At 35.8% G+C, this 72,089-nt stretch overlaps 4 protein-coding genes and 1 pseudogene across 4 annotated transcripts; all 5 read left to right on the forward strand.

The window, feature by feature from the left end:
* Positions 1-488: 488 nt before the first annotated feature.
* Positions 489-3,511, forward strand: LOC128200166 (adhesion G-protein coupled receptor G2-like; the record flags this gene model as incomplete). The annotated part of the gene is made up of 2 exons (XM_052892619.1): positions 489-688; positions 1,183-3,511. Coding segments are annotated over 2 exons (1,304 nt in total), but the record flags the coding sequence as incomplete, so codon positions are not given.
* Positions 3,512-4,848: 1,337 nt separating this feature from the next.
* LOC128200167 (uncharacterized) lies at positions 4,849-22,379 on the forward strand (annotated as a pseudogene).
* LOC113521026 (mucin-22-like) lies at positions 21,026-40,474 on the forward strand. Its single transcript, XM_052892621.1, has 11 exons — positions 21,026-21,264; positions 27,210-27,386; positions 29,332-29,455; positions 31,211-32,515; positions 34,014-34,064; positions 35,827-36,962; positions 37,054-37,152; positions 37,412-37,510; positions 38,340-38,583; positions 38,851-39,056; positions 39,159-40,474. The coding sequence occupies exons 2-11, from the start codon at positions 27,210-27,212 to the stop codon at positions 40,221-40,223; spliced, it is 4,506 nt and encodes a 1,501-aa protein (XP_052748581.1). The 5' UTR covers positions 21,026-21,264; the 3' UTR covers positions 40,224-40,474.
* Positions 40,475-47,354: 6,880 nt separating this feature from the next.
* LOC113513330 (adhesion G-protein coupled receptor G6-like) lies at positions 47,355-60,996 on the forward strand. The gene is made up of 11 exons (XM_026897322.3): positions 47,355-47,599; positions 50,841-51,029; positions 51,455-51,553; positions 53,054-53,288; positions 54,161-54,369; positions 55,111-55,300; positions 55,956-56,044; positions 56,459-56,545; positions 57,427-57,658; positions 58,347-58,549; positions 59,004-60,996. Exons 2-11 carry the CDS (start codon positions 50,841-50,843, stop codon positions 60,075-60,077), a joined length of 2,607 nt encoding a protein of 868 aa, XP_026753123.2. The 5' UTR covers positions 47,355-47,599; the 3' UTR covers positions 60,078-60,996.
* Positions 60,997-66,600: 5,604 nt separating this feature from the next.
* On the forward strand, positions 66,601-70,623 carry LOC128200168 (adhesion G-protein coupled receptor G6-like; the record flags this gene model as incomplete). The annotated part of the gene is made up of 7 exons (XM_052892622.1): positions 66,601-66,703; positions 66,808-66,977; positions 67,085-67,186; positions 67,276-67,516; positions 68,119-68,324; positions 69,086-69,786; positions 70,546-70,623. Coding segments are annotated over exons 1-7 (1,601 nt in total), but the record flags the coding sequence as incomplete, so codon positions are not given.
* Positions 70,624-72,089: the final 1,466 nt, after the last annotated feature.

Below are 72,089 nucleotides of genomic sequence, written 5' to 3' on the forward strand. Positions count from 1 at the left end.
GGTCTGCATGGAAATAGTGTATACATGTATTAAAAAAAAGAACACTTTCGTGCTTCCAGACAAACTGTTTATAATTTCTCTTCTCCATCTAAAGGTTGTGGATGACCGTGTGGTCCCGGCATAGAATAGGCCACCCCTTCCTATCCTGTGGGTGTGGTAAGAATAGACTAAAGATGAGCAGAGGATGGGCAGCAACGTCACTCTTAAAACATCTCTAAAGCTTGACTGCGGTTGCCAATCCGCCTGCCAAGCATGGCAACTACTGGCAAAACCTCCAAGGGGGATGCTAGCGATAAGGTCGCCCATTGTTTTCTCAGTGTGACTTCATTTCTGTAATTGTTTGTATTTATAATAAGTTCACTATTGTAATCTTATGGTCGAAAGAGTAAAGGGTATCTATCTATCTATAATGCTGAAATGATGAAGATGATTTAGGATTACATTGTCAAGGACTGTTAGATTTGACTAACAATATTGTGTCATCACAGTGGATGTCAACATATCGCATTTACTTGCTAAACGGACTGAAGCCGTTGTGGATCTACCAAGGTCTGTGCTGGATTCTCCTAGACGTATCAGTTTTGTGGTGTTCCTCACTAACCGCGCCTTCCATTATAAAGGTGCAAACGTCATCAACAGCCGGGTGATCAGCATCAATGTTGTTAACTTGACACAATTCGACAATGAGGTAATTTTTTTCATACACCATTATACTACTTTTAATGTTTTGATAGAAGGGAATAGAAATACTTTATTTGCTTTGAATAGGTAATGACAAAGTTCTTATACAGTACATAAACAGTTTCATATTTAGCTAACATTAAGCCTTAAAATTAATAACATTAACCAATAATTAAGTTACAATTCATAATATAGCACCGTACATAGTATGTCATATTAATATTTATACATGTTTATGTTTGTATTGTGTGTGTGTGTGTGTGCGTGCATGCGTGCGAGCGGGCGTGCGTGCGTGCGTGTGCGTGTGTCTATGTTTAGCAGTGGATGATATTATTGTACTTTTAACAGTGAAAATAAAGTCTCACAAAACATTAATTACTGATTTCAGTCATAAGAATAAATATTTTCGTGCGTAACATATAATTTTCGGATGATCACATTTATGTTAAAATGAAAAAAAAGGAAAATTAAAAATATTAAAAGAAGATTTTAATTTTACAGGTAGTGAAACTACATTTTAGGCCAATGGAAGAACCGGAAAGGGAAACGAAACGTTCCTGTGGTTATTTGCAGTTACAGCCTGATGGTAACGGGTATTGGTCGCAAGAAGGATGCATCTTTGTCTCCTCAACTAGTTCATTCCTTCTGGATACATGTCTATGCGACCATCTCACCCATTTTGCTGAAATATTAATACCACGACCCAGGTTCTCGGAGTCTGACGAAAGAATATTAGAATTATTATCTATAATTGGTTGTGGCTTATCAATCTTTGGTGTCACCTTGATTGCGACCACTGCTTTCTTGTTTAATACCTGGCGTTCAGTATTTCGCAATCGTATGTGGCTTCAGTTATGTGTTGCATTATTGATTCTTTCGCTTTGTTTTTTATTAGTGGCGTTTGTTAAATACGATCAATACAGCTTTTCATGTTTGGTCACTGGAGTTGTTTTGCATTACTCCCTGTTGGCATCGTTCTGTTGGATGTTGGTGGTTGCCATAATTGCTTATTTCGACATGGTTGCAGTTCAATACACCATTGCAAATTTTAGTAGTATACCCAATAAATTACTAATAACATCAGGTTTTTCTTGGGCAGCCCCCGCAGTCGTTATTGCTATACTCCTTCTAATTTCTCCAAAGTCTTACGTGAGACGTTTCGAAGAGATGGCTCCTAGTGGCAGTTTCTGCTATCCTTCGGGACTTGCTTTGTGGTTGTCAGTTTACGCGCCCATTGCAATTATATTGGTGGTTAATTTCCTTGTATTTATATATACAATTGGGCATGTAACTTGGAGTATGCGTAATAGAAATTTGGGAAAACAAAAGATGGATAGTATGCAGGAAGCAATAAGATGTGCTAGAATCGGGCTCGTTCTTATGTTTTTGTTCGGTTTGCCGTGGATATTTGGACTGTTCGCGTACAAAGTGATTTGTGCATATGTTTTTACTGTCACCGTGACAACTCAAGGATTCCTCCTGTTTCTATTTATTGTATGTGGTAATAATGATACTAGAAATATGTGGTATAATAAGATCAAATTTACAACTAAATATAGGCGGCGATATTCACAGCGTACTATGCAAAGTGAAAATCCATATTAATATTTTAAAGCCAGTTGGAATTTTGCAACCAGAATTGGACTAGGTACTAATATATTATTTATTTAAAAACTACATAATAAGATATATGTACATAATGTGTAAATAGCATGTAGTAATTATTTAGGCTAAGATTAACTTCGAGGAACGAATAGCTCTGTTTTTATTTTTTATTAATTGTAATCATTTTCATTTGTTTATAAATATATTTTAATGAAATACTACGTTATATATAATATACCATGATTCATTTTATTTCAATTAAATTTATTTACCTTTAGGCAGTTGTGCTCAATGAATTTAATAAAAAAAAAAAATTGCATTACATTTGTAACATAGATTGTTTACAATAATAGTACTCGTAAAGCATCTATATGTATATATATAAATTAACTATAATACTATATAAACTACTTATAAAAACTGCTTATTTTAATGTACGGATTTTATATTAAAAAATAAAACTTCTTCACTGAGTAGCAAGATTTTTAAAAAACAAATTTATGTAAAGACATATGACATTTGAGGTTAAATCAGCCGTAAGATTTTGTTCCAAATCACATCCATATATAAATAAATTTACCTATATAAATTGAAAATGTTGTACCTATATTCAAATAATAAGTCTACGATTTCATGGAAGGTGTTCAGTACGTGGTCATGGCTGGAAAGAAGCCATATAGTATATTTAAAAAAAGAAAAAGAATGATTTGAATTTTTGCATACCATTCTTGTATCTCTTTGTGTTTTTTTTTGTAACCATAATTTTGTTATGTAAATAAATATAAAAGACACTAGTGGAACTATAAAAGTGGTATCATTTTGGAGTACGTCGTCTAGTACGAAGAAGTACAGTATATTATATTGTAAGAGTGTACTGTAAATTCAATGGAAAAATAGGGATTAACATGTCATATTTATTTTATATACATTGTATTAGTCCAATCATGTCTATAGGGGACGGTTACCGCTTTTCCATCAGATGGACGTCAGCTTGTTTGCCATTTTAAGTTGCATAAAAAATTTAAAAAACAAGAAGTTGTGGACTATCTTTCTAAGTTATTTTCAAATGCTTTATTCTCAAATGATATAGTTACTTTGTCTGTACTATCGTAAGCAATTGTAATCTGGTAATAATATTTTATAGTAGAAGGATTATTGTACCTTATTCATAACGCCTGCCATATTTATCAACAATAATTCACCAAATTACATCATTAGTATTCCACTTAATGTATTTTTATTTTCGTTTTTTGCTTTATTACTATTATTATTAACTGTCCACTGCCGAACTCAGATCGCACCCATAAAGGAGTTTATGCTAAGAGTTGCTATGCTTGCCAGGCTGGTTGGCAACCGCGGTTAAGCTTTATTGAAGTTTTAACAGAGACGCTGCTGCCTATTCTTCGACCATTAAATTCCCTCAGTCGCCTCTTACGACACCCATAGGAAAGGAAGGGGTGGTATATTCTATGCCGGGATCACACATCTCACTACATTTAAATAATGATGTAATCTATTTTGGGCGAAGAAAATTGTGTATCTATGGAATTGGTTACGTTTACAGGTCGTCAGCTTTTTTATTATTTTAATTTCCATAATTTCTGTTTGCTTTTCACATGAACTAGTTTTGCCGCGTGTGCTCCGGCATAGAATGGGCCACCCCTTCCTTTCCCGTGGGTGTCGTAAGAAGCAACTAAAGGAGGGCGAGGGATAACCAGCAGCGCCTTTCTTAAAACATCTTTAAAAGCCTAACTGTGGTTGCCAACACGCCTGCCAAGCTTGCCAACTACTGGCAAAAGTCCCCTTATGGGGAATGCTTATGTCTGTTAACGGCTAAAATAATAAATAATAATAAAAAAAATTAAATAGCTGGCAAAAACGACAAGTTCATATGGTAACCAATATAACATTATTCATGCTACTCGGAAGTGTTGCCTAAATTTGAGAAAAAAAAATCAATTTCTTAATCTAATTTAAAGAATATTATAATGAGCGTTCAAAAATAATAGATATTTGGGATAAAATAATATTTTGTAAGTCTCTTCTGGTATTCTGATTTATCATTGCCGAATTAAATAGAAGTACTACTAGAGGGAGACTTTGGACAAAAGTCGTCTGCATGGCTACTTCTGTCCCTCCTGTATTTCTGCCGTGAAATAGTTGTACTTGCATGACTGTGTTTCGGTTTGAGTGCTGGGATATAGCAGTGAAATTATACAGAGTATATAGGCATAACATCATAATTCTCAAGAATGACAACGCATGAGGTGTACTAAGGTTATGCCCAGTGTATTCTGTAATGTTCATGGTGCTTTTCATGTCTATAGGCGACGGTTACCACATTCCATCAGGTGGACTGTTAGCTTGTTTGTCATTGTGTTATAAAAAAAAAATATAAAGTTAATTTTAAGGATCAGATCTGGATACTTAGAAAAATTCATCGATTTTTTATACACTTTTTTTTTGACACTTGACAAAAAAAAAAGACATTTGACACTTACCTCAATGTATATCTATGAGGTGGGAATATTTGTAAAAAAACATTTGTATTTATTTACAACAATGACAGAATATAATAAATTCACACCCAGAGACCCCACACAACTGAAACTACCCACCTGTAAGTCAACGCTGCATCAACAAAATTGCGGTGTAATGGCTATTCGAATTTATAATAGGATACCAAAAAAAATAAGAGAATTGCCATTAAATTATTTTAAATTAAAATTGAAAACATGGTTAATAGAAAATAATTTTTACAATATTAATGAGTTTTTGTAAAATATAAATGCTGTGACATTGACTTAGTTGAAATTTAAATTGTAATTTTAATTTTATTTGACATTTTTATCATTTTATTATTTGTAGTAGCTTTATTGACTGTTTGTAATGCATGACCAAAGTGACACTTCGTACTAATAGTGATTTATTGTATATGTAATTGAGAATTAAATATATGATGTACCTGTATAAAATAGAAAATGGATAAATTCAATAATTAATATTTGCATGCCATTTGATGTGGCGAAACATAATGGACATCTTATAAACTTCACAAATGCAACACCTTTTCTACAATGTTTCTAGCAAATAAAATTTCATTTCATTTCATTTCATTTCATTTCATTTCATTTCATTTCATTTCATACCACAAAGGTGGGAAACAAGCATACCATCCGTCTAATGGTAAAAGAACACTGTAGCCTATGGACGCCTACAACACTAGGGGTGTCACGTGCACATTGCCGACTTGTGCAATTGGAATTGTGCAGATGGATATCTAGTTTTCTGTCTGGGCGAAGCATTAGCGTCTGTAAAAACGGCGTATGCTCCTATATCATTAACGCTGGAGTACCCTAAGGCTCTGTACTGTCACTCACACTATTTATCCAGCATATTAACGACATGCTGCAAGTTTCAGCGTTTATTATTTTGCGGATGACAGTACTTGTGACTTATAAAAGTAGTACTAATATCCTACGAACTGTATCGGGAGGGAGTAGAGGACAGTTAATGCTTGACCCTGAGGCATCTTTGGGGCGTATTTCGAAGTGGAGTAAACGTAATTTGGTGTCTTTTAACCTCTCAAAGATGCAGATCAGTGCATTTACTGCAAAGAAAGCCCCGTTTGTTGTGGTACCTAGATTCTTGGATAATCTTCTTAAAGCGTCTGAGAGCATTGGGTTCTTGGACTTGATATTTCGAACGACGTTTAATTCAGGAGTCATTTGGAAGGGAAAGAAGGGAGCATTTCATTTCTTAGCATAGACTCCTGCTTAACAAAGCCCAAATTCGCCCACATATGGAGTTTTGCTCACATCTTTGGGCAGGAGCACCCCAATATTAGCTCCTTTCACTTGATTCTATATAGCGTCGAGCGGTTCGAATTGTCGACGATTCCATGCTAACGAATGGTTTGGATTCCCTGAGTTTGAGGGTTCCATTCCTACTATTCCTTCTTATATGGGCTAACTGACCTGCCTTTTCATCCTCACCAATCATCCCTCAATGATGCCTCACCAGCGTATACCGTTAGCGCAGGCGGGGTTACCATACCATTTTCACCCATCAAAAAAACAAAAAAATTACATTATTTGTGACTGGCGCTATTGCAAAATAAAATTTCCTGTGAGATACATATTTAATCGCTTAATCTTATCCATCCTTCTCACACCGCATATCTGTCTTTTATTATTATATTTGGAGATTATATTTGGTATTGTTTATTTATGAACATAATTTATTTTCCCATTAACGTTTACATTTATACGAAATTAATTTGTTAAGTAGCATTAGATAGATAGATAATTTATTTGCATTACTTACAGCACACAGATAACAACAGACATAGACAATAAAAAGAGATAAAAGAATGCATATAGAAAAAAAAGTAAAATATAAGTAGTAAAGTAAGTAATAATGAATTTACTTGTGCTTAATTGATTTAAAAAAAAATATTTTCAATTTCGTCGTAATTTTTTTGTTTGTTACCAAAGAATTTCGTCATTTATCCCATAAAAACAAATCATCTTTTATTATTTTATATTAAGTATATTATATATCTTTCTAATATCCGTCAATATTTAAAAACAAACAATTATATGTAAAATAATTAAATATAATCTGACATCTAAATTGACATCAATGCATGCTTATATATTAACTACCTATCAATATAATTTTGCTACATTCAAACGGGTTTTGTGTACTCTACATGAGATACATTATAATAAATAAATTATTATTATTATAATAATATGTTGAATAGTGAACTCCCTTCCGAGGTTTTCCCTAGAGACTACAGTATGGGTTTTTAAACACAGACACCCCTAGCATAGTATGAGCCTAGTATATATGGAGAGAAATATAACTCGCCCATAATAGGGCATTTCATTCAGATGCTGTTCTAGTCGGCTGGCTCATATCTGAGTGAATTGCTCTAATTAATGTTTACTTAAACATAGTTTGTAACGAAACGAAACGAAACGAAACGAAACGAAATGAAATGAAATTTATTTGCTAGAAACATTGTAAGGAAATTGTTACAAACAGCATAGACCAAATTGTAGTCTGAATAATAAAGTATTATTATTATAGTATTTTATTATCTGTGCCCCTAGTGTTGCAGGCGTTTATAGGTTACAACAATCGTTTACCATTAAGCGGGCTGTATGCTTGTCTGCGTCTTTTGTGGTATAAAGAAAAGTTACCAAGGGAGACTTTGTACAAAAGTCGATTGCGTGGGGCCCTCTGTCCCATTCGTCAACATTCGACAACAACTGAGTCCTCAGGAATGGCAACGCATGGGGGGTATCATGGGCGAAACAGTATATAGGCGACGGTTACCACTTTCCATCAGGTGGGCCGTCAGCTTGTTTGCCATTGTAAGTTGCATAAAAAAAGTTTATTATTAATTTGCCTTGTTGGAAACTTGTTGAACGCCACTTCACAGTAATTTATGTCTACACTTAATGCACCTTTAATTTTCCGCATTATTACATAATAGGTTTTTTAATGTATGATTATGGAATGGCAACCCTACTTGCGCTGTCGGTATATGCTAGCAGGACACCAGTGAGGGATGATAGGTGAGGATATAACCAGGTCAGTTAGTCCACCGTGACGAATTTAACAATGAATCAATCACGATGATTTCCAGAGGGAACCGCGTGGAGGTCGACCTGATATATTGCTAGCAATGGGATACTAATCACCTTTATTAACAATCCCTTCTCCTCCTACAGAATAGGTTCTTTTCTTCTCCTCCTACTTAATAAATGATAATGAAATGTCAACCAGTGAGGGATGATAGGTGAGAATGAAAATCGGGTTAGGTGATGAATTTAGAATTTAGTATGATGGTTTCCAAGGGCAACCACGTGGAGGTTAACCTGATACGGAATATTCTAGCAACATCTCTCTCTCATTACTAACAATCTTTTTTTCCCTAAAATAATAAGTTAGGTACTTGTACATAGCATTCCCATCGTAAGAGGCGACTAAGAGAGGGCGAGGGATGGCAGGCATTAAAACATCTTCAAATTTTTTTTTTTGATGGGTGGGGGGGCCTGCGTTAACGGGATACGCTGGCGGAGCACCAGTGAAGGGTGATAGATGAGAATGAAAACAGCTCAGTTAGCCCATCATGATGAATTCATCAGGAATTAACCATGAAGTTTCCAGGGAGAACCGCGAGGAGGTCGACCTGGTTTGTGTATATTGCTAGCAATGGGATTCTCAGTCTCCATTACTAACAATCCCTTTCCCCTTAATAACTATACATTTGTAAGTAGTGTGTGTATGAGTATCATGATGATATGGTGTACATAACATAATAATAATACAATAATTGGTTAAAGTTCGAAGTGACAATTTTATCTTTTGTACAAGATATACTGGCGGTATTACAGTTAGTGTGAGTGAGTTACTAACTGTCTTATCACAATTCACTGAGTGGTAACTCCCCGTTTTAAAATCAATTAATAATAATAATAATAATAATATATTTTATTGACTCTAACTTGCAAAGTAGTTACAGTTATTCTTCTTATAAACTATTACATTTTTGTTAAATACGCATAATACATATGATTTACCAGTAGCATCTATACTAGGCCGAGCCTGTATCATTACTTATATTTTCCAGCGACAAATAGGTAAAAATTAAAATGTTGCAATTGCGTGGGTAGATTTACATTTGAACTTGTACAAAATATAAATGAATTGCATTGTCATCAATCCATTTGCAGCTCGTAAACAGGTTTACAAGTGACCCAGCGCGACCACAATAACCACGAACACAAACAATATAATAACGTTAGTTAACAAACTAAAATAATATAGTTTTTAATTTTATCTTTGTATATTTTAATGTACGGTTAATCTTAAATTTGTTTATAATAATAGTATATCGTAGATGTATATAAATATATATATATTGCTTGTTTAAGGTGTATATTTTTAATGTTACATTTCATACTATTTAATAAAGAGATGTATATAAAATGGTATGTATTGTGTTTATGTGTGTGTGTATGTGTATGGGTGTGTGTGATGTTTGTATATGTGTGCGGTTGTATGTGTATGTACTCATGTCATTTTACTGCTATAAGAAGATTTTCAATATCATTGTAATTTAATGATTTTAGCCATACTGTTAGAATTTCTTTACATTTGAAGTAATTGAGGTGATTTATATCGATAATTTTATTAATTTTATTATAAAGCATAGGACCGAGGTATATTTGAAATTTATTAATAAAATAACTTTTGAAGGGAATACTTTGGCAAACATCTTTTCTACGAAGTTTCATCAAATCCATGCTAAATGGAGTTTTTAGGTGTTGGGACAACACTGTATCTCTTACAAACATTTGTCTAATGGTTAGCACATCAGTATCTGCGTATAATTCTATAGTGGGATATCGAAAAGGTTTGAAGGTCATTACTTTTAGTATTGCTCTCTGTGCTCGCTCTATTTTTAATAAATGTGTTTTTCGTGCTCCACCCCAAGTAGCTATACAGTAACTTAATATTGACTGAACTAATGCAAAATAAACTATTTTAATTAATTTAGAATCTGCTATATGTCGTAATGTTTTAAAAATATAAATAAGTCGTCGTGTTCGTGATGATAGCAGGTCAATATGAGGTTTCCACGTTATTTCGTCGAGTATAACTCCCAGGTATTTAATGGTGTCTGTTTTACATATGTAAACACAGTCACAGCTGTCGTTATTTGCGGTCGTAATATCATTGAAGCATTTATGTATTTTTATGTGAAAATTTTGTTCTGTGGGAATTAATCTTTTTGTAATGCCAAAAGTAACATATTTTGTTTTAGAGATGTTTAGTATTAAAAGATTAATCTGTAACCATTGAGCCACTATTTGAAGTCCTTTTTCAGTTAGGATTCTCGTCTCCTCCCATGTCTTCCCATAAAAAATTAAAGCAGTATCATCAGCATAAGTGAAGACTTTACAATTTTGAATTAATAAATTACAGAGATCATTGACATAAAGTAAGAAAAGGGTAGGACCGAGGACACTACCTTGTGGGACTCCATGGGATATATCAGCTTTAGGGCTATAATAATCACCAATTTTAACTATTTGTTTACGGTTTTTGAGATAATCTTTGAACAAATCAAGCACTTTACCACGAATTCCACATATTTCCATTTTCTTTAAAAGAGTGGGGACATAAACAGTATCAAAAGCCCTGGCAAGATCCAGAAACACACCAACACACTTATTTTTTGCATCTAAGTGAGTAGCTATAAATTCAGACATTTCTGAGATAGCGTCTTTAGTAGACTTTCCTGGTCTAAATCCGTATTGATTTGTTGACAATATATTATTATCATTAAGGTAAGACAATAGTCTCCTATTTATAATTTTTTCAAGAATTTTAGACATTGCAGGTAACAATGAAATAGGACGGTAGTTGCTCACATTATCACCATCTCCCCCCTTATATATGGGATGTATTATTGATGTTTTAAATACGTTGGGAAAGGTAGCTGAACTTAGGCTCAGGTTAGAAATATGCGTAAGCAAAGGCACCAAAATGTCTTTTGCCAGTTTTAGCAGTCTAGTAGGAATATTATCGTGTCCCATTGCTGAATCAGTTTTTAAATCAAGAATTATTGAATTTACTTCATCTTCTGTAGTTTCGAGCATAACCATGGAATTTACAGGACTATTTTCATTAAGATTTACTATGTCTCCATTATAATAACAAAAATCAGAATTTTTCAGTAGCTTATCTGCTAGGTTCCATCCAACATTGGCAAAGTAGTTATTTACACGTTCTACAGCTTTCTCAGGGGTTTGTTCTATTTTAAGCAAATTAGTTTGAGGTGACTTTATGGTATTTCTATTTGTTATATTATCAATAATCTTCCACGTCATTTTAGGATTTTTAATGTGTTTTTTTAGTTCATCTTGTTCATAAATTGTTTTTAATCTTTTTAACAAATCATTACAAAAATTTTTGTACCTATTGTAGGTTCTGTTTAATATTAAGTTCGTGGGTCCTTTTTGTTCGCATGTGCATCCTGTCCCTATTTTTAATACAGCGTAATAAACCTGGTGTAATCCATGGTTTGAGGCACCATTGTTTTCTAGGAGCAAAAATTTTATGTGTGTGTTTTGCAACTAGTTCTGACAGAGTTTTAATAAGCATATCTGTCGCCCAATTTGCATCAGATGATTTTAAAATGTCTTCAAAATCCGTTTTCTCTAATTCAGCGATGATAGCATTGTAGTTAATTTTGTTCTTAGCATAGTTACGCGGAGTTTTCTCGAGTTTATTATTTACTTTGATAGTAGTTAGAACTGGAGAATGATCGGTTAAAGGAGAGGAAAACACAACAGTAGTTGCCGGTAACCTACATTTGAGCATAACATGATCTATGCAGTTTTACCTCTAGTAGGAAAATCATGACCAGATAAGAGTCCATGGCTTGCCAACAAATTTAAATAATCGAAGGAATTTTGGTCTTCACTATCCATTTTAATGTCAATATTAACATCCCCGGTAATTACAATATTTTTATACTTCGAATATGAAATTAATATATTATTAAGTGACGTAATAAAGTTATAAATATTTCTATGTGAGGGTGATCTATAAATTGCTATTATAACTGGGTTTACTATAATAATCATGCATGTTGCGTCAAATAGTTCTTGTTCCTTTACATTACAACAGAAACCTACTTTTGCATACACAACGATACCATCATTCTAATTATAATTTTTTTTAGAGTAGTACGTATCATAGCCCTTTAATGTAGGAAAATTAGATAAATTTCTATTCCATGTTTCAGTTAGTATATAAAGTTCACACTCTATTTCTAACCTAGAAAGGAAGACTTCAAATTTTGAGAAGTTACAGGATATACTCCTTATATTTTGAGTCAAGACTTTAATATTATAATCATAATCCTGTTCTGACTTTATTATTGTTTTACAGGTTTCAGGATCGCATAAATATGACATGCCTGTTGATATTTTATCTATGTTGGAATTTAATTTATTATTATTTAAGAAATCGAATTTTATACAGAATTTTTAAGGACGATTCTTGTGTTTTCCTAATATACACCTTTCCATTGCTTGTCCAGCAGAATTTGTACTGTTCCGATTTTGCTACATTACGAGCCAGAGAAAATAGTGTGCGACTCCTATTGGTAAGCGCTTCAGATACGTAAATTGGCTTTGATTCTCCAGCTAATCCAATATCACCAGAACTTAGTCTTTTATTAGGATTTTGTCTGTTATATATTCGGGCATTTCTAATAATATCATCCTTTAGGATGTTTCTTGTAAACTCCGTAACTATTGTGTTATTATTACCTTTGCCCTTTAGTAAAATTACATCCTTTATGTCACTTTTAGTAATGCTTCGTCCACACTGAAACAGTCCTGTAGAAATATCATAAAAATATATATTACTGGTTTTTACTCGAAAATACGTAAAATATATTCATTGACTGGGATATATAGTAAGTTACGCATTTCTCCGTTTCATTTGTATACTAAATTTAAAGACAATTGGTCGAGCCGTTAATTTATTTATTTATTTATTCATTAGTACAACTATGTGTACATGGCGGACTTAATGCTAAATGCTTTATATCCCAGTCAACCATAGGGAAGTGTCAGAATACTGAAATGATTTACTACTAATTATTGATATACATATATACTAAAATGACATATATAAACGAATAAATATATATAAATAACAAATATACTTACACATATATGATATATACTATATTATACACGAATTTGGGAATAATATAAAGCACTTACTGCTCGGATAAAGATAAAAAGTGAGCGTGAACGCTCCTAAATTAATATAATAATAATTATAATAAAATAAATATATAATAAATAACGTTAAAGCTCCTAAAGATAAGAAAAAATACTCATTTTACACAATTATAAAAAAAAATTGTAAGGATGGATGTCCTTAAATGGGTGCTTTAAGGGGGAAGGGATTGTTAGTAATGGAGGGGTTAGTCCCCGTTGCTATCAATGCACCCTATCAGGTCAACCTCCACGCGATTCCCCCTGGAAACTATCGTGACTAATTTGTCGTGGAACTCGTCATGATAGGCTAACTGACTTACTTGCCTTTTCATCCTCACCTATCACCTCTCACTGGTACCCCGCCAGTGTAGACCAATAGCACAGGCAGGGTTACCATGTCATTTTCACCCATTAAAAAAAATGGGTGCTCTATGTAAGGAATGTAGCTGTCATTGAATTCTATAGGCGAAGATGGGATGGGATATGGCGTGAATTTACTGGGTACAGAGGAATAACACCTAAGATCTCAGGAATGGCAACACTTGGGGGATATCATGGGCGAAACAGTATAGTCTGTTATGTCCATGGTACTGCTCATGTCTATAGGCGACGGCTATCACTTTCCATCAGGTGGGTCGTCAGCTTGTTTGCTATTCTAAGTAGTATATAAAAAAAAAGATATTGCTATTGGTTCTCCTTACGTAACCAATACCTTCAGGTATTGGTTATGTAAATGGATTATCATATCTTTGGTGATAACATAATTTGGTTTCGATTTAATAAAATAAATATTAATCGGATAAACGTACATTTCTAGGAATTTTATTGGTAGGTAAATAAAAATTAAACTGGTAAACTGTGTAACAGCGGGCGATAAGTAAATGGAAACTGCCCAAGCAGTAGGAGTTAAATTTTATAAGCCGCATTATTCAAAACGAACTGAAAAACTCTCTGATCGCATTCTAAATCTTATGAGAAAACGGCGAGAACCATGGTCCCAGTCTGTAACGTTTACGTTAAAATATAGGCAATTTCCCAAGTGTTTACAGTTTGACATATTCTAGTTCAAGACTAGATATATTGAACAGGTACATCAAGGCTCCAAATTATTTGTCAGAAATTTGGCGAATATTGGGCAAAGTTAACTGATAAAGTTCAAGACCTACACCGGTGATATTATTTCCGCCTTATATAAGATTTTAAGTGAGAATTTTTATGGACAATCGTCTTTAACACTGCATATAGATGTAAATAACGACCAAAGAGCTAAAGTTCCCCCGCAAGATACAATATCCCGGACGTCAGATTTTACGAGTTTGAAATAGCTCTCAAACAGTTTAAAAACGGCAAGATAATGGGAGTGGACGGAATTACTGTAGAGCTTTTGAGAGCTGGTGAAGATCCGATACTTGTAGTCTTTCAGAGGCTATTTAATTTCGTCATCCATAATGATGATACATCCGAGGCGTGGAGTAGAAGTGTGATAATCCTGTTTTTCAAGAAGGGTGCCAAAATCTTATCGAATAACTATAGACTGATATCCCTTTTGAACTGAATCTTCGTTTTCGAGAGTAAACTTCGTAAACTCGACGATTTCCAGAACATGCTGATATCCTAAAGACATACGCTACGGCAGATTATTACAGAAGACCGAAGAGTATAATTTACCACTATACCTGGCGTTTATGGACTATCAGAAAGCCTTTGATTTGGTCGAGACATGGGCGGTACTACAGTGCCTCCAGCGGTGCCAGATTGATAGATAGATAGATAGATACTCTTTATTGTTTCCTCCACAAGATTACAATAGTGAACTTATTCTGTTTCTATAAACTTATTGACTATAGGTATATCGAAGTGTTGAAGTGTATGTATAGTAAGGCTACGATCTCTACCGGGTACAGAACCAGAGTACACAACCCATCCCAGTGCAGATAGAGGAGGGAGACTTTGTACAAAAATCGATTGCTTAGGTACCTCTGTCCCATTCGTGTTTCTACCGTGAAGCAGTTGTGTTTGGATGGCTGTGTTTCGGTTTGAAGGGTGGGATATGGCGTGAATTTACTGGGTACAGAGGAATAACACCTGAGTCCTCAGGAATGGCAACGCATGGGGGGTATCATGGGCGAAACAGTATACTCTGTTATGTCCATGGTACTGCTCATGTCTATAAGCGACGGTTACCACTTTCCATCAGGTGGGCCGTCAGCTTGTTTGCCATTCTAAGTTGTGAAAAAAAAGATATAAGATAACGTGACTTCATATCCCCGAATTTTTTCACAGCTGCATTGGAAGATGTTTTCGAAGATACGATATAAATATCAATAGCGAATACATTGTTCACCTTTGATTTGCTTATGATATAATAATTATGGGGGAATCCCTGGAAGACTTGAATAATGACCTCAAGAGTGTTTATCAATATATATATTATATATTTTACTAATATAGTAAATGTCTAATTAGTCGATGTCTGTTGTTGTATTAATCGTTAACTGTCCTTTGCTGAACATAGCCTTCCCTAAAGGGGAGTCTTGCCAGTAGTTGGCCATATTTGGCAAGCAGGTCGGCAACAGCAGTGTGATTTTTGTTTTTCTTAAAAAAGAGGGAATCTGCTGGCCATCCCTTTACCACTAAGTTCTCTTAGCCGTCTCTTACAATACCAACGGGAAAGAATGGGGTAGCCTATTCTATGCCGGGACCATACTGCGAGTATTGGATACTTTATATACTGATTCATGCATGTAAAGCCACAGGAAATAGCTAGTAAAATAATATATTATGTATTTATTATATTTATTTGTCTTTATTCGCACAAATCCTGCTAATGACTAACGAGGTTCAGATAATAACAACTGTCGGATATAAAATTCTGATAGTAAATTTAATTTTACGATATCTTTATTCAATAATACAAAAGTAATTTGATAAAATCAAATTTGCTATCTATATACAATCTGTCTAATACAGTAACATGTAATATACTATCATACACTACTATACCGTGAAGCAGCTGTGTTTGCATGGCCGTGTTTCGGTTTGAAGGGTGGGATATGGCGTGAAATTACTGGGTACAGACGGAATAACACCTGAGTCCTCAGGAATGGCAACGCATGGGGAGTATCATGGGCAAAACAGTATACTCTGTTATGTCCATGGTACTGCTCATGTTTATAGGCGACGGTTATCACTTTCCATCAGGTGGACCGTCAGCTTGTTTGCCATACTAAGTTGTACAAAAAATTTATATATACTATCCACTAATGTACTTTACTGACTAGAGAGTTGCTACAGGGCAGGTGTGGCCAACCGGTCGATCGAGGAGGATTGTTAATAATAGGAATTAGCTAGTTTATTACTAGCAATATACTCTATCAGGTCGACCTACTCGCGTTTCCCTCTGGAAACCATCGTGATTCGATTTATTAGTGAATTTGTCATGATGGGCTAACTGACCTGTTTCATCTTCACCTATCATCCCTCAGTGGTGCCTTGCCAGTATATACTGATAGCGCAGGCAGGGTAACTCTTCCATTAACATCACTTTATATCACAAAAGTGTTGATCACTCTTCCTTGTTACATTTCAAGAGGCTCAAGCTGAACATTCCTACCATCAGATCTTCCTTTGCCCGCCGTTTTGGTGCATTTGCATTTCCGTCAATGTACTATAAAATTAACAAAGTGTGTCCACTGATAGGTCATGGTTCATATATTATAAAACATAAATTAAATAATAATCTTTTATCGCTATGTTACGGGGCAACCGAGGAACTATGGTCTGGAGAGTAATAACATACAGTACACATCTTTCACATGGATTACACAACACACATTCACACATACTCACGAACATTCCCACATTCATTTACTCAACTTCGTTTCTCTTAAGGGCATATATTATTAGTGTTTTATAATTGCTTGTGTATTTATATTGTTGATTTTATTACTTATTTCACTATTTCAATTTTATATTCCTTTTTATATTAATACCCGCCCACTATGTACTTTTTATTACAACACATTTGTGATTTGTTAACCTTTGTCGGGTGCCCACGATACAGGTTCGCCTAGTGTGGGGGCCATTGTATCTTGTGTTTGTAACTTTGTGTTTTTTGTCAAATAATAATAAAAAAAAACATTAAAAAAAAAAACAGACGTGTTGTTATATAAACAATAAATGTTTAATACCCTGAAGTCACTTCCAGCAGCAGTATTTCCGAACCGATACGACATCATAACCTTCAAGAAAAGAGTATATTCCTTTTTAAAAGGCCAGCAGCACACTTGCAATGCCGCTGGTGTTGTGGGTGATCATGGGCGGCGGTAGTCACTTACCATCAGGTGAGCCGCATGCTCGTTTGCCCCCTGCGTTGTAAAAAAAAAAAGTCTGTGCTATAAGCAGGCATGTGAATGAAAAGATTACTGCAAAGACGAAGACAACGGTAATGTTAGTTGGGTAAAATAATATAACGTTCAAGCATTTATGACTTAATTTCTATCCGGGCTTACCTTCTTATCATTACTCGGAAATTTGTATGTCCGGTAAAATGATAAATCCTTATCAGCATCATTAGATAGTAATATTAATAATAATTTATCTCTATATCTATATGTAGGGTTCTTATAACGAGAATGGAACGGAAACTCCGTCCGTGTGAGGGGAATGTATTGTTAGTCATGGGAATTAGCATCCCATTGTTAGCAATACACCCACAAAACACCCATCTAGGTGGATCTCCATGCGGTTTATGAGATATTATGAAATAATGAATTCATTACCATGGACCAACTGACCTGTAAGCAAGTTTATCTTCGAAACGGGTTGACTAGCAAGTTTACTCTAATTTAGGACAGAGAATAATTTTTAACTTGTTAAAAAAATAGAAAAAAATACGTAATACATAAGTGATTTATTAGGACAAAATAAAGTTTGCGTTTCAGTTAGTGTTTTATTTATTTATTTATTTATTCATAGGAAAACCAGGGCTACACTAGAACAAAAAGATACAGTTTAGGATCACAAAATAAGCCACTAATAGGTTTTCACAAGTAGCAACAATATAAATACAAAGCGCTGTACACAAAGCAACAAAAATAGGAGTTAACAAAAAATAATTATATATATACGAAGAAACAAGAGGAACGAAAACAAAAAATAAAATAATGATGAATAAAATACAAAGTAGAAATTAAATTAAATTAAAAATTATATTAATTATTATAAATAATTATTATATCCATAGGTAATTAATTATTATTCAATATTTGATTAAAATATGCCAATAGTTATTCAAAAAATATTTTTATTGCCTACTCACTTGATCTCTCACTGATATTATATTTTTCGAAAATAGATCCATATTAAGAGTTTTAGAAACAGTATTAAAGTTGTTGCTAGCTCGCCAAAGTAACGAATTTTGTCTATAATTCGATGACACTAGTGGGACAAATAGAGTAGAATTATGCCTTCTAGACTTAATTGGTACATTTAGTTTTAATTTTTGTAGTATTTCAGGGCAATCAATCTCAGCGGTAGCTATCCTCATCAGATTTACCAGAGGGAGACTTTGTACAAAAGTCGATTGCTTGGGTACCTCTGTCCCATTCGTATTTCAACCGTGAACAGTTGTGTTTAGTTTTAATTTTTGTACAGAGAATATTTCAGGAATGGGCAATCAGTATACTCTGTTATGTCCAGCGTCTATAGGCGACTACCACTTTCCATCAGGTGGGCCGTCAGCTTGTTTGCCATATGTTCCATAAAAAAAAAAAAAAAAAAAATATACAATCTCAGCGATATTTCTGCGCTTTTCGAGTGAGAGAAAGTGGTGTTTTTTTACACAATTCAAGATAGTCAGAAGAATCATATCTATCATGTAGTCTATAAGCAAAGAAACGAATAAACTTTTTCTGGATATTTTCAAGGCGAGATATATAAGTTTTATATCTCGGATTCCAAATTTGTGAGGTGTATTCCACTTTACTTCTAACTAATGAACAATATAGAATTTTTAAGGTTTTGGCTTGCTGAAAATAAGTTGAACTGCGCATTAGGAATCCGAGTGCCTGTGAAGCTTTAGTAACAATATCGTCGATATGCCCGTCAAAAATCAATTTCGCATCATGAGTAACACCTAAACCTTTTATAGCTGTTTTTTTCTGAAGTTCATGACTTTTAAGATTGTATTTAGTATCAACTAATTTGGATTTATGTGTAAATGTGACCATAAAATATTTAGTGGGGTTGATGTCTACATTATTAACAATACAATTAGATTGAAGGCTTAGTGAGGATACGGTCCTAAATACTTTCATATCATCAGCAAAACACAGAAGCTGGGAGTTATGAAAACAATTGACGATATCATTTATAAAAATAGCAAATAATAGCGGCCCAAGCAGGGAACCCTGCGGTACTCCACTCGGTACATATGTATATCCAACTGGACATATAATTATTGACTACGACAATCTGCGATCGGTTCCCTATATATGAAGTCAGCCATCTAAGGAGGTCACCTCTAATACCAATCAACTGAAGTTTATATATGAGTAAACTATGATCAATTCGATCAAAGCATTTGCTGTAATCCGTGTATATGACGTCAACCTGATGCCCACTATCCATAGCATCTGTAAGATATTCATTTAACAGTACTAAATTTGATACAGTGGATCGTCCCCTTAAGAAGCCATGCTGAAAATCATTCAAGGACACTTTAATAGCAGAGTATAGCTGTTCATATACTAATTTCTCAAATGTTTTAGAGATATGATATAGTTTGGAAATAAGTCTATAATTCTCAATTTCAGTTCTGGAGCCTTTTTTATGCACAGGTGTGATAAATGCGGATTTCCATATAGTCGGTACTTACGCCTAACATGATGACAATGTAATATAAAAAAAGTTTTTCTTTAAATCTAATTTTCTTTTTAAGAACTGAAACCGAGAATGTCTGGGTAGGCGATGCTCTTGGCCGATGGTGGGATTCCTAGGCAACTGCCTACACTACCTAATAGGTAATTCCTTCCTGTTTTCTTTTTAATTTTTCTTAAATAGTTTATTAAATTTATTAAATTTCTATTTTCATTACAGTTAAGAATTTGAATTTTTTTTATACAACATAGAATGACATGCAAGCTGACGGCCTACCTGATGGAAAGTGGTAACCGTCGCCTATAGACATGAGCAGTAAAACTGACATAATAGAGTATACTGTTTCGCCCATGATTCTCCCTATGTGCTGCCATTCCTGAGGACTCAGGTGTTATGCCTCTGTACTCTGTATATTCACTACCATATTCCACCCTTCAAACCGAAACACAGCCATGCAAACACAACTGCTTCACGGTAGAAACACGAATGGGACAGAGGTACTCAAGCAATCGACTTTTGTACAAAGAAAAATATAATATGTCTGGTAAAATATATATTTTTTAATTTATATTCATCATCATCATCATCTTTCTACTGTTATCCCAATTATTATTTGGGGTCGGCGCAATATGGTTTTGTTCATATTACGAACAGATTTGGCTTATGACTTGTCTTACGCCCGGCCGCCTGCCTGACGTCAACCCTCTTTGGGAATGCCTTTGTTGATTTCCGCCACCTACGGTATGGGGGAAAGGATTGAGGAAAACAGGAAGGGAACGTTGGCAATGCGTAAAGGAAATTGGTAAAAGAGAGGAACAAGGGACTTTTTTTGGAAAGGAAAGGGGGGGACACTGCAGTTGCGGAAAGGACTGGGACACTGCAGCGTTGTTTTTAATTTATATTAATAAAATAAATTATATACATTCCATTCTAATCTGAACATAATAAAAAGATATGCAATATTTTAGTATCAAAGTGATTAGCTAGATATTATATTGAAAAAAAAAACGATAAAGTTATCATTTTTTTTTCAACAGTTTGACATCATTTTAACCACACGTATTTATTGTTTTTATATTTATTTTAACAAAATATTTCTTGTGACACGATATTTAATAAAAAAAAAAAATAGTTTATTTTCATATCATATAAGCTACAGTATATATTTATGTGATCATTACTCTGTTGTGAAATTATATTTACAAAAGAGATGTGTTATTAAATCTCTCTCCATATTTTACAGTGTATTTTGATAATCCATTTCAATCTTTCCAACGTAAGTATTATTTATTCTAAAAAGTTATTTCGGATTTAAATAGATCTGTTATGTTTATTTTTTAGAACAAATTTTATGTATATTTTTATTTTCTAATTTACACTCGCTACTTCTTACGCTTGGTTTTCAGAAGCAGAAAAATCAAGGAAATAAATATACTACTATATGAAATATATGTTAGATTTTAAGTTATATCTCTAAGAATACGATTGTGAAAATCGCATTCAATTTAGTGTAGTTGTATTTGCGTCATGGTGGAATAAACAAACAAACTTAGAGAGAAAACAATTTCTTAAAATTATTGTTTTTTGTAAATTTGAAAAATTATTTTATTATCTGCAAGAATATACTTATAGATTGGTCCTAATAGAGATTTTATCGAAATTGGTGTAGTAATTTTTAAATCAAAATAACTACGTTTGTCACAATTGAAGTCGGTTTTTATGGAACCCCCTTTCTTCAAAAGTGGGGTAAAGAGGTGTCTTCAGGGTCGGCAACGCGCGCGCAATACCTCTGGTATTGCAGCTGTTCATAGGCTACGGTAACCACTAACCATCAGATGGGCCGTATACTTGTTTGCCACCTCAGTGGTATAAAAAAAACACAGATTGTTGTTGGATGAAAATAAAATGGTAACCGATCTGTGCTACCGGTTTAGTTTCCGGTATATTGTACCTATTGGCGGGGCGTCAATGAAGGATTATGATAGGTTAGGATGAAGTTAGGTCATTTGGCCTATTTCGACGAATTTGCAAAGATTTAACTATGATGATTTTTAGAGGTGACAATATGGAGGTCGACCTGATAGTGTATTACGATGATATTATGGATGTTAATGTAATGGTAACTCCGCCCGCGCTACCGGGAATACGCCGGCCCCTGTTCCTTCCCTTCCTACCGCAGAATCTTCGTTAAGAGCCTCGCAGATACACCCGCATACCGCATACACCGTCCCCGTCGGCGGGGACGAAGATCCCACGCGACCCACGGTCCGCGCGCGATTAGGTTCGTCACGACGTACCGGCCCTTCGCCGTCCCTAGACGGGGGTCGAACTCTCGAGTACTCGGAGTGCCGTCTGTCCTCGCCTCCGCATACGCGTTCGGTGAAGCTGTAAAGGCTATCCACGGCTAACAGAAAACACAATCAGAAAGAAAGGCCGGCCTCTGCCGGCGTATACCAGTGAGGGATGATAGGTGAGAATGAAAAGCCAAGTTAGTTAGCCCATCTTGATGAATACACTTGGAATTCAGCACTATGCTTTCCAGAGGGGACCACGTGGACGTCGACCTGACAGAGTATATTGCTGGCAATGGAACTGGTAGTCTGCATTACTAATAATACCTTCCCTTCCGATCTGATAGTGTGTAAGCAATAGAGACATTCGACTCAATTACTACCAGCCCTTTTCTCCCGATATAGGGGGGAGAGGGGAAGATAATTTAACGTACAATGTAGGTATGCCAGTTTGTGTTTAAGTCCAACCTTGGAACAACTTCTTGACATCTGACTGAGCTGAAATTTTCCATACTTTATGTTCTGTAATATTTTCGAAATAGCCGCTGTCACAAGATGGCGGATCTTGTATTTTTTTGAACCCCTTTAATATAGGCATCGAATGAAAGGGATTCAAGTGTAGAAAACGATAAAGTTGGTGACGTCGCACGTCATATTACGTTTTAAATTTTAATTTTGCATATAGGAATTTTCAAATGTAAAATAGAAATTAAATATGAATATAAATTCATTACCTATCTGTCAAAATATACTAAGTTCAAAAGTTTAGTTAGTATATTTTAAGACGCTTCTATTAATATAATTATTTATTTAATAAACTTGTATACGTCTAGACAGTGTCAATGGTGGACTTAACACGTTGGCGTTATCTACTAGTCGACCGCAGATAGGAATAACAGAAAATATAATTGTCGCTGTAAAGCGACGTGCAAATACAAAAACATTAATTTAAAAATAATATACCTACATATAATACTCATATTATCTATATTTAATTAATTGTTATATTGTCTTCTATGGGATACATATGGGATAATTTTTATTTCTATCAGTAAAAGAAATGGGGTCATGCGTAGATAAGTACGGCGCCGTCATTGCTCGGCGGCGCTTTACATACCTATCACTACATATCTATCACTGCATATTATAAAACAAAGTCCTCCGCTGCGTCTGTCTGTCTGTCTGTTAGCGATCAACTCAAAAACTACTATACTACTATATTTTCATGCTGTTTTTATTAATGGATAGAGTGGGTCTCAAGAAAGGTTTTAGATCAGTGAACGCTCTAAATAAGCAACGTTCTTTATATTTTATTTACTCAGTTAAGTTAGTAAAAGAAATAAGTAAAAAAAAAGTAAAAAAAATTTCCAGACAGTAAATATTTTTATACTCATTTTTTTCCCTGTAAGCAACTTTTCCCAATAAGACTTTTTTTTATTGAAATTGGTTCAAATGAATTGCTTATATAGAGTGTTCACTGCATATAAATGGAAAATGGAAAATAAAAATTCAAGTGGCTACGATGATATGCCCTCAAAAATAATTAAGGATAATATTGACATATTGGCAGAGATCTTATCGTATTTATTTAAATGTATTAATGGTATTTTTGATATTAATGTCAAAAATTATGTATAAGAAGTTGTCAAAATCTGATAAATAATTATAGACCAATTGCTCTTCCCCCAATATTATCAAAAATTTTTGAAAAGTTAATTAAAGTACAATTAATGACTCACCTTAATACAAATAAGTTGTTGAATGGACGTCAGTTTGGATATCAAAAAGGAGTTGGAACGTCTGATGCAATAGATATTTGATCGACGACATAACAAGACGACTTAATGAAAAATTAAAAGTAGCTGGAATATTCCTGGACTTGAGCTCTGCCTTCGATACTATTGACCATGACGTACTGATAAATAAATTTCATTACTATGGTGTTACAGATAAATCTCTTTCCTTACTGAAGTCCTATTTCAGAAAACATAGAAATTGTAGACATAGATGACGATGGCATAAAAAAAGTCATATACTAGCAACTGTAACAAGAGGTGTACCTAGGGTTCAGTATTAGGCCCAATATTTTTCATAATATATATAATAAATTATATGTACAATTTGTTCTTTGATATTGGGATAGTTATTTTTATGACGATACAAATGCAGTAATTTCTGGTAATAATGTAACGGATTTGAGCAATAAGACTAATGCAGTAATGACGGCTTTTAACACGTGGTTTTCAGTAAATAACCTGATACTAAATTCTAAGACTAATGTCATGGTGTTTAAAACAACAGTTAGAAATAACCAAAGCCTTAGTATACATGTAAATGGAGTAGCTCTCAAAATAGTTGAAACAATGAAATTCTTAGGTATATATTTAGATTCGCTCTTAAATTGGAAAGCTGAAGTTGCAGTTCATATTATGCATATGTTTTGTAACTGAGAGAAGAGCTTACAAAAAATGTTGACAATCTATTTTTTTAGAATCGCGATTACGATATAGCATAAAATTTTGGGGAAATAGCTACAAGTATAAACAAATGCATTTTAAAAAGAGAGCCATAGAGCCATGGTTCATATTCCTCCCTGGGAATCGTGTGCAGGACATTTTTAAAAATCTAACTGTTCCAAGCCTATATATTCATGTTCTGCTAATAGATTTAATTAAAAATAGACATTTATATGAATCAGGATAGAATGAAACAACGATTAATTACAAGAAGGATGGATTTACAGGTTATTATACCCACATTTAACATAGTACAACATTGTCCACGAAACCAAGCGGTGGTGTTATTTAATCGTTATGTTAGGGAATTAAAGTCACTGAATGATTTAAATATCTTCAGGACAAAATTGAAGTCATTACTGCTAGAAAGGTGTCTGTACTCATTTGACGAATTCTAATTATAGTAAATATAATATATACCTATATTGTTTATGTTAAGAGATGACTTGACTATAATATTTGTTTTATGCTTGATTTAATTTATATTTTATATAGTGTATGAAATTATTGTATAACATTCAAATACAAATTTTTGTTTATGAATAAATAAAATAAAAAAAAAATAAATAAATATAACTTTCTGACCCCCCCCGAGTTTAATCTAAAAATTTTTAGTGTATTATGTAAATTAATTTATGTATAACGAGGAAAGATGATAAATTTTGTGTTTGTTACCATTTAATTCAAAAATTCAGCCAATTTTACCGAAAACTATATCTGCTGAGTAACATAGGCTATTTTTCGGTAAAGATGCGAAACCGGGGCGGGTTCTAGTAAATAATAAATAATATTTTCTCGATCATGAGAAAAAAAAATAGATTAAAAATAAATTATTACGGAACTGTATTATTGTATAGTATATATATAAAAATTACAAATTTTAAATGAGAAATATTTTTAGGCTTTGTTCGGACTATTTTTTTTTTGTGAAGTTTTTTTAGCGGTTCTTATTTATTATGTTTTGTACAAACGAATTCAATATTCATTTTTTATATATTTTGTTCAAATTCAAACTTTTTTTAAAAAAAATTGAAACTTTTTTCAGTGTCTGACGTCATTTTATGTCTTCGGGTCATTTCAGAGGGGGGGGGGTTCGATTGCCTTCAGCGCAGCTTTGTGTTTATATTTTTAAACATATTGTTGAGGGCATTTATCGTTATGTTACAATAACCACTTTTTAAAATGTAAAAATGTCCACCCGTGCGAAGGCACGGGAGGCTAGTTATATATATTGTATGATGAATTAGTATGCTTCTATATACCATCCGATTTTTGAATAATAAAAATGATATTATATCACTACGGAATTGTGTTTTGCACGTATACCTTTAATCGATTAGATATGTAATCGATTTATCTACAGATTTTATCTTTTTACTAATTAATTGAATTGGCCGTGTGCTGATCGATGGATAAAACAGTTCTTTTTTTATCGATCGATTAAAAAAATGATTAAACAATCGGCTGAAATTCTTAGTTTAGATAATTACAAAGCAAATGTAAATATTTTTAAATACTTTAAAATTTTTACTGTCTGTCGTCATTTTATCTGTCGGAGCCCTGAGGGGGGGGGGTAGGGTTCAGTGCCTTCTAGATGATAATGGGATGGTAACCTTTTGTTGCACTAACAGTATTGCACCAGTGAGGATGATTTGAGGATGAAATACAACTTAGAATGTGACGAATTCAACAATAAATTAGTCATGATGGTCCCACCTCGATGGAAAGTAGTATATTGCTAGCATTGCTACTAATATTCGGCATTATCCGTACCCATGGACATAACATAGTATATTGTTTTACCCATGATACCCCCCATGCGTTGCCATTCCTGAGGACTCAGGTGTTATTCCTCCGTACCCAGTAAATTCACGCCATATCCCACCCTTCAAACCGAAACACAGCCATGCAAACACAACTGCATTACGGTTGAAACACGAATGGGACAGAGGTACTAAAGCAATTGACTTTTGGTCAAAGTCTTTCTCTGGTAAACCTCAGGACTCGAGGGAAGCTTCATAAAGACATCTCTGAGAGTACATGCACTGCTTAAGAAACCAGGCTCCCCTCCCCTCGCCCCCCATTGGAAAATAATTCTAAATACGCTAATGTTTACGCTTATCCATACAATATTGCTTCTTACGTCTTAATTGTTATATCTAATGGGAGATGATAGATGGGAATAAAAACACGTCAATTAGCTCATCGCGACGAATACCACAAGAATTAACTGCAATGGTTTTCTGAAGGAACCGCGTGGAGGTCGACCTGATAGGGTATATTGTAATGGTGATGTTATACCCTATTACTAAAAATTCTTCCCCGTTCCCTCCTCCCCAAAGATGATTTAAAAGTGCTGTAAAGAAGTCTATTCGAATAAAGATAATTTATAAAGTGCCTTTGATCAATTTCAGATGCAAACATTACGAATATTTTACTACATATTGATATTTATATTCACATTAAGAAATAAAACAAACGCAGAGGAGCATCGAACGCAAAATAAGTCATGTACAATTGGATTTGGTATAGTTGACGACTGTGTTATAGATAACACGTTAAGTGATCACGTTCCTTCTCCAGATGTTAAGGTAAGTGTTACATTTTATTTAATTTTACTAGAGGGAGACTTTGTATAAAAGTCGTTTGCTTGGGCACCTCTGTCCCATTCGTGTTTCAACCGTAAAGCAGTTATGTTTGCATGGCTGTGTTTCGGTTTGAAGGGTGGGATATGGCGTGAATTTACAGGGTACAGAGGAATAACACCTGAGTCTTTAGGAATGGGGGTATCATGGGCGAAACAGTATACTCTGTTATGTCCATGGTACTGCTCATATCTATAGGCGACGGTTACCACTTTCCATCAGGTGGACTCTCAACTTGTTTACCATTCTAAGTTGTATAAAAATACTTTTACCATAATTTTATTATATTTTACAAATATTTATATTAATTAACTAGGTTTGCAATCAGTCAAATAACTATGCCGTCTGAGATCCGTGGTAAATACCACGAAGAAGAAGAAGAAGAAAGAAGAAGGGCCCCGTTATTTATTTAAAAAAGCTCGATGTAGTAATGTCTTTTTTGATATATCACTAAGTAGATATGCATACTTACCGACACTATACAATGAATGGTTTTTATACAACTTAGAATAGCAAACAAACTGACGGCCCACCTGATGGAAAGTGATAACCGTCGCCTATAGACATGAGCAGTACCATGGACATAACAGAGTATGCTGGTTCGCCTATGATACCCCCATTCGTTGCTATTCCTGTGGAATCAGGTGTTATTCCTCTGTACCACGTAAATTCATTGCCATATCCCATCCTTCAAACCGAAGCACAGCCATGCAAATACAACTGCTTTACGATAGAAACACGAATGGGTAAGAGGTAGCCAAGCAAAAGTTTCCCTCTGGTGCGATAGCGGTAGAGTATAAAGCACTTGACGTGTGGTCTTCGCATAGAATAGACTACTTCTTCTTTTTCCGTGGGTGTCGCAAGAGACGACTAAGGGAGAGCGAGGGATGGGCAACAGCGTTCCTATTAAATCATTACCAAAGTCTAACTGCGGTTACCAATCTGCCTGTCAAGCGTGACAACTGTTAGCAAAACTCCTCAAGGGGGAGGCTTATGTTCAGCAGTGGACGGTTAAAGGCTGATATGGTGATGATGATGATGAAGATAAAGCACTTACATTCAAAAAGCAATTTTTAAATTTAATGAGATACAATGGCATCCGTCCCAATTCTGCATACTCTAGTTTAAATTTTATTATATGTATATGTCACCGTAAGATTGTAAATACCGTTAGATTACAATCTATCTCGCGAGATTGTAAACTGTCGAAAGATTGTGAACCGTCTTATATTGCTTACAATTTGACGTATTATTTTTCGGTAGATTATAATCTATCGAAGTGAAACTGTTAAATCACAATCTGTCGCACGTTAAATTGTCAACTATCCGAAGGCTGTTCCTGATTGGTCGGTCTTACAGTAGGTCGCTATTTGTCCATAAAATTAGGAATGAAACAGAGGTGTTAAATGAAATAAATGTACTTCAAGAATTGACACAAGTATTTGTTTAGTCATTAGTGAGGTAATCAATAATTGTGACATCATATTGTAAGAAAAACTTGTAACAAAATAAAATATTTTAACCTCAGATACAAATTAAAATATTGTAAAAATCAAAAACGTAACAAAATCTATTAGAAAATTAATAATAATAAAGGTAAATTGCACCAATAAAAATAATCACTTATTGTTGCACATCAAAAGCAGGGTACATGACGCTCAGCCAATCAGCGCACGAGATGCTTTCCGCCTTATATCATTTCACATTTTGACGGTTTCACTTCGATAGAATATAATCTACCGAAAAATAATACGTCAAATTGTAAGCAGTATGCGACGGTTCACAATCTTTCGACAGTTTACAATCTCGCGAGATAGATTGTAATCTAACGGTATTTACAATCTTACGGTGACATATATAAATTTACTAACATTTATTGTTTGTTTTCAAGCACAACGAACTAGGCTCCGAAGAATATTATTACATTATTGTGAAGAACGATGACTTGGATGATGCTGTTAGGAGCGACGTTGCTTCACATGATTTGTTGGACAGTGAGACAGACACGGATACAGGTATCTATCTATCTAACTCCACACTACGTTTTTTGAGCCATTAACTGTCCACTGTTGAATTTAGGACTTATTGATCTGGGGTTGCTAGTAGTTGCCACGCTTGGTAGGCGGATTGGCACCTGCAGTTAGGCTTCGGAGATGTTTTAAGAGGGACGCTGCTGCGCATCCTTCGCCTTCTCTTAGTCGCTTACGACACCAACGGGAAAGGAACGGGTGGCCTGTTCTATATCGGGACCATACAGCGGAGTTTTACATTATGTTCAATAAATTAATTAATACCATCAACAACTTAACTATTGGTTAAGTGATTATTATACAAAAAGAAAATACTCCTAGATTTTTTTATACAACTTAGAATGGCAAACAAGCTGACGGCCCACTTGATGGAAAGTGGTAACCGTCGCCTATAGACATGAACAGTAGTAAGTATTGCTTCTTTTCATTTAAGGCATGCAAGAGAACTCTTACAGAGTTAAGCTCGTTTGTTGTAAATCATTGATCAAAATAATTTAAAATAATGCAATCTTTGTGTGTAATGAAGTATAAATAAATTAATATATACCTATTCGTAAATATATAAATTTGTCAACAAGTGGAGTTGACCAATTATATCTATTTTGTAAATTATATTTATCAAAAATCAATATAACAACCACGTTATCGGTATTAATTAGTATGCAAAATTAAGAGATATTTAAGTATTTTAAAATTTATCAAAAATGTACGTTTATTATTAAATTAGGTAGAAAGAATATACGATAATATTGAACATTATTCGGTACGACATTATAATTTTTTTTTATTTTTTTTATTTATTTATTTTTAGATAACTGAGATCCATTCTTGTTAGTAAGTGTACTTATGTGGTCCCGGTATAGAGTGGTCACACCTTCTTTTCCCGTGGACATCGTAAGAGGCGACTAAGGAAACTTAATGGACGAGGGATGGGCAGTAGCATTAAACCCCTTAAAACATCATCAAACTCTAACTACCGCCGCCAATCCGTAGCCAAGCGTGGCAACTAATGGCAAATCCCACCTTCCCAATAGAAGGAAGCCTATGTTTAGCAGTAAACAATTTATAGGTGATATAACGATCACATTAGGAAAACCTTAGTAATAACAATAAAAAATTGTATCCCAAAAACTAACTACAGATAAAACAAAATCAGTTATTTTCATTTAAAAACTAAACTATTTAAACAAATATTAATAAAATGTCTATAAAAACAGTATGTGACTATATCCTATCTAAAAAAAAAACCCTAATAGGTTTATAACTGACGGAGTTATGAGGTAACAATTAACAGAAAAAAAATCAACTGAATTGATAAATTCTATCTTTATGATGTGCGTTGAATATAAATTATATGCACTTAAAACCTGCTAAAAGGAATGAAGGAAAACGAAAATTAGCCTAACGAATTCCTTATTGATTACAAAATTGTAATTTTTTTATTTTGCTTACTATTACGTAAATATAAAAAATGGACTAAACTGCACCCGCCAATGGGCATCAGTTTAAGTAGAACGTACAGAAATTTACGAAAACCATAATATTTTAAAAAGGAAAAAAAAAAATAGTAGGTAGATAAAAAAGAGGCAATATTCTTTGAAAAATTATTAGATTGATTGATAAACGAATATGAGTAAATATGTTTTAGTTAATTAGTTTTAAGCTTTATATCTCAATCATATTAAATATAAATATGTATAATCAATAATATAATACTGAATTAAAAATTTTAATTTGCAGGCAGCAGAGAATCTGTTGAAAGAATCGAAACTGATGAATTATACACTACTGAAATCCCTACTGAAACAGACGAACCAACAGACGAACCGACCACCGTCACCACTGAAGCCACTACAACCGAAGCTAGCTCTGAGGAAACTGACGAACCGACCACCGTCACCACTGAAGCCACTACAACCGAAGCTAGCTCTGAGGAAACAGACGAACCGACCACCGTCACCACTGAAGCCACTACAACCGAAGCTAGCTCTGAGGAAACAGACGAAACGACCACCGTCACCACTGAAGCCACTACCACCGAAGCTAGCTCTGAGGAAACAGACGAAACGACCACCGTCACCACTGAAACCACTACCACTGAAGCCACTACCACCGAAGTTAGCTCTGAGGAAACAGACGAAACGACCACCGTCACCACTGAAGCCACTACCACCGAAGCTAGCTCTGAGGAAACAGACGAACCGACCACCGTCACCACTGAAGCCACTACCACCGAAGCTAGCTCTGAGGAAACAGACGAAACGACCACCGTCACCACTACCACTGAAGCCACTACCACCGAAGCTAGCTCTAAGGAAACTGGCGAACCGACCACCGTCACCACTGAAGCCACTACCACCGAAGCTAGCTCTGAGGAAACAGACGAACCGACCACCGTCACCACTGAAGCCACTACCACCGAAGCTAGCTCTGAGGAAACAGACGAAACGACCACCATCACCACTGAAGCCACTACAACCGAAGCTAGCTCTGAGGAAACAGACGAAACGACCACCGTCACCACTGAAACCACTACCACTGAAGCCACTACCACCGAAGTTAGCTCTGAGAAAACAGACGAAACGACCACCGTCACCACTGAAGGCACTACCACCGAAGCTAGCTCTGAGGAAACTGACGAACCGACCACCGTCACCACTGAAGCCACTACCACCGAAGCTAGCTCTGAGGAAACAGACGAAACGACCACCGTCACCACTGAAGCCACTACCACCGTAGCTAGCTCTGAGGAAACTGACGAAACGACCACCGTCACCACTGAAGCCACTACCACCGAAGCTAGCTCTGAGGAAACTGGCGAATCGACCACCGTCACCACTGAAGCCACTACCACCGAAGCTAGCTCTGAGGAAACAGACGAACCGACCACCATCACCACTGAAGCCACTACCACCGTAGCTAGCTCTGAGGAAACTGACGAAACGACCACCGTCACCACTGAAGCCACTACCACCGAAGCTAGCTCTGAGGAATCAGACGAACCGACCACCGTCACCACTGAAGCCACTACCACCGTAGCTAGCTCTCTGAGGAAACTGAAACAGACGAACCGACCACCGTTACCACTGAAGCCACTACCACCGAAGCTAGCTCTGAGGAAACAGACGATTCGACCACCGTCACCACTGAAGCCACTACCACCGTAGCTAGCTCTGAGGAAACTGACGAAACGACCACCGTCACCACTGAAGCCACTACCACCGAAGCTAGCTCTGAGGAAACAGACGAACCGACCACCGTCACCACTGAAGGCACTACCACCGAAGCTAGCTCTGAGGAAACAGACGAATCGACCACCGCCACCACTGAAGCCACTACCACCGAAGCTAGCTCTGAGGAAACAGACGAACCGACCACCGTCACCACTGAAGCCACTACCACCGAAGCTAGCTCTGAGGAAACAGACGAAACGACCACCGTCACCACTGAAGCCACTACCACCGTAGCTAGCTCTGAGGAAACTGACGAAACGACCACCGTCACCACTGAAGCCACTACCACCGAAGCTAGCTCTGAGGAAACAGACGAACCGACCACCATCACCACTGAAGCCACTACCACCGAAGCTAGCGCTGAGGAAACAGACGAACCGACCACCGTTACCACTGAAGCCACTACCACCGAAGCTAGCTCTGAGGAAACTGGCGAATCGACCACCGTCACCACTGAAGCCACTACCACCGAAGCTAGCTCTGAGGAAACAGACGAAACGACCACCATCACCACTGAAGCCACTACAACCGAAGCTAGCTCTGAGGAAACAGACGAAACGACCACCGTCACCACTGAAACCACTACCACTGAAGCCACTACCACCGAAGTTAGCTCTGAGAAAACAGACGAAACGACCACCGTCACCACTGAAGGCACTACCACCGAAGCTAGCTCTGAGGAAACAGACGAACCGACCACCGTCACCACTGAAGCCACTACCACCGAAGCTAGCTCTGAGGAAACAGACGAAACGACCACCGTCACCACTGAAGGCACTACCACCGAAGCTAGCTCTGAGGAAACTGACGACGAAACGACCACCGTCACCACTGAAGCCACTACCACCGAAGCTAGCTCTGAGGAAACAGACGAACCGACCACCATCACCACTGAAGCCACTACCACCGTAGCTAGCTCTGAGGAAACTGACGAAACGACCACCGTCACCACTGAAGCCACTACCACCGAAGCTAGCTCTGAGGAAACAGACGAAACGACCACCGTCACCGTCACCACCGTAGAAGCCACTACCACCACTGAAGCCACTATCACCGATGCTAGCTCTGAGGAAACAGACGAACCGACCACCTTGACCACTGAAGCCACTACCACCGAAGCTAGCTCTGAGGAAACAGACGAACGACCACCGTCACCACGAAGCCACTACCACCGTAGCTAGCTCTGAGGAAACTGACGAAACGACCACCGTCACCACTGAAGCCACTACCACCGAAGACTAGCTCTGAGCCACTACCACCGAAACAGACGAACCGACCACCGTCACCACTGAAGCCACTACCACCACTACCTGAGGAAACTGACGAACCGACCACCGTCACCACTGAAGCCACTACCCGAAGTTAGCTCTGAGGAAACAGACGAAACGACCACCGTCACCACTGAAACCACTACCAATGAAGCCACTACCACCGAAGCTAGCTCTGAGGAAACTGACGAACCGACCACCGTCACCACTGAAGCCACTACCACCGAAGCTAGCGCTGAGGAAACAGACGAACCGACCACCGTCACCACTGAAGCCACTACCACCGAAGCTAGCGCTGAGGAAACAGACGAACCGACCACCGTCACCACTGAAGCCACTACCACCGAAGCTAGCTCTGAGGAAACAGACGAACCGACCACCGTCACCACCGTCACCACTACCACCGAAGCTAGCTCTGAGGAAACAGACGAAACGAAGTCACCACTACCACCGAAGCTAGCTCTGAGGAAACAGACGAAACGACCACCGTCACCACTGAAGCCACTACCACCGAAGCTAGCTCTGAGGAAACAGACGAACCGACCACCGTCACCACTGAAGCCACTACCACCGAAGCTAGCTCTGAGGAAACAGACGAACCGACCACCGTCACCACTGAAGCCACTACCACCGAAGCTAGCTCTGAGGAAACTGACGAACCGACCACCGTCACCACTGAAGCCACTACCACTGAAGCCACTGAAGCTAGCTCTGAGGAAACAGACGAAACGACCACCGTCACCACTGAAGCCACTACCACCGAAGCTAGCTCTGAGGAAACAGACGAACCGACCACCGTCACCACTGAAGCCACTACCACCGAAGCTAGCTCTGAGGAAACAGACGAACCGACCACCGTCACCACTGAAGCCACTACCACCGAAGCTAGCTCTGAGGAAACAGACGAACCGACCACCGTCACCACTGAAGCCACTACCACCGAAGCTAGCTCTGAGGAAACTGAAGACGAAACGACCACCGTCACCACTGAAGCCACTACCACCGAAGCTAGCTCTGAGGAAACTGACGAACCGACCACCATCACCACTGAAGCCACTACCACCACCGAGACGCTAGCTCTGAGGAAACAGACGAAACGACCACCGTCACCACTGAAGCCACTACCACCGAAGCTAGCTCTGAGGAAACAGACGAACCGACCACCGTCACCACTGAAGCCACTACCACCGAAGCTAGCTCTGAGGAAACTGACGAACCGACCACCGTCACCACTGAAGCCACTACCACCGAAGCTAGCTCTGAGGAAACTGACGAACCGACCACCGTCACCACTGAAGCCACTACCACCGAAGCTAGCTCTGAGGAAACAGACGAAACGACCACCGTCACCACTGAAACCACTACCACTGAAGCCACTACCACCGAAGTTAGCTCTGAGGAAACAGACGAAACGACCACCGTCACCACTGAAGGCACTACCACCGAAGCTAGCTCTGAGGAAACTGACGAACCGACCACCGTCACCACTGAAGCCACTACCACCGAAGCTAGCGCTGAGGAAACAGACGAACCGACCACCGTCACCACTGAAGCCACTACCACCGAAGCTAGCTCTGAGGAAACGACGACCGTCACACGACCACCACTGAAGTCACCACTGACCACCGCCACTACCACCGAAGCTAGCTCTGAGGAAACTGACGAACCGACCACCGTCACCACTGAAGCCACTACCACCGAAGCTAGCTCTGAGGAAACAGACGAACCGACCACCGTCACCACTGAAGCCACTACCACCGAAGCTAGCTCTGAGGAAACAGACGACCACCGTCACCACTGACCACCGACGAAACGACCACGTACCACTGAAGCTACCACCGAAGCTCTGGAAAAGACGAACCGACCACCGTCACCACTGAAACCCACTACCACCGAAGTACCACCGAAGCTAGCTCTGAGGAAACAGACGAAACGACCACCGTCACCACTGAAACCACTACCACTGAAGCCACTACCACCGAAGTTAGCTCTGAGGAAACAGACGAAACGACCACCGTCACCACTGAAGCCACTACCACTGAAGCCACTACCACCGAAGTTAGCTCTGAGGAAACAGACGAAACGACCACCGTCACCACTGAAGCCACTACCACCGAAGCTAGCTCTGAGGAAACAGACGAACCGACCACCGTTACCACTGAAGCCACTACCACCGAAGCTAGCTCTGAGGAAACAGACGAACCGACCACCGTCACCACTGAAGCCACTACCACCGAAGCTAGCTCTGAGGAAACAGACGAACTGACCACCGTCACCACTGAAACCACTACCAATGAAGCCACTACCACCGAAGTTAGCTCTGTGGAAACAGACGAAACGACCACCGTCACCACTGAAGGCACTACCACCGAAGCTAGCTCTGAGGAAACTGACGAACCGACCACCGTCACCACTGAAGCCACTACCACCGAAGCTAGCTCTGAGAAAACAGACGAATCGACCACCGCCACCACTGAAGCCACTACCACCGAAGCTGGCACTGAGGAAACAGACGAACCGACCACCGTCACCACTGAAGCCACTACCACCGAAGCTAGCTCTGAGGAAACAGACGAATCGACCACCGCCACCACTGAAGCCACTACCACCGAAGCTAGCTCTGAGGAAACTGACGAACCGACCACTGTCGCCACTGAAGCCACTACCACCGAAGCTAGCTCTGAGGAAACTGACGAATCGACCACCGCCACCACTGAAGCCACTACCACCGAAGCTAGCTCTGAGGAAACTGACGAACCGACCACCGTCACCACTGAAGCCACTACCACCGAAGCTAGCTCTGAGGAAACTGACGAACCGACCACCGTCACCACTGAAGCCACTACCACCGAAGCTAGCTCTGAGGAAACAGACGAATCGACCACCGCCACCACTGAAGCCACTACCACCGAAGCTGGCACTGAGGAAACAGACGAACCGACCACTGTCACCACTGAAGCCACTACCACCGAAGCTAGCTCTGAGGAAACAGACGAATCGACCACCGTCACCACTGCCACCACTGAAGCCACTACCACCGAAGCTAGCTCTGAGGAAACTGACGAACCGCTCTGAGGAAACTGACGAACCGACCACCGTCACCACTGAAGCCACTACCACCGAAGCTAGCTCTGAGGAAACCAATACTGAAACCACAGCGCCAATATCTACTACCCCAAGTGTAAGTATATTGCAAAAAATATTTGAATTTATCAAGTAGTATTTTTAAAATTATGTTCGTTCTTATTCTAATTCATTAGATTACACTATTTAAATAATAATCAAAATAATGCAATGGAAATTTCGTTTAATCAATATGTAAGTTAACGTGCTGTATAATAATAAATAATATACATGCATGGCATATATTCTTCGCATAGAGGATTTTCGAAAATATTCAAAGCGTCAGTTATGTAATTATTTCGCAATTTTTGTTACAGCCAGAGGACAAAATCGATCAGATTTTAGAGGACATCCATGAAATTCTACAAAACGGAACAGACCTTACCATCGATGATATTAGTGATGTATTTGAGCAGGTAATATATATACATATATATATTTATATTCTTTATTGCACTAATTTATTTTACTAATACAACTAGTAAACTAAATTAGTATTTAATTTATTAACAAATAAGTTATTAACAATAAAGATTATTTTAATTTAATGTATAAAATGAACTGCAATTTTGTCATTGATTCTTGTACCTACCTATATCAAATCACTATTGTGAATGTGTTAAAAAAGATCAATTAATAAATCTTAAATACGTTATAAATATTATATATTTCTATTTAATAATTTTATATACCATGCTTAGAGCCTTCTTAGCTTCTAATGGAATGTCGAAGCATAAATCTTAACTTTCAGAAATGGCAATGCATATGGGGTACTATAACTGTCACAGTATATTATAGTCACATGTCATATTCATGTCCAGGAAATTATTACCACCATAGATTAAGCATAGAATAGAATAGAACAGAAAATATTTATTGTCAGAAAAACACATAATTATAACAGTGAATAAAATAATATTATATATTAAATTTTAATTAAGAAGCGTTTCATATTAGGCAAAAGGAACTGTTTTAGCTGATGCTGCGAGTGTTTCAGTGCAATGTCTACAGCTGCACAGCGCTAGTTTTCAGCCAATCGTTCTCTTAACAAAACATAGTACCTTAGGTTACCACTTTCAATAATGTGGGCTTTCAATATGTGGCAAACATACTGACATATGATAAAGATGCATAAAAAAAGTTAATTTGGAATTATAGAACTTTTTTACGAGCCCAACCAACCAGTAATTATTAGATCAGTATAAAACATCATTATTATTAAGTATAATTGATTCTTTTTTTAAGGTGAATGATCTCTTAGACATAAATGACGACGTAACCTTCCCTGGCGAGCTGCTAGACTTACTTGACACTTTGGGATCTAAAATCCAATTAAATGGTGAACCAAATGGTACTGTTATCGGAGAAAATTTAGCATTACTTATGGCAGACGCCTCATCTGATAATCCCGTTAAAGGACTGAGGCTAAAGGATGGGTCTAGTGGAACACGCAACTCATTCGTTAAGGATTCATTTGAATTTTTATCTGGTAAGTATTTTGGGTATTTTCTAGAGCTAATCATCATCATCATCATATCAGTCTTTAACTGTTCACTGCTGAATATAAGCCTCTCCCTTAGGCAGGTTTTGCCAGTAGTTGCTCGCTTGGCAGCTGGGTTGGCAACCGCAGTTAGGCTTTAATAATGTTTTGAGAGGGACGTTGCTGCCCATCTCTCCCTCTCACTTAGACGTTTCTTATAACACCTACGGGAAAGAAAAGAGTGATTAAACGCGATTAATATAAATTCTTTTTCAGACGATGACAATTCTAATCATCTCGATGCTGATCTAAGCGAAGCTATAGTTTATTTACCAGACTCTGTAGCAAACTCTACGAGGCGAATCAGTTTTGTCGTGTTTCGAGATGGCCAAGCATTTGATCACAAGAATCCTCATGTCTTCGTCAACAGCAGAGTACTTAGTGTTAATGTGGAGAATTTGACACAGTTCGATCAGAATGAGGTAAAATATCTTTTGATGTATACACTATCCAACAAAACAAGTAAAATTGTCATCAAAATTGAACCGATATATTGAACTCATTATGTAAATTTCGTTTTACAGGTGGTAACAATCCATTTGAAGCCTTCAAGGACCCCAGAACGAAGTATGAATCGATCTTGCGGTTATTGGATATTCCTAGACGAGAACACCGGATATTGGTCTCAAGAAGGCTGTACCTTTATCCAGTCAAGCAACTTAGCTCTTTTAGATACATGTAAATGCAATAGTCTTGGACGTTTTGCAGAAATATTCACTTTACGACCTACTTTTTCTAAGAGCAATGAGAACGCATTAAAAGCTATTTCTATAACTGGTAGTAGTCTATCTATTATTGGTGCTATTTTTATTGTACTCACAGCCATGTTGTTCAATTCTTGGAGGACTAATTTTGCTAATCAAATATGGTTACAGTTGAATATTGCATTATTTATATTATCAGTTTGCTTTTTAGTTGTTGTTTCTGTAAGGTACGTCGAATATAGTGTTTCATGTTTGCTCACTGGAATCGTTTTGCATTATTCTGTAGTGGCAACATTTTGTTGGATATTAGTGGCTGTTATAAAAGCATATAGAGATTCGGTTGTGCCCTTTAGTAGCCGCATCTCTCATAAAATGTCAATTGCATCTGGTTTTTCCTGGGGAACTCCTATAGTATTGATCGCTATATATCTGTTAGTAGCCAAGGAGCCATACGTAGGTCGTTTCGAAGATATGACACCTAGTGGAAGTTTCTGTTATCCATCCGGTATAGGACTATGGTTGTCAGTGTATACGCCCATGGCTATCGTACTGTTAGTTAATGTGATTTTATTCTTCTACATAGTTGGATTCGCATCCAGAAGTACACATATTCAGAACGTAGAACACGCTCATAAGGCCATTAGATATGCTCGCGTAGGCTTTGCTCTTGTAATTATTTTCGGTTTGGCCTGGATATTTGGACTTTTCGCTTACAATATTGTCGCGGCTTACATATTCACTATTACAGTAACTCTTAAATGTTTTATTTTATTCTTATTCATTGTATGTGGTGATAAAGAAACTAGAGAGCTTTGGCTTTGTAAATTGAATTTAAAACCAGGACCCACTCATCAATATTCTAGGCGGTTTACGCCACCGTATTAATAGTATGTAACATTTAAGATATTTTAAATTATTTGTTCATTTTATTTATTTTAGGAGTTGTTATGAGTATGGCATAGTATCTAACAATAGATTTTCCAAAACGAGGAGTATATAGATCTGTTGTTATCTATTATTGTTAGTATTTAAAGTATGTATTATTAGTAGTAATTATTGTAAATAATTCCACCCAGTATATTAAGTGTTGCAAATATTGTTATTTTTTTTAATTAAAGTGCTTTGTTATATCAATACCAGTGGATATTTTCTTTTTAAACCTAAAAGTTTCGAAGAGGTTTTATAAGGAACACAAGTTATTATATACAGGTTTGCTGATTTTTTATACTTATATAACAGAGGTTTACATAGTATGAAACAAAGTCGCTTCCCGTCTATTTGTCTCTATGTATGTAAAGTCGATTGCTTGGATACTTCTGTCCCATTCCCATGTTATCAACCGTGTTAACATAAAGTGTCCAGTGTCCAGTGTCCAGTGTCCAGTGTCCAGTGTCCAGTGTCCAGTGTCCAGTGTCGTGTCCAGTGTCCAGTGTCCAGGGTCCAGTGTCCAGTGTCCGGTGTCCGGTGTCCGGTGTCCGGTGTCCGGTGTCCGGTGTCCGGTGTCCGGTGTCCGGTGTCCGGTGTCCGGTGTCCGGTGTCCGGTGTCCGGTGTCCGGTGTCCGGTGTCCGGTGTCCGGTGTCCGGTGTCCGGTGTCCGGTGTCCGGTGTCCGGTGTCCGGTGTCCGGAGTCCGGTGTCCGGTGTCCGGTGTCCGGTGTCCGGTGTCCGGTGTCCGGTGTCCGGTGTCCGGTGTCCGGTGTCCGGTGTCCGGTGTCCGGTGTCCGGTGTCCGGTGTCCGGTGTCCGGTGTCCGGTGTCCGGTGTCCGGTGTCCGGTGTCCGGTGTCCGGTGTCCGGTGTCCGGTGTCCGGTGTCCGGTGTCCGGTGTCCGGTGTCCGGTGTCCGGTGTCCGGTGTCCGGTGTCCGGTGTCCGGTGTCCGGTGTCCGGTGTCCGGTGTCCGGTGTCCGGTGTCCGGTGTCCAGTGTCTAGTGTCTAGTGTCTAGTGTCCGAGTGTCTAGTGTCCGAGTGTCTAGTGTCTGAGTGTCTAGTGTCTAGTCTCTGAGTGTCTAGAGTCTGTGTGTCTAGTGTCTGAGTGTCTAGTGTCTGAGTGTCTAGTGTCTGAGTGTCTCGTGTCTGAGTGTTCAGTGTCTGAGTGTCTAGTGTTTAGTGTCTAGTGTCGAGTGTCGAGTGTCGAGTGTCGAGTGTCGAGTGTCGAGTGTCGAGTGTCGAGTGTCGAGTGTCGAGTGTCGAGTGTCGAGTGTCGAGTGTCGAGTGTCGAGTGTCGAGTGTCGAGTGTCGAGTGTCGGGTGTCGGGTGTCGAGTGTCGAGTGTCGAGTGTCGAGTGTCTTGGAGACTGAGTGTCGAGTGTCAGTGTCGAGTGTCGAGTGTCGAGTGGCGAGTGTCGAGTGTCGAGTGTCGAGTGGCGAGTGTCGAGTGTCGAGTGTCCAGTGTCGAGTGTCGAGTGTCTAGTGTCTAGTCTCTGAGTGTCTAGAGTCTGAGTGTCTAGTGTCTGAGTGTCTAGTGTCTGAGTATCTCGTGTCTGAGTGTTCAGTGTCTGAGTGTCTAGTGTCTAGTGTCGAGTGTCGAGTGTGGAGTGTCGAGTGTCGAGTGTCGAGTGTCGAGTGTCGAGTGTCGAGTGTCTAGTGTCGAGTGTCTAGTGTCTGAGTATCTAGTGTATGAGTGTCTAGTGACAGAGTATCTAGTGTCTAGTGACTGAGTGTCTGAGAAACAGACAGATAGATAGATTGACTGATTGATTGACTGACTGACTTCTTTTTTAAAAATATGTTTAGTTTTAGACAATCTTATTGGGGTAGTATATTATTCCAGCATTTCGTAGCTTAGTATCCACAGTAACGTAGTCAATCAACCATTCAATCAGTCAGTTCTGTCTGTCTATCTGTCTATCTAGCTGTCTATCTGTCTGTCCATCTGTCTGTCTATCTAGCTGTCTATCTGTCATATCAGAATTATAGTTATAAAACATTACACGAAGAGATACAAGAATGTTATGCAAAAATTAAAATCATTCTTTTTTTTTTAAATATACTATATGGCTTCTTTCCAGCCATGACCATACCGCCCACCAAGGACTATATAGCAATATTGTCCTTAATCCGCCCACCATGAATAAATACTTCACAAAATTAAGATAACTAAAGAATAAATAATGTCCTTGGTAGAATTTTAACAATATTTACACTACATATAATAATGAACAAACATACATTAACTTTGACTTTTTGAAATATATAGTTATCAATTAATGTTAGACGCTCACTCTTACCATAAAATAAACAAAATAACTTATTCAGTTAACGGTAGAAAACAAAGTTTTGATACAACCCTTTTTATAATGCTGTTTTTGCAGCGTAAACTAACAACATGTGTAACACCGTCCATTATCTGGTGCTTTTCAACTATAATACCATAAAGCCATCAGGCAGAAGATCGACTGATGGACTGACTGACTGACAGACTGATTGACTGATTGATTGAAAGACAGATAGATAGACAGACAGACAGATAGACGGATAGACAGACAGATAGACAGACAGATAGATAGACAGATAGATAGACAGATGGATAGACAGATAGATTGACTGACTGATTGACTGACTGATTGACAGACTGACTGATTGATTGACTGACTGATGATTGACTGATTAACTGACTGACTGATTGATTGATTGATTGATAGATAGACAGCTAGATAGACAGACAGATAGACAGACAGATAGACAGCTAGATAGACAGATAGACAGACAGAATGACTGACTGATTGACTGACTGATAGACTGATTGATTGACTGATTGATTGACTGATTGACTGACTGACTGACTGACTGATTGATTGAAAGACAGATAGACAGACAGGTAGGCAGGTAGATAGACAGATATACAGATATAGATAGACAGACATACAGATTGACTGACCTGATTGATTGACTGATTGATTGATTGACTGACTGACTATTTGAATGATTAATTGATTGATTGACTGACTTCTTTTTTAAAAATGTGTTTAGTTTTAGACAATCTTATTGGGGGTGGTATATTATTCCAGCATTTCGTAGCTTAGTAGCGGAAAATTCCCTCAAACGCTACAGTTCTATGAGGACACCCTGCTAGTAAGTAACGCGTGGGTCTCGTACTATATTTGTCATGGAATGTACTGAATTGTAATTTGGAATATAGGTATTCCGGTCGCCGATACTTCAAGATGTCAAACACTGTACAAGCGAAATGAAAGTTTCTCCGAGAGGACATATTTAAGGTAGAAAGCCGAGAGGACATATTTAAGGTATAAAAAAAGGGCACAATACTGTTTATTTTATATAGTGCTGATCTTATAAAACAGATACAACACTGCAAGTAGGATCTCGAACGTATTGCGAATTGGTCGGTTAAAAATGCGATGATGTTAAACCCCAAAAAATCTGTATACATGGTTCTAGGATCTAAAAAACAAGTAAAATTAGCCAGAATCCTGCCGTATATATTTCCGGGGAAAGAATTGACTATGTTAAAGAAGCTAGGAATCTTGGAATAGTAATCGATAGTGAACTACGCATTGAGACTCATGTTCTAAAACTAGTTCAAAGCTGCTTTTATCGTCTAAGAGTTCTATATCAAATCTTGATGAATGAGGAAGACTGATTGACTGACTGACTGATTGATTGAAAGACAGATAGATAGACAGACAGATAGACAGCTAGATAGACAGCTAGATAGACAGACAGATAGACAGACAGATAGACAGCTAGATAGACAGATAGACAGACAGATTGACTGACTGATTGACTGATTGTTTGACTGATTGACTGACTGACTGATTGATTGACACACAGACAGACAGATAGACAGACAGATAGATAGACAGATAGATAGACAGATTGACTGACTGATTCACTGACTGACTGACTGACTTACTGATTGATTGACTGACTGATTGATTGACTAATTGTCTGACTGACTGATTGATTGATTGATAGGTAGATAGACAGACAGACAGATAGACAGACAGATAGATAGACAGATTGACTGACTGATTCACTGACTGACTGACTGACTTACTGATTGATTGACTGACTGATTGATTGACTAATTGTCTGACTGACTGATTGATTGATTGATAGGTAGATAGACAGACAGACAGATTGACTGACTGATTGATTTACTGATTGAATGGTTGCTTGACTGATTGACTGATTGACTGACTGACTGATTGATTGAAAGACAGATAGATAGACAGACAGATAGATAGCTAGTAAGACAGACAGATAGACAGACAGATAGACAGACAGATAGACAGACAGATAGACAGACAGATAGACAGACAGATAGATAGACAGATTGACTGACTGAATGACTAATTGTTTGACCGATTGACTGACTGATTGATTGACAGACAGACAGACAGATAGACAGACAGATAGATAGACAGATAGACTGACTGATTGATTGACTGACTGACTGATTGATTGATTGTCTAGTGTCTAGTGTTTAGTGTCTGAGTGTCTAGTGTCTGAGTGTCTAGGTGTCCGAGTATCTGAGTGTCTAGTGTCTAGTGACTGAGTGTCTAGTGTCTGAGTGTTTGAGTGTCTGAGTGTCTAGTGTCTGAGTGTCTGAGTGTCTGAGTGTCTAGTGTCTGTGTGTCTAGACCCTGTGTATCTGAGTGTCTAGTGTCTGAGTGTCTAGTGTCCGAGTGTCTAGTATCTGAGTGTTTAGTGTTTGAGTGTCTAGTGTCAGGTGTCTGAGTGTCTAGTGTCTGAGTGTCTGAGTGTCTGAGTGTCTGAGTGTCTAGTGTCTGAGTGTCTGTGTGTCTAGACCCTGTGTATCTGAGTGTCTAGTGTCTAGTGTCTGAGTGTCTAGTGTCCGAGTGTCTAGTATCTGAGTGTTTAGTGTTTGAGTGTCTAGTGTCAGGTGTCTGAGTGTCTGAGTGTCTAGTGTCTGAGTGTCTGTGTGTCTAGACCCTGTGTATCTGAGTGTCTAGTGTCCGAGTGTCTAGTATCTGAGTGTTTAGTGTTTGAGTGTCTAGTGTCAGGTGTCTGAGTGTCTAGTGTCTGAGTGTCTGAGTGTCTAGTGTCAGAGTGTCTGTGTGTCTAGACCCTGTGTATCTGAGTGTCTAGTGTCTGAGTGTCTATTGTCCGAGTGTCTAGTATCTGAGTGTTTAGTGTTTGAGTGTCTAGTGTCAGGTGTCTGAGTGTCTGAGTGTTTGAGTGTCTGAGTGTCTAGTGTCTGAGTGTTTGAGTGTCTGAGTGTCTAGTGTCTGAGTGTCTGAGTGTTTGAGTGTCTGAGTGTTTGAGTGTCTGAGTGTCTGAGTGTCTGAGTGTCTGAGAGTCTGAGTGTCTGAGTGTCTGAGTGTCTGAGTGTCTGAGTGTCTGAGTGTCTGAGTGTCTGAGTGTCTGAGTGTCTGAGTGTCTGAGTGTCTGAGTGTCTGAGTGTCTGAGTGTTTGAGTGTCTAGTGTCTGAGTGATTGAGTGTCTGAGTGTCTGAGTGTTTGTGTGTCTGAGTGTCTAGTGTCTGAGTGTCTGAGTGTTTGAGTGTCTGAGTGTCTAGTGTCTGAGTGTTTGAGTGTCTGAGTGTCTGAGTGTCTGAGTGTCTGAGTGTTTGAGTGTCTGAGTGTTTGAGTGTCTGAGTGTCTTAGTGTCTGAGTGTTTGAGTGTCTGAGTGTCTAGTGTCTGAGTGTTTTAGTGTCTGAGTGTCTGAGTGTCTGAGTGTCTGAGTGTCTGAGTGTCTGAGTGTCTGAGTGTCTGAGTGTCTGAGTGTCTGAGTGTCTGAGTGTTTGAGTGTCTGAGTGTCTAGTGTCTGAGTGTTTGAGTGTCTGAGTGTCTGAGTGTCTGAGTGTCTGAGTGTCTGAGTGTCTGAGTGTTTGAGTGTCTGAGTGTCTAGTGTCTGAGTGTCTAGTGTCCGAGTGTCTAGTGTCTGAGTGTCTAGTGTTTGAGTGTATAGTGTCAGGTGTCTGAGTGTTTAGTGTCTGAGTGTATAATGTCTGGATGTCTGACACTGGATACTGGTCAGAAAAAGGCTGTACCTTCATTCGCTCTAATAATCCAGAAATTTTGGATACATGACATATACCTATAACTGTATTGTTGATTGTTAATATATTTTTATTTATGTACACAATTGGATTTCTATGCAGTAGAGTATACAGTGAAAATATAGTCGATCTTAATGAGTGCTTGTGTTTCTGTTCGGTTTACCGTGGCTATTTGGACTTTTTGCTTTCAACATTGTAGCGGCTTATATGTTCACTATTACAGCTACTTTTCAATGTTTTATTCTATTCATTTTTATTATATGCGGGAATAAGGAGACGAGAGATCTTTGGCTTTTCAAATTAAAACTGAAACCAATGCCTAGTCTAATTGCCAATCGGCAAGTAGACGAACTATTCTCCCTACTTAAATATAGAATTATAAAACAATTACACTTTATGGGTAGAAATTAATGTTTACTATTACAGCGACCCTTCAGTGTTTTATTTTGTTTATATTTATTATATGTGGGAATAACGACACAAGGCTCTTTAAATTAAAGTTCAGAAATCAGGATCTGAACAAAACAGTCAGTCGTCAAGACCTACTCTTGCCACGATTCTTTCATGAATTTATTTAAAATAAAACTTATATAAAAAATATAGTTTATAACAATAGTAATGAAGATATGATATCTTGATTGTCTGACACTTGTTTGACTGATTATTGAATCGAAACTGTTAAAGTTGTAAGAATGGATGAATGAGTATACTTTATTTGGATTATACAATATAGGAAATAAACAAGACAATTAATAAATATAACGATACAATTGTATAAGTACAGTATTGCTGAGAGCAATCTTTTTAAGACAACATCAGGAATGGCAACGCATGGGTGGTATCATGGGCGAAACAGATTTGATGTCTATGGTACTGTTTATGGCGACGGTTACCATTTTCCATCAGGTGGGCCGTCAGCTTGTCATTATAAGTTGTATAGAAAAAAAAAACTAAAATTTAAATACGATTTCGTTGACGTAGGTGTATTACTAATCCATCAAATCGAGGATAACGATAATTACAACGTAATAAAAGATATGAAATATCATTACACGTAAGTTGAGAGGTCTACACACACGTTTTATATTTAAATGTGAGTGTTGTAGTGTGTAGCAGTTTTTTGTTTTTAATATATAACATTCTGTATAAATGCGATTCACCAAGTATATTTATATATTTATGTTATGTAATGGAAGTGGAGTGATAAGTTTTATTCGAAGGAACGAAGAAGTGGTGTAATATAATGCATATGTTGAGAAGTTTTTTAAATTTTCTACAGTAAGTACATGTAAATATCGTTGTGTTGTTCCAGCATAGAATAGGTTCCTTTTCCGTGGTTGTCGTAAGAGGACGACAAAGGAAGGTCGAGTGATGGGCAGCAGCGTCTCTTTAAAAACACCTCTAAAGCCTAATTGCGGTTGCCAATATGTTTGCATGGCATACAATTACTGATAAAACCCCCCAAGGGGGAGGCTTATGTTTAGCAGTGGATAATTTAAGGCTGATTAGGTGATGATGATAAAGTTTATATGAAATAAAACAATGTAATAATTTTTTATTTGTTTGATCAAATGTAAGAACTCATAATTATAAATAATTAGCTTGATGTAGATTACATTTATCATTTTTCATCAGGCGGACTGATGAACTCTTTTGTATATATATATATACAAAAATCTATGAGACCAATTAAGAATGTGTGTTTCTAAAAAAACCTTTTCAATCTAGGTAAAAGTAGGTAGTTATTTTTATTTAAAAAGTAAACTACGTAACCGGCTTTGCTACAACTATTAAATATATAATTAAATAAAAATATATATATATATATATTTTCCAAATCGATTCATAAGTGACGGAGATATGAGGTTACAAACATAAAAGAATACAACATAAATTGAGAACCTCCTTTTTTGAAGTCGGTTGAAAATATAGGCACATGACAACACTATCTCGTCTACATAACTGTTGTTGTTATATTATATAATATATTTTTTAATAATATGATAAATATATCATTCGACGACTTAGTGGTAACGGCTGGCTAACGGTTTATTAATCTTATCGTTGCCAGATTGAGTATATTTTCTACTATTTTGGGTAAAAAATTATGTGTTCGCGAAATTTTGTTAAAATTAAATCCTTGTAGAATAAATAATTGGCCCACCGATTTATTTTTATTCTTATCGGTACAACTAGTTTCTTCCAGCCAGCTCTATTCCAGGCCATATCTTTGACCTCTCTATACGACATGACACCCAGTGTTTCCTTTATCTATCCCATGTACTTATTCCTCGGTTTTCCCCTTTCTCTTTTGCCTTCTATTTTTCTTATCACTATGCTCTTTAAAAAATCGTCATGTCGTGTAAGGTGGCCCTGCATTTTGTCTTTTCTATTCTCTCTCTCTTTGTTTTTCCTAACTATAATTATAAATTATTTTACACTTTATTGCACCAAGTAAGAAGAGAAATAACAAATACAGTAAATATTAATGAGAAGTGATAAAGGCGCAAAAGGCGGCCTTATCGCTAAGCAATCTCTTCCAGACAACCTTTGGGTAGAGGACATTGAGAAAAAGACTTATATTGTATATATATATATATATATATATATATATATATATATATATATATATATATATATATATATATATATTATGTACAATATACATAGATTACAATAGAAAAGTATTTCTTAAAAATCGATATAATTTATCAATTATAGCCAAATATAAAGATTAATAAGATAAACAAGAATTCTTAGTAATCACAATTGATTTTATTACCATAAGGTAATGTACCTTATTTATGTATCAATCAATACATATAATAAAATCGTAACTTGTCGCTATTTATACATGGAAGATATATGTATAAGAAAAACTATTATAGGGCGCCTTTACGAACGCGATAGAATCCAAAACATTTGTGCTAACGCTAATCTCATTAACGACTTAACCGATTTGAATGCAGTTTCGCACTGATGCGTTACGGATTGCTCCACGTAACATTTAGTGTTAGTTTTATTACAATCGGTTCATAAATGAAAAAGTTATATCCATCTAAAGAATCACATATAAAATGTTATAAAATAACCGATTAGTTGATTTGTCTACAACTTTTTTTATTGTATGTATTGATTTTCGAAAACACTGTCTACTAGTGCGATGCCGGGTCGGATCGTTAGTTAATATAATATAGTGGAAAAATTTATAAGACAAAATAAATATAGAAGTTATAAAGGAAACACTCATAACTATTTATCATACAAAATTGTATGAAAAAGTTGACCAGCTTTTCTCGAAGCATTTGGATGGTGACAGTCTACCTATATAATCTAAGATAAAATAATACGGAAAAAATTTAAAAAATGAGTTAATGGAGATAGAAGACAGCAGCAAGATTTTTAAAGATATTGACAGATAACTCATTTTTATTCTCAGCACACACAGCAGTTAATTCCTGATGAATTCATCATGATGGGCTAACTGACTTGTTTTCATTATCATCTATCACCCTTCACTGGTGCTCCGCCAGCGTATCCCGTTAGCGCAGGCGGGGTTACCATACCATTTTCACCCATAAAAAAAAACTATAAGTCTTAGGAGATATTTTGCCTCACTCTGCGTGTTCTACCGCTTGTACAATGGACTGTGCTCGGATGAATTGTTCAATATGATGCTCACGGGCCATTTTCTACCATCATACACCTCGCTATAGACAGGAACTTCACCCTCATACCTTAGAGCCTAGATGGTCGCGTACAACTCGATGTCAGAGATGTTTTCTCCCATGAACGTTCAGGTTATTAAATAAGCTCCCTGTCGAGGTTTTTCGAAGGGTCTACAGCATAGAATTCTACAAAAAAGGAGTAAAAAGGTTTCTTCACGGTTGGCAACGCGCGCGTGATTTCCCTGGCATTACATAGGCTTTGGTAACCGCTTACCATCAGGTTACTCATTGGTTTAAAAAAAAATATTTATTAATCTTCATTTAACATCTGATATTAAATGCAGTGGCATCGACAGATGACTTCTATGCTATCAGACACAAACGGATCACGTCTTTATCATTTATACCGACTGCGTGGCAGCAGTAACAGCATTTTGTGGGCATTGTGTAATAAATACGATAGCCCGATCCTCTCATTGTGGGTCAAAATTATTATAGGGGCCATAAAATGATTTTTGTATTTTTTTTCTACTAACATAGTTTAAGTAAATTGTTACTAACTAAAATGCATCTTAGTAATCTATAATAAAGAAATATTATTATTATTATATTAATTTCGCCGTGTGTGCCTCAGCATAGAATGGCCCACCCCTTCCTTTCCCGTGAGTGTCGACTAGGGGAGGGTGAAGGATGGGCAACAACGTCCCTCTTAAAACATTTCAAAAAGCCTAACTACGGTTGCTAAATCGTCTGTCGAGCGTGGCAATTACTGGCCAAACTCCCTTTCTAGAGACGGCTTATTTTCAGCAGTGGACAGTGAACGGCTGAAATAATAATAAAATCAATTTCAGATGCAGCTTTTACGGAACAGTTATTTCACATTTATCCTCATTATACTCGTATTGATTCCAATAAACGCAGAAGAAGAACACATAAAAAAGAAAACATGTTTAGCAGGAGACGAAATTGCAGATGGTGGGGGAAGAGAGTGTGATGATATAACTTCTAGGAGGGATCTTATTGCCATGTCAAATCTTGAGGTAAATAATGTAATAAAAATTAATTAAAACACTAAGTTAGGTAAAGAGTTAAGGATTCGTACTTTGCTCAAAATGCCCAACAGAGTTTCGGAGCCGAACGATACATAAATTTGATGTTAAATTTACATAATACTTACCGTTTAAAAACATTAAAAATATTAAAATATTATTCCTTTGGACTTTTTTAGTAGGATTTATGACGAACGAAACGTTAAGCTCCATTTACTTGGCCAATTTTGGGTATGAACGAAAACACAAAATTGAGTCCGAAACTTCGGAATTCATTTCATTGCAGGCCCCCAGTTTTGTTTGCATCATTCAGTATTTCACTGGATGATGCATGTGGACTGTGGCTGAGTTTCCATCGTTTGCCGAGTACAGTAATAGTAAAAATAGGCAATAATAAATAACAATTTATTTTACAGCTTCAAGATGAGATTGAGCAAATTTTATCATACTTCATAGAGTTGCTGCAGGGCACCTCTCCAATCTACCTAAACGATGTGACACAGAGTATTATTAAGGTAATGTTACAATTATTCTTCTTCTTTCTTCTGGCTATTATTTTAATTTGTTTGAGTTCTGCTCTTATAGTGTGTAGTCATTGAATGGAAACACCATAAATTTCACAACATACGTATTTTTTTTATTATATACAACTTAGAATGGCAAACAAGCTGACGGCCCACCTGATGGATAGTGATAACCGTCGCCTATAGACATGAGAAGTAGCATGGACATAACAGAGTATACTGTTTCGCCCATGATACCCCCCATGCGTTGCCATTCCTGAGGACTCAGGTGTTATTTCTATGTACCCAGTAAATTCACGCCATATCCCACCCTTCAAATCGAAACACAGCCATGCAAACACAGCTGCTTCACGGTTGAAACACGAATAGGACAGAGGTACCCAAGCCATCGACTTTTGTACAAAAAGTCTCCCTCTGGAACTTATGAAACAACAGTTAGGAATTAAGTTATAATTGGCAAGTTGCACTAATATGCGTATATAAGAATAATATGGAACCATTAAGTCGATAGTATTGCAATTCGAGAGTGCAAAAAGTCTCAATTATAATTTCAATTTATTGGAATTTATTTCAAGAGTAATCCCACTGGTCAATGGTGGTTGACGCCGGCGCCTCTTTCCTTTTTCAATTATTATCACCCCTTTAGTCATATGGTCATCACCCCGTCTCATCACATGTCTGTACCAGCGCAGGCGGTTTTCCTTTCATTTTTCTAGTAAACTAATAACCTTGAAGGTGCCACGGTTCGTTCATTCGTTTTTAATTTTATCTGTTCTGGATACTCCAGAACTGCGTAGTTTCCTCATTACTGTGACGTGAATCTTTTGTTCGTCAGTTCCCTCTCCCCTTCTCATCGCCTAATATCACAATTATTAATGTAACTTAATGACATCTACGATGTACGTAACGTACATCTATTTTATTAGTAACATTGAAATACATTTAATTGTACATTGTAATTGTACATTGAAATACATTTATTTGTACATTGAAATACATTTATATGTACATTGAAATACATTTATTTGTACAATGTATTTGTACATTGAAATACATTTATTTTAAAAGCAAAATGCCGATTAAAAAGTGCTTGTAAACATGTATATTAGAATAAAGATGTTTTGAATTTAAATTGTCCATAAATATTAAATAATGTGCTTTATTTCAGTTACAGCTTGTATTGCATTATGACCATTTATATTTAGTATTTTTTCAGTGTACTATGTTTTTAAAAGGGGGTTTTTTATGGGTTACAGTAACCGTTCTACAGTACAGTGACCATCAAACGGGTTGTATGCTTGTTTGCCACCTTTGAGGTATAAAAAAAAAATGGAACAAATTACATTTAAATCCGTTTAGGAGTTTTTGTCTGAAAGAGTAACAGACTTCCAACCGTCCATTGCTACAAACTTACGGATTTATTATATTACTTGTAACATTTTGATAATGAAAATATTTTTAACTAAATTTTTATTTTATTTTTTTGTTTAGATCAGTGATATTTTAAATATAGAAGAGAATTTAGAGTTTCCTATTGACATGATGGTAGCACTGGAAATGTTGGGAACAAGGATAGACCTGGATGGTAGTTTAAACGCTACTATTGTCGGGGATAATGTAGCTCTTCTAATGGCAAATCCGTCAGTTGACAATCCTGTGGTTGGAATAAGAATTTTGAATTTAAATGATGACAGATTTTACAAAGACGCATTTAAAATACTAGCAGGTATGTATTTAGTTTTTTTATTATAATGAATTTACTTATATTATATATATACTAGCTGTGTGGTCTTTGCATAGAATAGACCACTCCATCCTTTTCTGGGAGTGTTGTAAGAGGCGATTAAGAGAATCTAATAGTCGAGGAATGGGCAGGAGCGTCCTTATTAAAACAAAGTAGCATAACATCTTTTAAAGAGCGGAAATGCATGAGTACATAAGTATGATCTAATATCTATGGTGTTGTTTGGTCTATATGTGACGGTTAGTAGTTTTCAATTAGATGCGCCGTTAACATGATGACCGTATCTGTCATCATATCAGCTGATAATTGTCCATTGCTAAACATAGATCTCCCCATATATATATAGGTCTTCCTTTGCCCATATAGCTATCCACATTCATAGGTAATACCTTTCTTGAAACATGCTCCTCATCCTTGCACAACACGTGCCCATATCAGGTCCACACCATATACCAACTTAAAACATTAGGCTAAGATACTTTTTTTATGCAACTTAGAATGGCAAACAAGCTGACGGAACATCTGATGGAAAGTGGTAACTGTCACCTATAGACATGAGCAGTACCATGGACATAATAGAGTATATTGTTTCGCCCGTGATACACCCCATGTGTTACCATTCCTGAGGACTTAGGTGTTATTCCTCTGTACCCTGTAAATTTACTTCCATATCCCACCCTTCAAACGGAAACACAGCCATGCAAACATAAATGCTTCACGGTAGAAATACGAATAGGACAGACGTGTCCAAGCAAAAGACTTTTGTACAAAGTCTCCCTCTGGTCCTAAGGTTTAAAGAGAATAAGACCCGAGACAATAATAGTACGAGTGATAAAGATTTGTACAATCCACAGCTGAGGATCCTGGTTACCTGGCTGCCAACGCAAGCGATGTCGTAGTGTATTTACCAGCGCCTTTAACGACACCAGATAGTCGCGTTAGCTTTGTCGTTTTTCGAAAAGACTACGGATTTGGTGAATTAGATTTACCAACAATTTTGTCTCTGGTCAATAGCAGAGTAATTAGTGTCAAAGTAGATAATACTAGTGAATTAGATGGAGAGGTAATACAATTGAATTTATAATTTTCGAAACGGTTTTTTTGATCGTCATCATAATGATATCAGCTTTTAACTGTCCACTGCGAAATATAAGCCTCCCCTTTAGTGATTTTTACCAGTAGTTGCTACGCTTGGTAGGCGGATTGGCAACCGTAGTTTTTTTATGGGTGAAAATAGTATGGTAACCTCGCCTGCGCTAACGGGATACGTTGGCGGAGCACCAGTGAAGGGTGATAGATGAGAATGAAAACAGGCCAGTTAGCCTATCATGATGAATTCATCAGGAATTAACCATGATAGTTTCCAGGATGACATAATAATTATTGTGGTGAATTATTTATATTGTATGTTTAATTAATTAATGCAATATATTATTTATGCATTATTTATGTAAGTACGTATCTATATAATACAATTTTATCTTTGGCTGTGTTAAATTGGTTACACAGGTTACACTCTGGGTTTGTTGCACGCGTCCATGTAGGCTAACTTCAGACTGCAGCTGAAAATCAGTGCTTTGCTTTTAAGCAAAACAAACACTGAGCTGTAGCCTATTTGGCTCACTGCGACACACTTGGTGAAAACATATTTTCGTGTTTTATATTAATAAAAAAAGTGTAAATAATTTGATTGATGTTGAATTGATGAGTTTATACAAAACTCATTTGTTAATACTCAAATAAAGTGTTTATCTATCTATCTATGTAAAAGCACATTGTTTTATATGTTTCACATATGTTTCAGATGATAAGTCTATATTTTAAGCCGTTCAGTGAACCAGGTAGTTTACACATGTGTGCCAATTGGGGCTATTCGAATTGGTCGAACAGGGGCTGCTTGCCTTCAATGCAAAAACCACAGCCGGGAATGTTGTACCGTTGTGTTTGCCAAGAATCAACATATGTTGCTCAACTCATTCTATCAGGAGATTCAGGTAATATACCAATACAAATATATACTCGTAAATAAATTTCGTTTTTCATACGAAAGTGGCTCGTGTGAGTTTTACAAAGATTTACTTTTATTTTTTGTTTATTTTATTATTATTATTTATATAAGTTTTTATTCTCTTCTTATAATATGTAAAAGGTTTACTGACCTGGAGTAAACCTTAACTAAGTGTTAGAAGGTAGATGTAAAAATGGACGAGATGAGGTACTCTTTTTTTACTATTATTAAATACATACTAGCTGTATCCCGTGGCTTCACCCGGTTATTATTATTAATTAGTAAATAAGTTATCCTATGTGCTAAGTTAGGATAAAACCTATGTGTATCAAGTTTCATTTAAATATATTCAGTAATTTTTGCTTGAAATAGGACAATTGGTCTTTATACTCTTTAGGGGAGTGTTGGTAGGGGCCTTGGGGAACTTCCCTTTGCTCCGGTTTCCACTCCAGGGGCAACTACCCCTGTTGATAAGTTTGTGTGGAATTCTCAGTTTCTGAAACTAGCCGCTGGAGGCGCATTTATATTTTTAATAAATTTTATATATAAATTTAATGGTAAGATGTCTAAAAGTTAAAAAAGTTGTTTGTAAAAAGAATTCATTCCCAAAAGGAGATATCGAATCATTATTATCATTGCAGACATCACGTCAACAATGTCAACTGCAATGACGACCGCATCAACATTGACACCGATGTCATCAACATCTGCGACGACAGCGCCGCCTACGGTATTGTTTAAATTAAAAAATACATAGCACCTGGGTCGAACAATGTAATAAAATATAATTCCAAGTATAACGACATTTTAAAATATTTTCTCATTAAATTTTGCTTCGTTTTCTGGCACAATCTCAATTCAACATTTGTTTACACAAAATTAATACAGTCAATCATCAGTAACATCAAATAGATTTATAAAAATCGCTTATGACTGTGTCAAACAAGTGATGCATCTTAATAATATTGCGTGGGGGGGGGGGGAGAAGATTGTTATCAATGGTTAGTCCCCATTCATAACAAACTGTCAAAATCCCATTCAAACTGTTCTGAATAATAATAATAATAATCTTTATTTCAAACAGTAGATTACAAAATTGCTTAACAACGGAATAAATATTTTAAATACATTTTTCATTTTACAGATCGAGGATATTATAAACGATCTTGAAAATTTGCTAAACAATGATTCTGATCCCAGCATCACAGACGTTGATCAGATATTTGATCAGGTGCGTGTTTTGTTCAACTAACTTTGTAAGAGTTCTTTTCCAGCAAACCCTGAGTGGAAAGGAGCATTAATTACCAACGGGCAGTGTACGTACAATAATAGGAGGAAACAGTGTAGTTGTTTCTATTATGTATCAAAAAATCCAAATATCATAATATATATAAAAAATCAAAATATATACATATCTGTACATATATATATATATATATATATATATATATATATATATATATATATATATATATATATATATATATATTACATACATAATTATCACCTTATCATACAAACGTAGCATGAAAAAGCACTTAGTGAGCCAGCATATCGTGATTAAGGGTTGAGAGTAAGTCATTCTCTTTTCGGTTGATCGTATTATGAATATGAAACTATGAGACCATGCCGTCTCTGTGTTCGCTTAAGATGGTGTGGTCACATTTCAGCCATTAACTGTCCACTGCTGAATATAAGCTTTGAGTTTTACTAATATTTACCACGTTTGGCAGGCGGGTTGGCAACTGCTATTAAGGTTTTAGAGATGTTTTAAGAAAGACGCTGCTGCCGATCCCTTTACTATTAAGTTCCTTATATCGCCTCTTACGACACGCACAAGAAAGGAAAGTGTGGCCTATTCTATGTCATGATCACACGCACCAATTTAAAAAAATAATAAAATCTACAGTATTTATAGTTTTTATGATAGATGGAAGTTTAAATACTAGAGTAGTTAATACAGATAAAAATAGTAGCATTGAAAGAGATATAAAAAAAAATACAGACGTTGCTAGTTTCAGCACATATAAAGATACACAGATTATCTGTAATGTAATGTAATCAATTGGAAGTATTCATGATATAATAATAAAAGTTTAACATAATTCACAGATCAATGATCTTTTAAGCATAGATGAAGATGTTGTCTTCCCTACTGAGTTCTTGCGTTTGCTTGATGAACTTGGATTTAGAATAGACTTGAATGGCACTGAAACTGCTGCACTCGTGAAGGACAATATTGCTCTGATGATGGCTGACGTTGAGGATTCGAATCCTGTGAGAGGACTGAGTGTAGCTTATAGAGAAGAAGATGTTTTTACTGATGATGCATTTAAGTTTTTGAGTACGTATTGTTTGGTCTAATTTTGTACACTGTTGATTGCATATGATTACGATTACGATACATTTCATGTTTAGATAATAGATAAATATAAAATAGATAAAAAGATAGATCGGCTGTTGCTATCAGCTTATAATACCTTTTAAATTAATGATATAAAAAATTTATATTATCATAGCCATTAAAGTTTTAGTAAAGAAAATATATAAAAATTTGATTCTATTACAAATTATAATAAACATCAAAAGTTAGGGGTTAACTATTCATCATATCAGCCTTTAACTGTTCATTGTTGAACATAAGTCACCCCCTTGGAGGTTTTGCTAGTCGCCATAATTGGCAGGCGGATTGGTAACTGCAGTTAGGCTTTGGAGATGTTTAAAGAGAGACGCTGCTGCCCATCTCTCGCCCTCCTTTAGTCGTCTCTTATGACATGGGAAAGGACGGGGTGGTCTATTCTATGCCGGGACCACACGGTCACTAATAAGCACTATTATTAAACTATTAATATAGTAGAAAATAAAAAAAAAATATAGAAAAAGAGATTACGCAGAGAAAAACAACGAATGATCTTATCGATATGCTGATTATAATTTTTGGGTAGATAGAAGTAATTAGTTAGAGGCATGATAAAAATAAGTTCGCTTTAGTCATTTTATAGTGTGGGTTCTAATTAAACATTCTTTTATAGGTAACATGAAGAACATTAACTTGAATTCAACGATGAATGAGCTCGTGGTGCACCTACCAGAGTCTGTGCTAAATTCTCCGAGACGTATAAGTTTTGTGGTCTTCCATAATGATCGCGCTTTCAACAATAGGGAGGAATCTATTGTCAACAGTCGAGTGATTAGCATCAATGTTTATAACATGACACAATTTGATAATGGAGAGGTAGTGTGCATTGATGTTTATTGCATTTTTTATGATTACTGAATTATTTTTGAATATATTTTTAATATGAGGACCATAATTATGTCATTTGAAAGATTTTTGTTCAGAGCAAGACAATATCAATCTTGTCGTATTTGATTCACAGAACAGGGAATTGATTCTAAATATACAGCGATAAGTTTTAGATATAGACACTTATTTAGTACGTCTAGCATAAGCTAAATAGATCACAAAGATCCAAGTACGTTAGGAATGATTCTGATTCAAAATACACAATAAGTTGAATACAGTGAAAAATTTAATTATAATTTTTTATCGTTGTCAAAATTAATGTAATTTAATTTAGATTATGATTATAATAAGACTGATTAAACATACTGAAATAGACTTATATGCAATAGGCAATGATCTATGTAAATTAAAGTAATGAGTATCAACTAATTTTATTTCACAGGTAGTAAACATCCATATGAAGCCTTTGAGAATACCAGAACGGGACAGAAAACGTTCGTGCGGTTATTGGGCGCTTTTAGATGACAGCACTGGATATTGGTCGCAAGAAGGCTGTACGTTCATTCGTTCCAGAAACCCAACGATTTTGGATACGTGCCAATGCGATCATCTTACACATTTCGCTGAAATTTTAATTGTCAAACCTGTCTTTTCGGAGCAAAATGAGGCAATATTAGAGATGATCTCTATAATTGGATGTAGTCTTTCTATTTTTGGTGCTATTATAATACTAATTACATTTGTTTTATTCAAAACATGGAGATTAAAATTTCGCAATCAAATTTGGCTTCAGCTCAGTCTTGCTCTACTAATCATGTCAATTTGCTTCCTTGTAGTTGTTTTCGTTAAATACGACGAATACAGTGTTTCGTGTTTACTTACCGGTATCATTTTGCATTTCTCTGTATTGACTTCGTTTTGTTGGATGTTAGTAACAGCCATAAAGGCTTACAGAGACTTAGTTATAGTCTTCACAAAATATATACCTTGTCAAATGACACTCGCTACTATTTTCAGTTGGGGTCTACCAATAATAGTGATTGTTACTTATATTTTTAAGGCCACTGAACCATACAAGGGCCGTTTTGAAGAAATGACTCCCAGTGGCAGTTTCTGTTATCCGTCAGGATTGGATTTATGGTTCTCAGTATATATACCTATTGCCGTAATATTGTTTATTAATGTAATTTTATTCTTCTATACGATTGGTTTTGTATCTAGCAGTATTCACAATCAAAATATAACTTATTATGAAGAAGCTCATAAGTGTGCACGAATTGGTATAGTGCTTGTGTTTCTTTTCGGTTTACCATGGATATTTGGACTTTTTGCTTTCAATATTGTAGCGGCTTATATGTTCACTGTTACAGCTACTTTTCAATGTTTTATTCTATTCATTTTTATTATATGCGGGAATAAGGAGACGAGAGATCTTTGGCTTTTCAAATTAAAACTGAAACCAATGCCCAGATATAAGCGCCAATCGGCAAGTAGACGAACTATTCTCCCTACTTAAATATAGAATTATAAAACAATTACACTTTATGGGTAGAAATTAAACTGAGAATAGTTTTTTTATGCAACTTAGAATGGTAAACAAACTGACGGCCCACCTGATGGAAAGTGGTAACCGTCGCCTATAGACATGTGTAGTACTATGGATATAATAGAGTATACTGTTTCACCCATGATATCCCCCATGCATTGCCATTCCTGAGAACTAAAGTGTAAATTATAATGGAAAAACTTTTGTTTATAAGATAGTTTTTTAGCCTCGGCTTTTCGTGTACAAGTGAAGAAAATAGGACCGAATCTTACTTACATTTGCAATTGCTCTCTTTTATTTCATTCACTTTTTTTATGTGCAGACCTTTTTGACTCAAAATTTTCACATTTTTGTATGATATTTAAAACATTTTTTTTTTATACTAGCCTTGTTCTAACAATTACAAACAATAAAATGAAAATTAACCAAATAGGTGCAGTCGTTCTGGAGTGATGCGCTTGTATAAATTTGGCAATTGATTTTTTTTTTATTTATATAGATTAGTTTGTATTAGCACTAGCATATTCCTTTTTAAAAGGCCGGCAGCACACCTGCAATGCCGTAGGTGTTGTGGGTAACCATGGGCGGCGGTAGTCACTTACCATCAGGTGAGCCGCATGCTCGTTTGCCCCCTGTGTTGTAAAAAAAAACTAGAAATGTAAAATTCTTTCAAAGTATCATGGTTGGTACAAAAAATACACTTCATGATTTTTCCAACATAGAAGCAAAGAGATCTGTATTATTTTCTTTATAATAATAATTTACTAAGATAATATTTAGTGATTAAATTAGAATAAATAAATGTAACTGTAAGCTTATTTGTAATTACTGTAATATTTATTATAGTTTCTAGTGTTTATTAATAAAAATAAATAAATATATATAAATATTTTGTAGTTTATTTTTGAAATCTTTTATTAAAATACTATAGATTGGTGGTAATCTTTTGTTATATTTATTACTAATTAAACTAATTATAGTATAACAAATATATCGTTTGTTATATTTGTTATACTTTAATTAGTTTTGTTATATTTATTATTTCAGCCGTTAACTGTCCACTGCTGATCATAAGTCTTCCCCATAAGGGGAGTTTTGCCAGTACTTGCTACGCTTGGCAAGCAGGTTAGCAACCGTAGTTAGGCTTTTAGAGATGTTTTAAGAGCCACGTTGCTGCCCATACCTCGTGCTCCTTTAGTTGCTTTTTATGAAACCCACGGAAAAGGAAAGGGTGACTTATTCCATGCCGGGACCGTACGGGAAGACTTATGGTTGAAATGTATAAAATAAAATCGGAACTCCCCCCCCCCCCCCCCCGGTTTAAATTATTACCACTACCAGTTCGTCCTAAACGCTTCTGTCAAGTTCAGTTCAGGATTCTTGAACTTCCTTTGTATAGGACACATTTTATGGGCAACTCTTTCTCGTATCGAGCTGTCCAGTTATGGAACATACTCCCTTCCCACATACAAGAGAGTCCATCTATTATCTCTTTCAAGAAAAGGTTGAAATTACAGTTTCTTTTCTTTGAGTTATAACTTTATATTTTTCTATTTGAACTGTCAAATCTTAAAATCATTAAAACACATTTCTAATGTAAGTAGTATATTCATTTATTTTAACATTTGTTATATAAGTAGGTAGGTATTATGTTTATTTATAGTATATATATTTATGTAATATTTTATTATATATTTTAATATTTCATTTAAATGTATATTTGTTTATGTATTCTAAATATTAATAGTTGTAGCACTTTAGCTACCTGATAACGACATGCTTTTTAACTGTATTGGGTTGACTGGAAGAGATCTCTGTCAGAGATGAGTCCATCCTTGATAACAATATTTATGCATTATATAACATGGAATTTACAAGTGCAATAAAGAAACTAAGAAACTAAACGTTATGCTTAAAATATTATAGCATTAGTATATTTGTTATGATTTGAAGTCGGTTGATTATACAACAATACAAGATAAAGTAACCCGTTTGTAATTCGTTCTTGTATAAATAAATATATTCTATGTTAATTTATCATAGCTATATTTCTAGATTTCTATAATATCGTCCTTTATGATACATATGTATATCACATTTGCCACATTTAGCTACTAACAAAGTCAGTGTCAGTAAACTGTAATCTGTCATACAAGGACGTTCATTGCCCGCAGCGAATTTCACATATTTTCGATTGGCGGGAATATTGGAAAGAAACTATACTTGTTTTATGTTAATTATAATAGATAGATAGATAGATAAACACTTTATTTGAGTCATTTATGACACACGTAAATTAACAAGTGAGTTCATACAATCAAATTAATTAATTATTTTTTTAAAATATAAAACAAAAAATAAAATAATAGTGTACTAATAATTATAATTGTGTGTAATAATAATTGTAGTAATTACATTATTTATTATTTTTTATACTGTTATGAGCAAACTGTGATATTAATGTGAGGCGTTAAAATTAATAAGGTAAGAGTAATGGACAATAAATTAAGATCGTGTTTTACAAAAAGAAAATCGATTTTAGTATTGACAAAACCAGTTATTTTTAATTTAAAAACTAAATTACTGACTCGATTTTGATATTTTTTTTATGAAACCAATCTGTAAGTATATCTTCAAACATATAAAAAGAATTTGACAAACTGGTTTTGTAACTGATTGAGTTATAAGGTAATAAACGAAATAAAAAAAACAAAAAATACAGTCGATTTGTGAACCTACTTTTTTTGAAGTCGGTTAAAAATGTATTGTATTGAATATCATATAAAATATTGTTTTACTAGTTTTGTCCACAATATGACTTTATATATATATATATACTTCTTTTTTAATTGGAACATACTACATTTAACTTTACGAGGTCGCCATTGAAAAACTGCTTATCCTTTGTACTATAATTATTACAATACAAGATTTTTTGCTTTATTTATTCTTTATTGACCACATTACAAAAAATTACTGGTACAAAAGGCGGACTTAATGCTATTTAGCATTCTCTCTCAGTCAACCTTTGGCAAAACAAAAATGTAATTATGCGATGAAAATTTGTAAATTGTTGTAGATAAACAATTGTTTTATTTACTTTATGAAAATAAAACAAATTTATCACTCCCTTGATATAACTGTTGCATATTCGATTTAAAAGTTTTAGAAACTAGATACTTTTTTATCATAAATATAATGCTTTAAATATACATTTTTCTATGTCCTTGTCCATGTTATATTTTAGTAAAAAGAGTTTTATTTGCGTTATTTTTCTTTTTTTTTTACCCAATATACGACTTAATCGCCGTGCAGTTCCAGCATAAAATAGGCCACCCCTTCCTTTCCCGTGGGTGTAGTAAGAGGCGGCTAAGGGACGGCAAGGTATGGGCAGCAGCATTCCTCTGAAAACATCTCCAAAAGTTGCCAAGCCGCCTGTCAAGCGTGGCAACTACTGGCAAAACCCTCCAAGGAGGAGGCTTATGTGCAGGAGTGGACAACTATAGGTTGTTAACGGGAACAAAACACAATATTTTCTTCTTAAACTTTAATTTTTTTTTAAATATAACATAATACCAAGCCAATCTGTCCAACATTCTTTTATGGAGCGAAAATCATGTCCAGTGAATGTTTTGATGTTTCAGATGATGATGAATGAAAAATAATGTTTATGTAAGACCAAACCGATTTCCTCCTAATATACTGTGAAGCAGTTGTGTTTGCATGGCTGTGTTTCGGTTTGAAGGGTGGGATATGGCGTGAATTTACAGGGTACAGAGGAATAAAACCTGACTCCTCAAGAATGGCAACGCATGGGGGGTATCATGGGTGAAACAGTATACTCTGTTATGTCCATAGTACTGCTCATTTCTATAGGCGACGGTTACCACTTTACATCAGGTGGGCTTGTTTGCTATTCTAAGTAGTATAAAAAAAAAAATTTAATATACAAAATTTAAAAATTTAATTAAATTTTGAAGTTATTACAGTCGTCGATGTACAAGATAATTTTAGTATTGACAATAAAAATGCTTTTAGTCCAACATATTTGGTTTTAGTTTACCCACAGATAACATAATGCTACAGTCACTGTAATTTACATGAAATTGCAATTAGAAAAAAAAATGTTTATTTGTTTAAAAGATCTACTCGTTTTTCTAGATAACAGTCAACAACGTACATAACTTTTCTTTTATGGACAATTAGCGGTGATGATGTCAAAATATAAGCAGAACGATTAAGTGGTCAATTACTATTGTTTATCATAAACTCAGAAAGTGTACTTGATAAGATAAGCACGAGTATATTATGGAGTAAATGACGTGTCACCATTTTCTGTTTCAGATGCGTGTCCAACATCTATCTGTTATCTGTACACTTTATGTTTATTTTAATTTAACATGCCTCCAAACATTTGAAGCGAAGAAATTTAAAACAACAAGTGTATGCCCGATTGGGTTTAAATTAGCTTCCAATAAAGACAGCAACCATTATGTATGTTATAAAAGAAAAGGATTGGAAACATTTGCAGATATATTTAAAGACTGCGATGGAAATCTTTATACTTCAAAACTATATCGCAGTTTAAACATATCTATAAACGATGAAGTAGATACAGTGTGGGCTGAATACCAACCGCTATATCCTGGAGGACCTTTTATTAGTACTCCACGTAATAAATATGAAGAAGTAATTCTTGATAATGTGACGTATTTTGCAGATTTTGATATATATCGAAAAACATGTTTAATAGAAAATAAACTTGGACATTTCACAGCGGTGGAGTGTGAGGAAAAGCATTATAGATATTGCATAGTAAAACCATATTCTAAGATAGCGGAAGAAAATAATAAGTCAAGCTGTGATGGTTTTCATCAATCTTGGAGATTCAATGGTCCGGAAGAATTATGCGTTTTCAATGTAGAAGTTCAGAATGGAGAACCTCTTAGAGCGACCTGGAGTCAAGCGCAGGATTTATGTGCTAAATACGGTGGATCATTACTCAGCAAAGGATGGCAATATGCAAATTTTCCTTTTTTTAATAAATCAGATTTAACAATGCCTATATACGCCTTGGGCATGATTTGGAATAACAATCGAAACACACATAAATTTATTCCTGATGATTATGTAAGAGAAGTGTATTTATATTTAATATATTTTATGTCTTATTAAATTTATAACACATTATCTGTTGTATTTCAGAGTTCAGTTAATTCAGTTTTGGGCCAATCGGTATTCAACAGCAATGATACCGTTTTTATGGCGATACAAAACGAAACTTGGAAACTTGTCAATAGTTCTTTCATTTTTAATAGTATAATCTGTGAACGTTCTGTTCAACTCAAAAATATAATTATAAAGCTCGTTACCAAAATGTAAGTATATTTCTTTTTAAATTAACTTCAGTACCTTGATATTATAGAAATTAAGTACTTTATTATGTAAGTGACCATTAATTATTCAGTCAGCTGTAAATAAAATTGTTAAAAAAAATTGAAAACAATTAAATTAATTACTTGCGTATACTGTCATTTTTTAGATATCTTTGATTTAATTAGTTTTTATAAATTTTTCTGTTGCTGTGTGGTCTCTGCATAGAATAGGCCGCCACTTCATTTCCTGTGGATGTCGTAAGAGGCAATTAAAGGGCGAGGGATGGGCAGAAGCGTCCCTCTTAAAACATTTCTAAAGCCTAACTGCTGTTAAATCCCCCAGGGGAGAAGCTTGTGTTAAGCAGTGGACAGATGATGATGATGATGAATAGATTTATTTAGGTGTCTGGTTACTCCTACTATTAACTACTGCTGTAAAGCCATCTACTTGTCAGTTTCCTTTTGATGTAGGATAACAATTAAAATAATTGTAGTTTTATTGTTTCGATATATTACTCGTGTATTTACTTACAAGGTGTCTCAATTATGTATTCCATAAAGTTTTAATTGTTTTTCTTATATTTCTAGAGATAAAATATTATTAATTGTTAACAATTCAGTGGATATAAATAACGTTTACTGTTACACAAACTCTGAAACCTACTATCCAACAAAAGTAAATATTCTCAATAGAACTGATGATAAAAAATTTAATATATATGAATTATCTCCGAAGTATTATGGTTATTACTGGTGCGTTCACATCGACCCGAACAATTTTCATGTTACCAAATCGAAGAAAGTACTCTTTGGGCGATAAAAAGTTTTTATCGAATCAATATGCTATCAAGATTCGACTTGAAAGTAAATACTCCTTTAAAAATATTGAGGACATTAAAAACAACTGGAAAGAAAAGTTGGAAAAATACATTTTCTATAGAACAAAATATTTGAACGCACATGGTGTTGAAAGTTTGACGAATACCAACGGAAACAAGGATCTTAAAATTCATAAAAACTTAGATTTGGATCAAAATTATATTCTTTCTAATATTAAAATAAAAAGGATCTATATGGACAAACGGACAGTTCTTTTTTACGTACAAATCCGGGAAGATATGATACCTGTGGAGTCGTCTAAAATTGAAGGCGGTGAAATATTGTTCATGAAGCCAGTTTATTATTGCAATAAACATGATGTAAAAATATCGCTGTCTATGAGTAAGTTTATTGGTTTTTATTTTCAACAAATATTTACATAATTAAAAAAAAACATTTATTAGTAAATAAAAAGATAAGTTACGATAAGTTAAATAAAATTGCAGATTATTTTACATCTAAATCGAGGTGTAATACTTATAAATGTGTTGGAAACTTTGACGAAGGTGTATCATTAGTGACAGAAGGAACTATTTTTAATCCTGAACATAAAAATATTGGACAACTAAATAATAAGACAAATAGTATATTCGGAAGTAAAACATCAACATTAACAGTGAGTATTGTATTGTTTGGTTTGTGACCTCACTTTATATGTCACCTACATAATCTTCTGAATAAACCTTGAAAATATTTTGATTTATTTAAATTTTTCTTTTGCAGCCCGAAGATCAACTCGAGCAAGTACTAAATGATTTAGATACGTTATTACAAGATGATGTTTCAACAATAATGGTGGATAAAATTGATGATACTTTTGACAGGGTAAATTTTCTTTCAGTAAATTCTAAATTAAACATAATTGAGATTAAATATATCGAATTTTCTAAGTACTTAAATTTCTGTCTTATTAGGTAGACAATTTGTTACAAATCGATGAAGATTTACATATACCTGGTCAATTCCTTCATATGTTAGATAACGTTAGCTTAAGGCTAAACTTAAATGGCAGAGAGACAGATAGGATAGTCCGAAACAATATTGCATTATTGGTAGCCGATATTGGGCCTGATAATCCGATTAAGGGAATAATGATTGCGGTCAGAAATTCGAGCATGAATTCATTCACAGATGACTCCTTTCAGTTTTTAGTTAGTAAGTGCATACATTAATATATTGTATAAAAATAATCTGATCTTATATCTAACGAGGATAGCTTACAGTGTGGTCGTTTGCCTCGAACGTAAATTAAAAGTAAAACTTGATGGGTACATCAAGTTCTTCTCTATTTGCCCCTCTAGTGTCATTGAATTATAATTTTGTCTATAGACAAAATTCGTTCCTTTGGCGAGCTAGCAACAACTTTAATACTCTCGCTAAAACCTTGAATATCAACTTATTTTCGAAAAATATAATATTAGCGAGAGACCAACAGAGCAAAGAATTTTTTGATTCATAGACTGTTTGAATATATATTGTATTGATAAGAAGGCTTCATTTTAGTCAAGTTAATTTTTACTTTGTATTTCATTCATTATTTTATTTCTTTTATTTTTTTGTTCATTCCTGTTTTTGTTGCTTCATGTGCAGTACCTTTCATCCATCTTGTTACTATTTGTGAAAACCTATTAACAGCTAAGCCACTTTTTGTAATCCTAGACTATATCTATTTACACTACATTTACCTGGTTTTCCGGTAAATAATTAAATAAATAAAAGTATAGACATGTAAAATAAAAGTAATATTACAATTCCAGAAGAGATAAACTCAACAAAACTACTTACTAATACAACCGAGACAATAGTATACTTACCGGAATCGATCACCAAATCACATCGACGTATCAGCTTTCTCGTATTCCCGAACGGACGAGCCTTTTACTCAACTAAGAGGAACAACAAAGTTAATAGCAATGTCATCAGTGTTAATGTTGAGAACAACACCGGTTTTGAAAATGAAGAGGTAAGTTACAAGTTCTTGTTGCAGAAGTTGCTCAGAGACAGGATAACTTTATACAACTTAGAATGGCAAACAAGCTAACGGCCCACCTGATGGAAAGTGGTAACCGTCGCCTATAGACATGAGCAGTACCATGGACATAACAGAGTATACTGTTTCGCCCATGATACCCCCCATGCGTTGCCATTCCTGAGGACTCAGGTGTTATTCCTCTGTACACAGTAAATTCACGCCATATCCCACCCTTCAAACCGAAACACAGCCATGTAAACACAACTGCTTCACGGTTGAAACACGAATGGGACAGAGGTACCCAAGCAATCGACTTTTATACAAAGTCTCCCTCTGGTGACTTTGATCAAAATATTTTTTGATGGAAGTAATTTTATTATGTATTAACTTTCATAAAATATTTTTTGTAATTTTTTTTTATTTCTGGTGCAATAATTTTTTTTTTTAATACAAAAATTGTGGTCATTAAGCATATAGTATTTTCTGTTCTGTAAGAAATGATTTTTTATCTATGGTAAAACTTTTACCTTGTAGTACCAAAGTTTTTTGAAACAAAAATATAATGTATTTTTGGAATGATTACTTGCTATACAAGTTTTTTGAGAATATCTCGATAATTATTATTGGAAATAATAACATGCTCTAAATATGAGCGTCTAAAGCAAAAGCAGCAGTTGAAGTTTTCCAAACACTGTACGTTGTATGCAAACATTTGTTATATTATAAAAAGCTCTTATTGTATTATTCCTTAGGTGATAGATATTTACCTACGTCCTTTGGTGAAAAATCCAGGCCGCAACGTGAGACGCGAATGCAGCTATTGGCAATTCACAGAAAATGACACTGGATACTGGTCAACAGAGGGTTGCATTTACATCAAATCAACCGACCCAGATACTTTAGATATTTGCCGATGCAACCACTTGACGCACTTCGCAGAAGTTCTTGTTTCACATAATGTAAATTCGCATCGCAGCGAGATAATACTGGAAGTAATATCTTTAGTAGGATGCTGTCTATCAATACTGGGTGTATTCTTTATTGTACTGACAGCTATTACATTCCGATCATGGCGAAAAGAATTTAGCAACTTGATATGGCTTCAACTGTGTATAGCGATATTTCTCTTAAAGATGTGTTTTATACCCATAGCTTTTATTGATTTTGAGGGCCGTGATATTTTGTGCTTACTGGTAGGAATAACATTGCATTATACATTAATAGCCACTTTCTGTTGGATGCTTGTAGCTGCTATATTGTCTTATAGAAAACTAGTTTTAGTTTTTACAACAGATCTTAGTCATAAATTTTTAAAAGCATCTGCTTTTGCATGGGGAACTCCATTTCTAATAGTTGTCATTCTTCTTTCTGTTGATTGGCATTCGTACATGGTATATTTTGAAGATATAACTTTGAACAGAAAATTCTGTTATCCTTCTGGATACGGATTATGGTTTGGCCTATATTTTCCTGTTGCATTTATGTTACTTGCAAATTGGGCGATATTCTTTTCAATAATTTACTCTGTATTTCTTTGCAAAAGAGTTCCGAGGTATGGAAATACGAATGAAGCAGTGAGATTTGCTTTCGTCAGTTGTCTGCTTGTATTTTTATTTGGTTTGCCTTGGATTTTTGGTTTCTTCGCTTACAATGTTGTCGCCGCATACTTTTTCGTTTTCACAGCTACGTTTGAAGGGTTCATGCTGTTTCTTTTTATTGTTTTGGGAAATAAACAAACTAGAGATCTTTGGATTAATAAATTGAATTTAAAATGTAATAGAAAAATTAGTCTCGCGTCCGCATATAGAAATAAAAGTGTAGTTAAGCAGAAAGAAAAATGGATTTGCTCATCTAAAACTATATGTTCTAAGGAAGTATATAATTTAGATCTACCATATTAATAACTACTCCTAGATTCATATTTGGGCCATTATACGTGAGAGTATGGTTAGTTCAACCAAACAAGGCAGATGGTCGCAGGGATCTAAAAGGGACTTTGGTGATCTCAGTTATTTTGTATCTAAAGTCTTTATCTATGTCTTGTATAATAAGTAGTACCTATGTAAACGCAGTAGAAATAGCATATACTCGTATGCGAGCAATGCACAAGGCTATTTTACAATTAGATACAATCTATAAATACTAATTACAGGCATGAAGTATTTGTGTTAGTATTTTAGTTCAGGTGTAAATAGATATATGATTTATTCAGCAAAGACATTTCTGGCAATCCAACGTGGAAGTGCAGTAAGCTTTATGGGGACATTTGGATCGTGTACGGGACGGGAAGGTATTTTGGATTAGCTGTTAATATTTTTACTTTATGAAATAATATTGTCATTTATAATAATTGCATTATTTAATATTAAGATTCACATGTATTATATTTTAGCAAAGTATTTCTTTTGTGCTTATATTTCAGTATTTTGAAAATATAATCATGTAATTATGTTTAAAATTTTTTTTTTATACCACTTAGAATGGCAAACAAGCTGACGGCCCACCTGATGGAAAGTGGTAACCGTCGCCTATAGACATGAGCAGTACCATGGACATAACAGAGTATACTGTTTCGCCCATGATACCCCCAATGCGTTGCCATTCCTGAGGACTCAGATGTTATTCCTCTGTATCTTGTAAATTCACGCCATATCCCACCCTTCAAACCGAAACACATCCATGCGAACACAACTGCTTCACGGTAGAAACACGAATGGGACAGAGGTACCCAAGCAATCGACTTTTGTACAAAGTCTCCCTCAAGATTAGATGAATCACTTTTATCTTAATATGATTTATGCATTATCAACTTAATTGACAATAAAAACTTAATTATATTTCGTATTATTATTTAATTAATATAATATTATAACAGTATTATTTTGACGTAGCTAGATCACTGTAAATTGGGATAAATATGAAATAATTCAAGAAAATATAATATATTTCTCTTACTGTATATTTCCTTTTTTCTTTAATGAATGATAATGGAATGGTAACCTCACCTGCGTTAACGGTATACGCCGGCGAGGCACCAGTGAGAGATGATAAGTGAAGATGAAGCAGGTCAATTGGCCTATCGCAAAAAATTCACTAATAAATCAATCACGATGGTTTCCAGGGGGAAAGGCGAGGAGGCCGGCCTGATAGGCTATATTGTTTGCAATAGGGTTACCAATCCTCGTTACCAACAATCCCTTTTCCCCCCGTCTTACTGTATACTGAACTCATAAATACCTTTATGTATATACAGTATTCGAAATGAACCTTTATAGTAATTGACAATTATAGATTTATAAAAAAAAAATTAAATTAATGAGTAATAATAAAAATATAATATATCACATCAACAGACAATATTTTCATTTAAAATTAATACAATTAATTAATAACAAAATAAAAGAATCAGTTAGGTTTCTATAAAAAGAAAAATTAAAAATAAATGTATGGTAACAAAAATATAATATATCACGTCAACAGATGGCATTTTTATTTGAAATTTATAAAATTAATTAATAACAACAAATCAAAGAATTATCAGGAGCATATTTATAAGCATATAGGTAGATAGATAGATACGCTTTAGTCCCATATGTCCTACCAATATAAAAAGCGGTCACAGAGAAAATTTTTCTTCAAAGACAAAATATAATGTTTGTGGTTTAATGGCTAGTAAAAAGGAAATTAGACGTCAGATTACGCAGTATGGCCTCTGTTTTCTTTGCCTCTACTTTTAAAAAAGACGAATAAAAGTAA

Source organism: Galleria mellonella, unplaced genomic scaffold (assembly GCF_026898425.1).
Source record: "Galleria mellonella isolate WM207_F2 unplaced genomic scaffold, CSIRO_AGI_GalMel_v1 utg15948, whole genome shotgun sequence".
Taxonomy (NCBI): Eukaryota; Metazoa; Arthropoda; class Insecta; order Lepidoptera; family Pyralidae; genus Galleria; species Galleria mellonella.

Bases quoted from the DNA above. Each gene is read 5' to 3' on its own strand.
- LOC113521026 (XM_052892621.1), top strand. From the start codon at position 27,210: ATGCAAACATTACGAATATTTTACTACATATTGATATTTATATTCACA. The intron at 37,511-38,339 runs GTAATATATATA...TCTTTTTTTAAG, and splicing joins TTAGTGATGTATTTGAGCAG to GTGAATGATCTCTTAGACAT. The intron at 39,057-39,158 runs GTAAAATATCTT...TTCGTTTTACAG, and splicing joins CACAGTTCGATCAGAATGAG to GTGGTAACAATCCATTTGAA.
- LOC113513330 (XM_026897322.3), top strand. From the start codon at position 50,841: ATGCAGCTTTTACGGAACAGTTATTTCACATTTATCCTCATTATACTC. The intron at 56,546-57,426 runs GTGCGTGTTTTG...CATAATTCACAG, and splicing joins TTGATCAGATATTTGATCAG to ATCAATGATCTTTTAAGCAT. The intron at 58,550-59,003 runs GTAGTGTGCATT...TTTATTTCACAG, and splicing joins CACAATTTGATAATGGAGAG to GTAGTAAACATCCATATGAA.